Source organism: Eschrichtius robustus, chromosome 19 (genome assembly GCF_028021215.1).
Source record: "Eschrichtius robustus isolate mEscRob2 chromosome 19, mEscRob2.pri, whole genome shotgun sequence".
In the NCBI taxonomy this organism is placed as follows: Eukaryota; Metazoa; Chordata; class Mammalia; order Artiodactyla; family Eschrichtiidae; genus Eschrichtius; species Eschrichtius robustus.
The window spans coordinates 29,869,449-29,927,232 of record NC_090842.1 but is presented as its reverse complement, the minus strand read 5'-3'; the positions used below and the strand labels follow the sequence as shown (position 1 = coordinate 29,927,232).

The 57,784-nt window shown below is 50.2% G+C and overlaps 1 protein-coding gene across 1 annotated transcript; it reads left to right on the top strand.

The window, feature by feature from the left end:
* Positions 1 to 18,045: 18,045 nt before the first annotated feature.
* SLC6A2 (solute carrier family 6 member 2) lies at positions 18,046 to 55,406 on the top strand. The gene is made up of 14 exons (XM_068527821.1): positions 18,046 to 18,334; positions 30,565 to 30,696; positions 31,434 to 31,671; positions 39,836 to 39,974; positions 44,805 to 44,939; positions 46,629 to 46,732; positions 47,978 to 48,102; positions 48,849 to 48,961; positions 50,207 to 50,335; positions 51,294 to 51,393; positions 52,369 to 52,469; positions 52,965 to 53,132; positions 54,675 to 54,746; positions 55,383 to 55,406. The coding sequence occupies exons 1-14, from the start codon at positions 18,061 to 18,063 to the stop codon at positions 55,404 to 55,406; spliced, it is 1,854 nt and encodes a 617-aa protein (XP_068383922.1). The 5' UTR covers positions 18,046 to 18,060.
* Positions 55,407 to 57,784: the final 2,378 nt, after the last annotated feature.

The window sequence follows — 57,784 nt, the reverse complement described above, 5'->3', positions numbered from 1 at the left end:
CTGAAGTTACGCAAATGAAGTACGTCGCTCAAGACCTGGCCTCAGGTGGGCACTGCACACACAATTGAGCTATGATGAAGGTGGCTCAGGAGGGGGTGGGACCTTGTTCCAGGGAGGTGGCATTGCACCAACCTTTGGTGTTCCAGAGGCCAGGACTCATGTGTCTGGACACATGCTACACAAAAGCAGCTGGCTGGCCACCAGCAGAGAAATCTCTTTTAACCGAGAGTGCAGACACTGGACAGCTTGACTAGGGGGCTGGAGGGGGCAGGAGCTTCCCACCCTGGAGGCCGAGGAGAGCAAGAAGTGCTCAGGTATTAGGCAGGAGATGGTAAAGACGGTGGTCTGAGTCCCTGCCACACCACAGATCATTCTCTGATGCCCAGACTAGATCCATCTCCCGCTGATGCCCAAGTGGACACTCGGAGCCGTGGGGAGGGTGCTCTGCTCATCAGGGGAAAGTCAATTCCCTACGGCTTTTACTTATAACTTTGTTTGCAGATAGTGAGCCTTTTCTGTCCGGCTCCTCATCCGCATCCTTTCTGCCTGTGACAATCACATTATTTAATTTAGACGAGTGAAGTTACCTTAGATCAATTATACTTATTTTTCCTGTGTAATTTCCAAAGCTTAATATCTCCATTCAGGCCCAGCCTGGGGGACAGGTTGTCTAGCAGAGTCCTAAACGATTTCAGCCCTTAATTCAATTGTACTTTTACCACAGCCCGGGCAGCGAGCATAATTCTTTTATCCCTAAGATGTCTCATTAGCAATAATCTAATAGCACGTATTAAAATATAGGTCACCGAGGTGGGCTGCCAAGTGGAAGGCTTGTCATAACTTTGAAGGCTGGGCAGCTGTCTTGTTCCCCCCACACGACACACCCCAATCCCAGGCTTAATTCTCAAGCAATCAACTCACAAAAAAACAGTTTACTTTCTGCGGTTCAAGGTTAAGAACTAACCCTGGCTAGAAAATAGTGTTGGTATCTGTTGCCATGGGGTGGGGTGAGGGAGACAGTTCTTGCCAACATGACACAGTAAAAAAGATCTCTGGCCTCTAGCATTTGGAGCTGGGGCCCTCATCGCAGTTGTGTCCCGAACTTGCAAAGTGACCTGAGGGTATGACTCTTACTCTCTCGGGCCTCAGTTTTCACATCTGTAAAGGGGGAAGGCAGTGGAGTTAGAGCCATTGTTCCTCTGGCAGTCCGAGTTCAACTTGTCCTTGTGTGCCCTTGATGTTTTCCTTTAAATCAACTCACTCTTCTAAATTAAATACATTTGTTTTAAAAAGGAAGCTCAAGTATCAATATGAAAAAATCTCAAGAACATTTGCAGAAAGATTCATGCAGAATGATGCCATTTGTATAAACTTTCAACATGCAAAACGAAATACTAGCAAACAGAATCCAACAGCACATTAAAAGGATCATACACCATGATCAAGTGGGGTTTATCCCAGGAATGCAAGGATTCTTCAATATACGCAAATCAATCAATGTGATAAACCACAGTAATAAATTGAAAGAGAAAAACCATATGATCATCTCAATAGATGCAGAAAAAGCTTTTGACAAAATTCAACACCCATTTATGGTAAAAACCCTCCAGAAAGTAGGCATAGAGGGAACTTACCTCAACATAATAAAGGCCATATATGACAAACCCACAGCCAACATCGTTCTCAGTGGTGAAAAACTGAAACCATTTCCTCTAAGATCAGGAACAAGACAAGGTTGTCCACTCTCACCACTATTATTCCACAAAGTTTTGGAAGTTTTAGCCACAGCAATCAGAGAAGAAAAAGAAATAAAAGGAATCCAAATGGGAAAAGAAGAAGTAAAGCTGTCACTGTTTGCAGATGACATGATACTATACATAGAGAATCCTAAAGATGTTACCAGAAAACTACTAGAGCTAATCAATGAATTTGGTAAAGTAGCAGGATACAAAATTAATGCACAGAAATCTCTTGCATTCCTATACACTAATGATGAAAAATCTGAAAGAGAAATTAAGGAAACACTCCCATTTACCATTGCAACAAAAAGAATAAAATACCTAGGAATAAACCTACCTAAGGAGACAAAGACCTGTATGCAGAAAACTATAAGACACTGATGAAAGAAATTAAAGATACAAACAGATGGAGAGATATACCATGTTCTTGGATTGGAAGAATCAACATTGTGAAAATGACTCTACTACCCAAAGCAATCTCCAGATTCAATGCAATCCCTATCAAACTACCAATGGCATTTTTCACAGAACTAGAACAAAAAAATTCACAATTTATATGGAAACACAAAAGACCCCGAATAGCCAAAGCAATCTTGAGAAAGAAAAACGGAGCTGGAGGAATCAGGCTCCCAGACTTCAGACTATACTACAAAGCTACAGTAATCAAGACACTATGGTACTGGCACAAAAACAGAAATATAGATCAATGGAACAGGATAGAAAGTCCAGAGATAAACCCACGCACATATGGTCACCTTTTCTTTGATAAAGGAGGCAAGAATATACAATGGAGAAAAGACAGCCTCTTCAATAAGTGGTGCTGGGAAAACTGGACAGCTCCATGTGAAAGAATGAAATTAGAACACCCCCTAACACCATACACAAAAATAAACTCAAAATGGATTAAGGACCTAAATGTAAGGCCAGACACTATCAAACTCTTAGAGGAAAACATAGGCAGAACACTCTTTGACATAAATCACAGCAAGGTCCTTTTTGACCCACCTCCTAGAGAAATGGAAATAAAAACAAAAATAAACAAATGGGACCTAATGAAACTTAAACGCTTTTGCACAGCAAAGGCAACCATAAACAAGACAAAAAGACAACCCTCAGAATGGGAGAAAGTATTTGCAAATGAAGCAACTGACAAAGGATTAATCTCCAAAACATACAAGCAACTCATGCAGCTCAATATCAAGAAAACAAACAACCCAATCCAAAAATGGGCAGAAGATCTAAATAGACATTTCTCCAAAGAAGATATACAGACTGCCAACAAACACATGAAAGGATGCTCAACATCACTAATTATTAGATAAATGCAAATCAAAACTACAGTGAGGTATCACCTCACACCAGCCAGAATGGCCATCATCAAAATATCTACAAACAATAAATGTTGGAGAGGGTGTGGAGAAAAGGGAACCCTCTTGCACTGTTTGTGGGAATGTAAATTGATACAGCCACTATGGAGAACAGTATGGAGGTTCCTTAAAAGACTAAAAATAGAACTACCATACGACCCAGCAATCCCACTACTGGGCATATACCCTGAGAAAACCTGAATTCAAAAAGAGTCATGTACCACAATGTTCACTGCAGCTCTATTTACAATAGCCAGGACATGGAAGCAACCTAAGTGTCCATCGACAGATGAGTGGATAAAGAAGATGTGGCACATACATACAATGGAATATTGCTCAGCCATAAAAAGCTACAAAGTTATTTGTAGTGAGGTGGATGGACCTAGAGTCTGTCATACAGAGTGAAGTAAGTCAGAAAGAGAAAAACAAATACCGTATGCTAACACATACATATGGAATAAAAAAAAAACAAAAACAAAAACAAAAACAATGGTTCTGAAGAACCTAAGGGCAGGACAGGAATAAAGATGAAGATGTAGAGAATGGACTTGAGGACACGGGGAGGGGGAAGAGTAAGCTGGGACGAAGTGAGAGAGTGGTATGGACATATATATACTACCAAATGTAAAACAGATAGCTAGTGGGAAGCAGCCGCATAGCACAGGGAGATCAGCTTGGTGCTTTGTGACCACCTAGAGGGGTGGGATAGGGAGGGTGAGAGGGAGACGCAAGAGGGAGGAGATATGGGGATATATGTTTATGTATAGCTGATTCACTTTGCTATAAAGCAGAAACTAAAAAAAAAAAAAATGCAAAACGATACTTTCTGTTGTTTAGACAGGCAAAACTAGTCCATGCCATTAGAGGAGAGGAGGGAGGAGATGGTGACGGAGAGGGGGTACAAAGGGGAATTCTGGGGTTCTGGTCATTTTTTTTGAAGTATATTCATTATGTAAAAAGTGTACTCGGGATTATTGCTCTTTTCTGTATTTTTCTGTGTGTGTTAAGCCTCATAGACACACACACGTATATGTAAGATAATTTTAGGAGTATACACATACAATTTTAGTTATATATCCCTATATCTATCTCTATCTTCTTTATCCATCCATCCATCCATCCATCTACCTATCAATCTATCATCCGTCTAGTGAAAGCATAGATACATGCTTGGGAATAATCAATATTATATAAGGATGGCGGCAGGCCAGGGCAGGTGGGAGGGAGATGAATACAATTGGGAAAGAGACTCAGGAACTTCGACCATATTTCTAATGTTTTTATTTCTTAAGTTAGTTAGTTGTTTGTTATAGGAGTGTCTATAATTTTATGTAAGTCTGAGATATGTCATAAGTTTAAAATCATTAAGTAATAAATAATGAAAGAAACTTTGTATAGTATCAGAAATCGAAAACCACTACCACATGCTATAAATAGATGGTAAGCATAAAAATAGTTACGCAATGAGATGAAACGCTGTTATTCAATTGTACTTTGACACTGTTTGGGCTGGAAGGGTCTGATCCTGAGCCCGGCTTCCCTCTGTTGAAATGGGGATCAGTGAAGGAGAGAGAGGTGCTACTTCAATAGTCAGGGTTAAAAGGACATGGTGTTACCAAACGAAATGTTGGAGTTTGGAGCAGAGAAAGGTTTATTGCAGGGCCATGCAAGGAGAACAGGTGGCTCATGCCTGAAAAGACCCCAAACTCCTCGAAGGGTTTCAGCAAAGCGTTTTTAAAGACAAAGTGAGGGAGGGGCGTGGCTTGTTCTTGCAAACTTCTTGGTGTCAGAAGCATCTGTTCTTGTAGCTTTCCATGTAGGTCAGGTCAGGATGTTCCTGTAAACCTCCAAGGAGGCAAATGCTATTCTCTCTGTTCTGCAACTTTTTATCTCTACATGAATGGGAAAGTATTATACCCTTAAAGGTCAGGACCTTGAGAATGGGCTGTGCTGTATATTTCAGGCTATAGGCAACATTCTTAACTGGAAGCAAAAGCAATAGAATACAAAGGTTAAAGCAGAAGAAACAGATCTAATATGGAGTCAGATTTGTTCTTCTCTATTACAGTGGGAAGGGGGTCACACTTTCTTCCTATATGAGGCAAAGCCATTTAAAGCAGGGGCTGCATGGGCCTAAATCATCAACATCTCACGACCCATTGTGCTGCTCTACTTCAGGAAAGGGTAACGAGGTCCCTCTAAGCCCTGGCTGTCCTGCCTTCTAAGTGGTTTGGGGAGTGGAGTAGGTCTTGTTAGGAGTGGGCTGGGAGACAGGGAGACAAAAGAGGAGGGATTATTATTAGTAAAATGATTAGCAATGATTGGCAGAATTGGGAAAGCCTTGAGGAAGAGCCCCCTTCCTCCTGCGACCCCCTGCCCAGGCCTCATGAGTGCCTGGGAAACTGTCAGGCAAACAATCCCCACCATGTGGTTTGTTCTCACGCTGGGGCTCAGCCTGGACGCCTCTGGGAGCCAGGCCCTCGTGCCTGGGAGGGCGGCCTTGTCCACCCCGATACAGCCCTTTAAGCCCCCTCCTGTGCTCCGGGGAGCTGGGGGCTGACTCCCTGCAGCGTGTGTTTATGGGCTTTGATCCTGCTCTTGGGTCACAGAGAATATAACTGCCACCTCCCCTCTCTGACTGCATGTCCCCCCATGAGGACAGGTCTGTCCCTCAGTCTCCTAAGGCCACAAGCCCCTTTACCACCACCTCTCCTCATACTCCCCGGCACACACGCAAGCAGAAATACGCAGTATATTTGCGGGGGTGTCCGAGTGTCTGGACTGACTTCAACTCAACAGCCCCCATCTATCCCTGGGCAGTATGAACTGGCTACCTGGTCTCCTCACAAGGAAAGCAGTGCATTGGAGGGTTAGTGTGTGCCTTTCTGTGTCCCCTGGAATAAGCAGGGATGACCTAATGGTGACCTGTCTTCGACTCTGTCACCCAGAATTCTGCCCGGCCCAGACCCTCCTCCACCAAGACCTCAAAGTCTCCTCAGCCTCCTCATCTCCGCTTCCCCGTCCCTTGTTTCATCCCTTCAGGGTGTGCCCAGACTACCTAGTCTGATAAGTGCTCCACAGAGAGGATGTGGCATGTGGGAAGATCCCTGGACCACATGTCAGGAGTCAGGGTCTGGGCGCTTGTTCTGTGTGACCTTGGGAATTGGGGGTGAGGCACGGAAGCTGTGAGTGGAGGGTTCTTCTTCGAGTTACCTGGGAGGAAGGGAACGGAGCGTGATACAGCACTAAGGAGGGGGGATGCCGTCAGATGGAGAAGACCTGGGTAGGACAGAGGGAAGGGGAGGAGAGAAGAGAAATAGAAGAGAAGCAGCATGGTGTTGGGGCAGGTCCCAGAGCTGGAGGGTGGGGGGACATAAGGGACTGGAGGGGGGAGGAGGTGAGCCTTGGAGAGGGAAGGACTCCAGCTCCGAGGAGAAAGGGCCAGAGAAGACGGTGGCTGCAAACAGACAATGCTGGGGTTCAGAACTGCATCAGCCTCCGCCTCCGGGTTCCCAGAAAAAAAGCGAGAGGAGCCCTGCTGAGAATGGGGAGCTTGAGTGGGGAAGGGGGAAGGTGAGAAGGTGAGGAGGATGAAGAAGGTGGGGACCAAAGAGGGAGACCCTGAGCCACCAGCATAGAACAATGGTTAAGAGCGTGTGCCCTGGAGCCAGCCTAGCTCTAGGTTCAAATCCCACCCTCTGTCCCATCCTACCCATGTGACCCTGGGCAAGGCATTTAACCACTTTCACCATTATTTTTTTTTTTGGAAAATTTTTAAAAACTTTATTGGTTAATACCATTAATTCTTTAATCTGTAAAATGGGGATAATAATAGTGAGTATTATATGAAATAATACTTAGCGTGGTACCTAAAACCAATAAATGCTCAATGAATGGAAAGATTGCCAAATATATAGCAAATGTCTTTTGTGTATTTAGTACGTGCCCAACACGAAGCATTTAGCAGTCATGATGCATTTAAGCCTTACGAGCACCCTATGAGATAAGTACTATGATGAGCGCCATTGTATAGAACACTGAGGCACACATCAGCCCAGGCTGACACAACTAGTAAGCAACAGAGCCAGGATTTGAAGCCCCAAGCAGTTAGTATGAAAGTTGAGTGCCACTCTGTCTGCTTGTCACATAAAGGAGGCCAGTGTGTCAGGGGTATCCCGAGAAACTAGGAGGGGAGGGTGATGGTGTTTACCATAAAGAGGGGCAGAAAATCACTACCCTGAGCCCTGCTCTCTAGTTCCCCTGCCCTTGCCCTAAAACCACTCAGCTTTCATTTTGGGGGTCAAGGGTACAGGCGGAGGAGGAGACAGACTTCGTGAGAGCATGCCTCAGGCTGGTGTTTTCTGTCTGTGGTCCACAGAGCGTGGCTACTGCTTGTGCTGCCATCACTAAGTGGCTTATTAGATTCAGGTTCCTGGGCACGAGGGTGGGGCAGGACCAGCCCAGGCTGGGGGCAGATCCCACAGCCCTTGGCTTCATTGTGCTGAGGCCTCCTGACAATCACCTTGATGAGGTTGCAGTTCCCACCTCCATCCCCTTGCCCATCCCACACACCTGCTCTGGGGGTTTTATGGCTGCTCCTGGTACCTCTACAACTGTCCCTTAGACAATGAGCAAGCAGCTCTTCTCCTTGCATGCCCTAGAGGGCACCCTTTCACCCCTCCCAGGGAGAAGACAACTCGGCCAGGAAGTGGTTGCGAGTTTTTTGCTAAGTGTAGCCAGAGCAAATGGAAGAAGCCCCAGTGCTTGAGAAAGACGGCACTCAGGTGGGGCAAAGCCAGTGTGAATCGCTATAGCTACTCTCAAACTGGGACTCTGCTTATGAAACATATCACTAATACTGGAATTATATTTTTTTTAAACAGGAATTAAACATGCCACAGACAGGCAGATTCCTGGTCCCCACTGCAGATCCACTGAATCTAAATTTCTGGGGCAGGCCCAGGAATCTGCACTTTGAACAATCTGCTAGACTAATGTGAACTGGGAAAGTGGCAAAGAGGCAACAGAACTCTAGGAGGAAGCAGATTACTTTCAAGGACATGACTGTAACTGATGTCACAGAGCGTTGATAAATGAGTCCCTTCCTGTAGTGTTACCAAGTCTTTCCCATTGATTGTTTTATTTAATAGCTCTGTTATCCCCATTTTACAGGTGGGAAACCTGAGGCTCAGAAACCAAAGTCACTCAGCAGGTAAATGGTGAAGCAAATTCTGAACCCACCCAGCTTTTCTTTTTTTTAACTCCAAATCCACACTCATAATTGTTATACCAACCCATATTTGCTACTTCATCCCAGTCTCGGAATTTTTTTTTTTTTTTTTGGCTGCGTTGGGTCTTAGTTGCGGCACGTGGGATCTTTCGTTGCAGCGCGCAAGTTCTCCCCTGTCGTGCGCAGGCTTCTCTCGAGTTGTGGTGCGCGGGTTTCTCCTCTTCTCTAGTTGTGGCGCAGAGGCTCCAAGGCGCGTGGGCTCTGTAGTTGTGGCGTGCGGGTTCCAGAGCGTTTGTGGTATGGCGGGCTCTAGATGAGGCACGCGAGCTCAGTAGTTGCCGTGTGCGGGTTGCCCCACAGTATGTGGGATCTTAGTTCCCTGACCAGGGATGGAACCCGCATCCCCTGCATTGTAAGGCAGATTCTTTACCGCTGGACCACCAGGGAAGTCCCCCAGCCTCAGAATTTGAAGTCAGATAGACCTAACTTAAAATTCTGAAGACGATCCCCGCCTCCCAGAGACATGGAGACATTAAAGTTTTTGAAACAACAGCAAGAAGAAGTAACACATATGCCATACCAGGCACTGTTCTAAGTGCTTTGCATGTATTTATTCATTTAATCTTCTCAACAGTTCTATGAGGTAAGTCCTATTTGGCATCACCATCTTATCCATTTTACAGATGAGGAAACTGAGACCCAGAGAAGTAGGAGAACTTGACCAAGATTTCACAGATAGTAAGTGTGGAGACAAGATTAAAATGCATGCAATATGGCTCCTAAGTTCCTGCTTTTACCCCTTCTGCCTCTCCAGACTGCAGAAAAAGGTTAACTTGTTAAGTTTCCGAGGAATAGATATCAGAGGGCCAGAGAGACAAGCGGGAAGGGGGTGAGAAGGTAGTTGTATGTGTATGTATTATGTATGACTAGTGAAACCACTGGGAAGTGTTTCCTGATGGAAAAGAAAACAGAGCACAGAGACTAGTGGGCAGTCATGTCAGGGATTCTGAGATGGAGTCCATGCAGGAATCTGCAAGTCCCCTAAACCTCTATTTGAAATGCTGTGTGCATTAAAAATGACAAATACACAGAGATAAGGAATACTTATCTTGGATAGGAATATCGAATACTGTAAAAAATGTCAATTCTCCCCAAATTGATCTATAGATTCAATGTAATCACAGTTGAAATTCCAATGGGATTTTTCATGGAACTCAACAAGCTGATTCTGAAATTTGCAGAGAAAAGTTTGCCAAGACACTTCCACAGAAAAAGAGCTGGAGAGTCTTGCCCCATCAGATGGAAAAGCTTATTATATGGCAAAGTCGTTTGTTTGTTTTCCCAGCTTTGTTGGGGTATAATTCACAAATAGTTGTATATATTTAAAGTGCACAACGTGATGATTTGATATACATATACATCGTGATATGGTTACCATAATTAAGTTAATTAACACATCCATCACCTCACATAGTTACCTTTTGTGTGTGTGCGATGAAATATGTAAGATCTACTCTCTGCAAATTTCAAATATATAATAGGGTGTTGTTAGCTATAGTCACCATGCCGTACTTTAGAGCCCTAGAACTTAGTCACCTTATGACTGAAAGTTTGTACCTGGAAAACAATGTTAATTAAGACAATGTGGTATTGCTTGGACACAGAAAACCGACCAATGGGGCAGAATGAAGAGCCCAGAAACAAACGCAACTGCACAAGAAGACTTGGTTGGTGAGTGAGCATTCTCTGCCAATCAGAGCAGAATAGATAGAAGTACTTAATGAATGGGCCACAACAGTTTATCAGTGATTCATATGAAAAATAGTGAAGTGAAATCCCTACCTCACACCCTACACGAAATCAACTCCATGTGGATTAACGATATAAATATGAAGGGAAAAACTATCAAACTTTATAGTTGAGGAAAATATCAGGTAGGGAAGGGTTTCTGAAATCAATACATAATGTATTTTAATGCATTGCTGCATTAAAATACATTAAAATGAATAACCTCTATCAAAATCACCATACAGAGAAAAAAGACTTACACAACCAAGACAAGATGTTTGCAACGTAAGTGACAAAGATTCGGGCCCAGGATATTAACAACTACTGTGAATCAATAAGAAAAAAACAAACCAACACAAAATTGCACAGACAACATGTCATCATGTCACAGAAAAAAAGAAACACAAATGACCCACACGTATGTGAAAAGATGGTCCAGGTCATTGGAAGTCAGAGAAATGCATGTTAAAATCACAGCTTTTTTTTTTGTTTTTTGGCTGAGCCATGCGGCTTGCAGGATCTTCGTTCCCTGACCAGGGATTGAACCTGGGCCACTGCAGTGAAAGTGCCAAGTCTCAACCACTGGTCCACCAGGGAATTCCCAAAATCACATTTTAAAGATTGGTAAAAAATAAAACCAGATAATGCCAAGGGTTGGCGAGGATGTAAAGAAATTGGAAGTGAAGAAATAACAGGGTTAGAGTTTCAGCTGGTACCACTCTAGAAAATAGTCTGACATTATTTGATAAAGCTGAACAAACACATACTCTGCACACCGGCACTTCACTAAGTATAGAGCCTAGAGAAACTTGCACACGGGCATAGGAGCTGTCTGTACAAAAGTTTCTAGGCAGCATTGTTCAAAATATTTAAAAAACTAGAAACAATCCAAATGTCCTTCAATAGCTGAATGAATAAACAAATTGTTATAATTCAGACAATAGAATGAATATACACAACAGTGAAAATGAGTGAACTACAGCTAACTCCATCATCACGGATGAATCTCAAAAATATTGTATTCAAGCCAAAGGAGTCACAGAACAGTATCTGTAGTATGATTCCTTTTGTATAAAGTTCAAAGAAGGACAAAAACTAAACAATATATTGTTAGGAATAGATTCATAGGTGACAATACTGTGAAGAAAAACAAAGAAATTGATGAGTTGCTAAATACAGGAAAGTGGTTACCTTGGAGTGGGGGAGAGTAGTAAGAGGAGGGGCACACAGGGGCTCATAGGGTATTGGAAATGGTCTATTTCTTAATCCAAGAGGGTGGGTTCTTGTATGTTCATATTATTGCTACTTAAACTATAAATTGTTCATATATTTTTATACACTTTTTCTTATGTATGAGAAATGTCATAAAATTTTAAAATGCTGTGTGTGCGTGCATATTTCTGGGAGAGTCCACATTCATCGGATTATCTAAGGAGTGTCTGGTCTTCTAACAGAGTGCACCCGGGCATGAAGGTTTCTGTGGTCCCATCCTGCTCTGATATTCATTCCCATGATGGACAGAGGCCTTGTGTCAGCCTGATTATGGCTCATCCTGGTCAGCTGACCTCAACCCCCCTCTGCCTCGGAGCAGGACATGAACCAGGTGTGAGTCCTCTGTCCCCATAACTCACGTGACCACCTCAGGCCAAAGGAGGTATGTGGTGGCTCATGCAGAAGAGGGAGGTCCTCCTCTCCTCCCAGGAGACTGAGTTCCTTTGCCTCGAACATCTCCTTTCCTTTCTCCTTCTGCAGTTCCACTCCTGACATAACTCCTGTCTGTCTTTCTTCTTCCGACTGTCCCTCCCCATCTTGCTGATGGACTTGGCCCTCACCAGAAAGCCCGAAAGCAGCAGAGCAGGAGTCAGGACCCAGGGTGCTGACTCCCAGCCCTGCGCTTTTTCTGCCACCCCACATGCCAGTGCCTCTGTCCGTCCCTTAGAGGGTCACGAGGCTTGGCCGGGCTTGTGTTGGCAAATCCACAAAAGGATGGTTTACTCATTCATCCATCTCACCCGTGGAAGGGCTTCAGATTCTATTCTGAATGAGATGGGAGCCATTGGAGAGAGGGAGGAATAGCATCTGAACTCGCTTCCAAAAGTTCTTCCTGGTGGCTGTGTAGAGCTTAAACTTCAGGGGGCAAAGGGAGAAGTGAGGGAGGCCATTCAGAGGCTGCCACAGTAATCCAGGTGAGGGATGACATAGCCTGGAACAGGGTGGTGACCTTGGAGGTGTGGAGGTGGGATCTGATTTGGAGCCAACAGAGTTTGCAGTAGGATTGGTTGTGGGAACGTGAGAAAGAGGACTCCAAGGTTTTTGGCCTCTGAGGATCTACAAGGACAAATATGCCATCACCTGGAGTGAGGGAGATGAGGAGAAGCAGGTGTGCATGCAGCTCAGCAAGGGGATATCAAGAATTCTATCTTGGACGTGGGAGTTCCAGGCGCCGTTTATTACCCGTGTGGAGATGTCGGTCTGTATTTAGATCCAGGCAGGGGATGTAAATGGTTGTATCCATCGTCAGTGATGGATAGACGCTCTTTAATGCCAGTGCCCGGATGTGGTCCCAGGTGGGGTAGGAGCTCCGTAGAGAAGAGTCTAAGGACTGAGTCCCATCTGGGTAGGTTGGAAGCCTCAAGGACACCTGGGGGACTTTAGTGGGAGGTGTCCTGAAGGAGACTGATTTCAACTCCTAGGGGTCTTTTACTGAGGACACTTTTTTGCTATTTGTAAATGCAGTTTAACCTATACCAATGACCAACGACCCAGGGCAGGTCAGTGGCAAGGACATCAGTCTAATGCCCCTGATCAAAAGATGAAAAAAAAAAGAAACAGAAAGAAAGAAAGAAAGAAAGAAAGAGAGAGAGAGAGGGAGGGAAGAAGGGAAGGAAGGAACGAAGGAGGAAAGAAGGAAGGGAGGAAATGTACAGGCGAACCTCTCCTCCTCTCTGGCCTTATTTTCCTCATCAGTGCAATGGAGGTGCAGGCTCTGATAGTATCCTCAGGACACTTCCAGGACCGAGCCACTTGGATTCCAAATAACCTCCAGACCAGCCTTCGTGTGTCAGGGTCTTGGTGTCTGCAGGGAGATGGCCAGAGCTGGGCTGACAGCACCAGCCATCACCCTGTGCCCATGGCCTGTGTCACCAAGTGCGGCGGTAAGTGGAAGTGACGCCTCCCCAGGGATCCCGTTAGCGCTGAAAATGCTCCAGCCGCCTGCCCACCCACTTGCCCTCAGGCCACCTGGAGGGGCAGGAGGCAGGGCACAGAGAGAAGCCACATGGCCCCATGGCTCTTGGAACTGAGGGGCAGGGAGTCTGGGCCAGAGATGGAGAGAGATGCCTTCCCCTTCAGCACAGCCGCGGGCTGGTATCCTCACTGCTGTCCTCCAGAAGTCTCTGAAACCACAAAGTGGAACCCTCAGGACTTGCTGGCGGCCCCTCCAGTGATGTGCATGTATGGGGGGGGGGGTGTCTCCTTCCATCTCTGTAGCGAACACTTCCACTGCCTCACCAACACCGCTCGTCACCCACTATTCCTGCCAACGCAGACCTGACCCACCAGCTTCCTACTGCCCGTACCTGGGACTCTGATGGGAGCCTTTTTCTGGCAACAGGAGGTCGCTCAGCCCACACACCAGACAGGCTGGGAATGCTGGGAAGTTAGCACCCTTCCAGGGAAGGCTGAAGGGAGCAGCCTTCATGGATAAATACTCCAGCTTCCTTGCCCGGGGATGGGACAACTCCGAGGCAATGCTGTCTCCCAGAAGTTCCCAGCAGGACTGACCAACAGCTGCCCACAGCCGTAACTGCTTTTTTTTTTTTTTTTTTTTTTTTAAACATATTTATTGGAGTATAATTGCTCTACAATGGTGTGTTAGTTTCTGCTTTATAACAAGGTGAATCAGCCATACACATACATATATCCCCATATCTCCTCCCTCTTGCGTCTCCCTCCCACCCTCCTTATCCCATCCCTCTAGGTGGTCACAAAGCACCGAGCTGATCTCCCTGTGCTATGTGGCTGCTTCCCACGGGCTATCGATTTTACATTTGCTAGTAACTGCTTTTTAACGTCCCCTCTGTTGGGTTCCTTCCCTTTCTTACCTCCCCACTCCTCTATCAGTGCTTCCCGTATCCCCTCCTAAATAAACTTCTTGAATTCAATTCTTTGTTTCAGGTTCTGTTTCTGGAAGAATCCAACAGAAAAAACCCCAGCCAAAGACACCAAACCCAACCAACAATTGAGATCTCTCCTAGTTCTGTTGTGTACACATTTCTGGAGTGCAAGCTATGTAACAGGATACATCAGGTACTGTCCTTGTCCCTAGTAGGGAAGTCACACAGATAAAGTACTAGGCAAAAATACAAAGCAATATAAAGGAGTTTACTCTCTTGTGGGAGGTGGTTATCGGGGAAGGCTTTACAGTGGAGGTGACATCTGAGGTTTTAAAGGATGAATAGGAGTTCTCCAGGTAGACAAGAGGAAGACGGACAGTCTACTTAAAAATCCAGACGTGTAAAAAGGCACAAGGTGTCCAAGGACCCATTAATAGTTGAGTATCTCTCATGTTGCTGGAGAATAAAGCACATTTTTGAGATGGTAAAGGAATTTTAGGAAGAATGAGGAGAGAATTGGAATAGCAGGAGATGTGGTTAAATAGGCAGGCAGAATCTTGCCTGTACAGCTGAAGGTGTTTTGATATTATCTTGGAAAGATCAGAAGATTTTAAGAAATTATCTTTTTTCTGATTGCATAAGTATCAAATGCTCATTGTAGAAAAGTTGTCAGATAAAGAGAAGTATAAAGAAGAAAATAAAATTACCTCAAATCCAGGGTTAATTAAATCACGTTGATGTGTTGTTGTCTCTCAGAGGAGTTTTATGCAGAAGAGTGAGGTGATCAGATGAGTTTTAGAAAAGGCTCTGGCAGCTGGTGAATATCATGTGGCTGGAAAGATACTGGACACGGGGTGACCAGCGAGGAGGCTGCTGCAGTGGAAGGCGATGGGTGGGCACCCTCTGTGGGGATGCTGCAGCAGTGGGAATGGGGCTTCGTAGCAGGTTTAAAGGTGGGATTCTCAGGACCAGTTGGATGGGACATGGGGTAGAAAACAGGAGGGGAACATGACTCTCAGAGAGATTCTGAGTGTCTCCATCCATAAGCTGGTGGAGGAGACACAGGCTGGGAGCCAGGAGACCTGGGTTCTCATTTCAACTCTGTCACTTCCAACCTGTGAGACTTCACAGCCACAGTTTCCTGACCCCCAGAATGGAAAGATGATTCCATTCCTGCTTTCCTCATAGGCTTATCAAAATGGTCCACGGGTCAGAGGAGATGAACGTCCTTGGTGGGCGTGGTTCCAGGCTTTCCTCCTGAAACCTCCTCCTTTCTCTGACCATCGGCCTCCAGAAGGCCAAGGCTGACCCACCACCCCACTATTTTTCCTTTTCTCTTCTCTCTGCATCCTTCACAGAGGACATCTGTCATGCTGCTCGCCCTGATGAAAATGCTCTAAACACCCTCATACACCACCATTAATCCATTCACCTTACATAACTGATGCCCTAGTATGTTCCAGATATTAGGAATATGGTAGTGTATAGGACAGCCAAGGTCCCTGCCCTCATGGAGCTCATAAGCCACCAAGAGGAGACATATAATAGATAAACAAATTTTAAAATTTGGATAGTGATGTAATGAAAGGAATAAAACAGGATGATAGGGTGATGTGATAGAGAGTGGACATACACTTTCAATTTGAGTGGTCAGGAAGGGACCACCAAACTGAGACCTGAACAACTCAGGCAGAGGAAACAGCAAGTGTAAAGGTCCTGAGGTGGGTTTGAGCTTGGAATGTTTAAACAAAAGAAAGGTCGGTGTGCCTGGGCTTATTCAAACTCCTACCTATCCTGCTTAAGTGTTGTCACCTCTGTGAGGCCTTCTTGGATCACCACCCCGCCCCTTACTCGCTAATTCAGCTGCGCCCAATTTCCACACCCTTGTGGTCACAACTAATTCTGACCACGCTGATTTGTGATCAACTCTTTACACACTGGACTGAGAGCTCCTTGAAGCCAGGGACTATCTCCATAGCTCCACCAGCCAGCACGCTTCAGGCATATAGCAGGTGATCAGCATCTACTGATGAATGAATAAATTAACCAATAGGTAAACGAATGAATGAATATCAGGTCCAAATGGCTCACTCCTTTACTTGTTTAAGCGTCACCTTCCCAAATTCCCTGGTCACACTGCAACTGCACCCTCCCCCCACACAGCACTCCCTATCCCCTCATAGTACAGATCACCTTCTGATATACTATATAATAATGTGTTTACTTGTTATGTTTCTTGTTTTCCCCTGACTCCCCCTGACAGATTGTAAACACCATCATGTCAAGGATTTTTTTTTTTTTTTAAAGGGATTTTTGACTGAGTTGTCCACTAATGTATCTCAAGAGCCTAGAACAGTGCCTGGCACATAAAAGGCATATGTAGGAACACGTGAGCAAAGGGGTGCATCAATGGGTGAATAAATGAATGAATAGCGACTCTAAGCCTCATACAACAGGGGTCACAACCTCAAATCCCTTGCTAGCCTGCCCATAACAAACAGATGAAGGAGTAAGTGCCCAGTTGTGACCTTTCAATTCGAGCCAGCTAAACAAAACCCACCCAATGGCCTGCAGGCCCTCAGTGTGCCTTCCTAGGCATTGAACAGAATATTCCCATTTTGTTGGTGGAGAAACTCCGGCCAGGTAGTTTAAGTGGCCTGCGGCGGATGACAGAGCTGGTACTGAACCGTCATTGATCTCCCCAGTCCTTTCCCCGTCCCCTCTCAAACGCGACTCAGATCCTAGTTCTGAGAATCTCGCTCTCTTCCCGTAGTCAGAGGTCAGAGCCTGGTGCCCCCAGGAGCTGAGTCTGGTGTCCCAGTGCGTGCTGGAACGGGAATGGGCGCCCGGGTCCCGTGAGTCGCCGGGAACGGGACTCCCGCCGTCCCCCGAGCCCGCGCCGCGCTCCCGCCCCTGCCCATCCCCGGCCGCGCTGTCAGTCTCCATTAGCGCTAACAGGCTCCAGACAGAGCGGGCCCGGCGCTGGGTTAATGCAATCGGCGCGTTACCTGGGGCGCAGGCTACATTACCAGCCCGGCCCCCACCCGGCACGGTCAGAACCAGCCAGCCTGCGCCCCGCCGGCCGCCCCGAGCTTTCAGCGCTCCTCGGGCCGCGCCCGAGCGCCACGCGGCGGAGCCCAGCCCCAGCCCGCGCCCCACAGCCTGGCGAGGCGAGGCGAGGCGAGGCGAGGCGAGGCGGGTCCGGAGCAGGCAAGGCAGGGCGCACGGCAGCAGGGATCCCGTCGCCGCGGAACACGTGAGTGCGCCCTGCGCGCGGAACCGAGCTAGGTGTGCCGGGGAGGCCCAGGTTGGGATGCGCAGAGCTAGGGTGCCAGCGAGTTTGAAGTGCAGAGGTAATAAGTGTCCGGGGAGACTCCTGGGGCTCTCGGACGTGGCTCAGACCCGAGCCGAGGGTAGGGGGCAGCCAGCTGCACCCGGCCGGGTCACCGCCTTGGGAAACCTCTGCCTGGACGTGTCCAAGCTCCGCCGTTTGGGGACAAGAGAGAGCGGGTGAATGAGGGAAGAGCTGCGGGGTGCCTAGCAGGATCCCTAGGGCGGCAGGGGCGGTCTCCACCTCGAAGTGCCGTCCCTGTCGGGCGCCCCACTACTCTGCTTCCAAATTTTTCCAACAGACGCGCGCCCTTTTCTAGGAACCTTGCGTCCGCGCAGCGCGCGCCGACCACAGTATCCCAACGCTCCCGGGAGGCCTTGGGAGGCGCAGGCAGGGTGGAAGGGCCCAGTGACCGCGTCTTTTCCTTTGATTCCAGCAGAGCCTCGGCGTGGTCCCAGTATCACCGACTCCCCTCTCGCCAGCCGCACCCATGCTTCTGGCGCGGATGAACCCGCAGGTGCAGCCTGAGAACAGCGGGGCGGGCCCGGGGTCGGAGCAGCCCCAGCGGAAGCGCAAAACTGCAGAACTCTTGGTGGTGAAAGAGCGCAACGGCGTCCAGTGCCTCCTGGTGTCCCGCGACGGCGACGAGCAGCCCCGGGAAACCTGGGGCAAGAAAATCGACTTCCTGCTGTCGGTGGTCGGCTTCGCCGTAGACCTGGCCAACGTGTGGCGCTTCCCCTATCTCTGCTACAAGAACGGCGGAGGTGAGCCCCCTGACGGGCTGGGGGTTTGTACTTGGGAGGCTACCTAAAGTCCACAGCGGTGGCTGGGAGAGGAGCTGGGATACACACGGGAGGAGAAGAGGAGGCAGAAGGGCAAGTCTGGGACGCAGGAAGGGACTGGATAGGGCTCACGGAAAAAGGAGTCCCCTGTGGAACAGGGAAATCGAGGCATGACTTTGGACAGTGATAGGCGCATGCGTGGGCTCACGGAAAAAGGAGTCCCCTGTGGAACAGGGAAATCGAGGCATGACTTTGGACAGTGATAGGCGCATGCGTGGAAGGACCAGGTTGGGTGAGGAACTCTGACCTTTTGATGGTCCGCAGGAAGGGAGGTGGAGATCTGGAGAGCTCTTGACTGGGCGCCAAAAGTGCCCACGGTGACCCTAACTCCAGCACTCCAAGTTTGATAAAGGACTTGGGAACCCTGAAGGCACTTGGTAGGCCCTGCTCCCTTGGGGACGGAAACCCTGGAACAGAGACACATAAAGAGAAGCTAGTGGCAGAGAGAACTCCACTCTCAGGTTGGTGGTCCTTTGGCTGGAGGGACCAGAGCACACAGCCTAGGCAGGATTGCATCAGTGGGTACCAAGAACTGGCCTAGTCCTTGAGACAGGAGGCCTGGGTGATTGGGATGAAGCCTCTACCTCCCGGGGTCCTGGCCACGTTGCAGGGTGGAGTGGGAGGAGGGCCTGGAGGAGACCCTAGTCCAGCAACCAGGCTCTCTCCCCCTCCCCCTGCTGGGTGACCAATTACTGTCTGCCCTGGGATGAGAGCCTAGAAATCAACTGTAGCCTACTCAGGGGGCAGAGTCCTGGGGGAAGCAGCCCAGGGGGCAGGATACTGGGGCCTAAAGCCCGAACTCCTTCCTGAGAGCTTTTGCCCAAACCACCCCAGACCTGCCCCCTTTGCTGGAATGAGCTCAGGAGTACCCTGTAGAGAGCCTGGGAAAATGACCCAGAGGAAGAAGTCGGCAAAGGGGGGGGGCCACCAGCAACTGAAACACTTTTCTATCCATTGGGCCATCTGCCTGGCAGGGGCTCTGGCTCAGGACTCCAGGGGGTCAGAGGGAGGTAGGGTGAGGGTTTGGAGTTGGAGGGAAAGCTCATGACCTTGTTCCATAGGGTCTGGGACCCTGCTGAGTGCTTCAGTGTGTACTCTGAACCCTTGCTTTGGGTGAGGAATGGAAAACAGATGATCCAGAGGTGAAACTTTTCCTCATTTGACTGCTGCAGCTTCTCAAGAGTTTCTGGTCAGGTTTAAGCATTCTGGCCCTTTGGACTCAAGGAGGGAGGAAATGCAGATTCTCTGTATTTTTAGCAGACAGGGAGATGAGGAATGAAGGACAGACTAAGAGAACCTAGGACACTCTGTCTAGCATGTCCTCCATGACTGTCCGAGGCTGCGTGTCCCTAGACAGCAGAAGGTTCTATCATTAATCCGCAATATTTATTGGGTTCCTCTTGGCATGAGGTACAGTGCTAGGCTCTGCAGGGGTCACCTAGATGTATTAACCACCACTTCTGCCTGCCAGGAGCTCTAGTCATCTAAGGGCTTCATTGTCATGCGCTACACATCATTTCCATTGTTATAAGTATTTGTTGAAACTAAAAGCACCCCAGACGGCCAGTTGAACACATCAGCTAGATGGATATTCTGGGGCTTTCACTGACACTGTCCGCTCACTTGGCCACCGCCACCAACTGAGAGTGCCTGCTGTATGCCAGGTAGTCTGTACCAGGCGCCCAGGGCACCAAACACAGCACATTTGTCACACGTTCCAATTTTTAGGTGAAGTTGGCCAGAAGCTCCCTCTCCTAGGCTTGCTAGCCCTGCACATCACCCATCCTGAGTTGTTGAGTGATTTGTCTCTTTGTGGGTCTGTCTTCCAAACAGACTGGGGCACATTGAGCGCAGAGACTGTGGCTTTTTCATGCCTGTATTTCTAATGCCCAAGATAAGGGCTGGATCCTGGCAATGTGGTAGAAGGTGCCCGACAAACTTCCGTTGAATGAAAAAAATGAATGAAATGGTTCAAGCCCTCAGAGACCTAATGCCTACCCAGGAACAGCAGAACCCCTGCCTCCACCGGCAGGAACTAACAAAGTGAGGCAGCCTGTGCTGGTGGGAGGCAGGGTCGGCACCTAGAGATCAGAAGCCCTGGCTGTGGAGTCCTGGGTCCCAGCTTCTAGCTGTGTGACATTGGGCAACTCTCCAAGCCTCCGTTTCCTCATCTGTCAAATGGAAACAATGGTGTTCAACTCAGAGGGTTGTTGTGAGGACTCAACGTGATAATGCTGTGGAGGGCCTGGCATGAAGTACGGCCTTAGTAAAGATAGCTGCCGCCTCTTATTCACATCCTTGGGATGATGCGTGAGATGGATGGGAGAGGTGTCGTGCTCTAAAGGCCTGAGTAGAGGCTGCTTAGGAAAGACTCGGAGGAAGTGAGCTGTGTGGTTGGAACTCAGCTCCTTGGGACGGATGGAGCACGGACAAGCCTGGGGAAGGGAGCAGGTCTACTAGTTGTGCAAGAATGCAGGAGGGATCGTCTCTGAGATTAGGAGTGCAGACTGGCTGAAGGGCAAGCCGGGAGAGATAAGGGTGGAGAGGCAAGTTGGGGCCAGGCTATGGAGACCTTGGCTGGCAGGCCAGGGGGTGGGGAAGTTATACGAGTGAATTTCCATTTCTGCCTAGGATGTCTATGTCTGGCACAATGGAGCGGTGCAGCCCCACATCTCAGAGTCTGAGGCAGCTCCTGTTCTAACTTACTCCGCACCCCTCCAGGGGATGCTTGGCTGGCCCCTTCTGGGCTTTGTCTCTGCTGAGACCTCCTGGCTGCTCCTTGTGGATCAATTCTCATCCAGCAAGTATAAAGTCAGCCCTAGAGATGGGCAAGCAGGTTGGCAGGTGGATATCCTGTAATTCTAGAAGCAGCCAAAAGACCCAAGTTCAAATCCCATCTCTGTCACTCTCTCTGAGCTCAAGTTCCCCGCTACAGCTAGAGGTGAGCTTGGATGACCCCCAAGATCCGTCCCTCTCCAGTGCCTGGCTCAGCACTGCACCCAAGCCAGGACTCACGCACCCTGTTATTTAACAGGCTGTGTTCTCTTCTGGTGCCAGTATTAACATGGTAACCTCCAAGTCCAGCTGTTCATGCTGGCCCAGACTGGAGGATGTTTTGAAATGATAAAGGTGCCAATAGTTTAGGCCCCTGGCTATATTTTTTGAATGAATTACTGAGAAAGATCAGCCTGTCCGAACATCTTCCCATAAGCCAGCTGCTGGTTTGCACGGGGGCAAGTGGCTTCCTTCCAGCCGGGAAAGCCACTCTTGGAAATTCCAAGGCTTTGTTCAGAACCTTCTCAAACAGGGAGGCGGTGCCAGTGGGGCTCTTTCCAAGGTCCTCCGCTCCTGTGGTCTTGGGCCAGGCCTGTGTTGGTCCCCAGGGAGGAGTGGACAGATCCGTCGAGTCCCCGTGTCTGTCTCCTTGCCATGGAAGAGGCCACTCTGAATTATCCTGTGTAAATGACAGCTTCTGTTTGAGATGTGTCCGGCTGACAGCTCTGAGCCGTCAGAGATGTCCTTTAGGTTCAGACAGACCTGAGTTTGAATCTGAGCCTGACATTTCCCAGAAGTGTGGCCTCAGACAAGTCACTCGTCCTCTTTGGACCTCAGTTTCCTTGTGCAGAAAAGGAAGGTGACTGCCTCTTCCCACAGGGTGATATGACATTTGATATAAGCAAAGTACTTACAACAGTGTCTGACACGTAGTAGGGGCTCAATAAATGAAATTGTTGCTGTTACTTTTATTGTTCAATGATTTTTAACTGCTAGACCCAAGCTAGATACAGGAGTAGGGCAGGGTCCTGATTTTGGAGCAGATTTGATTCTAAGAGGAAGTTAGAAGGGATATAAGGCTGGAAAGTAGTCACACTTGGGCCTGGGATTTCTAACAGCCTAACCTTATCCCACTGTTTTTTCCCTACCTGGAAAATGGGGATTGACATTCCTATATGGGGGTCCCATGAGATACGTAGTTCTGGGTCCCAGGTGGGGTTCCCTTCCTTCCTCAAGTGAGCTCAAGGTCTCAGGTACCCACAGACCTTTGGGAATCCTCTTGGCCAAAATATCTGGGGTTCTTGAGGTCAAGTGAGAGGCGGTGACGGGTACAAAAAGCAGGAGTTTGCAAACTCATCGCCCTGACGTTGGGCCTGGCTGCAGGGGGCCATCTACACCCTGAGCTTGCCAAGCCTGACGCCGATTGTTCAGCTCGGATGTGCATGAGCCAGCCAGCTGGTATGGCCCTTCGGCTAACAGGTTTGCAGGAATGAGGCATTCATCAGGGGCTGGAGCTGAGACCATGATCTGGCATTACCAGCATGATTTGGCCCATTGCTCTGAGCTGACCAAAAAGATCTAGAGGGACTGTTTTCAACAAGGTGGGATTTCATAGGGATAAATGTCACATCCTGCCCTGTGGTCCCAAACCCAACTGCCTAAGTAAGGATTAGGCCACAGCACAAGTGGAGAAAGGCCCCGGGGCTTTCATTAGCTGCATCCTCTGTGTGAGTCACTGCCGGGATCCATTTATTTAACCAAAAAAACCCACTTACTAAATGCCCGTCATATGCCAGGAATATAGAGATGAGCAAAAGGCAATCCCTGCCTTTAGGGAGCTCATAGTCTATTACAGATACTCTACGAGTTAATGTCATTTTCAATTCTGTTATTGGAGGTACTATATCCCAAATCAGGGAGGTGAGGTTCCACTCTGTTCTTTGTGAGTTATATTTCCTTCTCTAATATAGTTCTGACCATTCCAAACACCCTGTAACTTGTTCCTCTTAAAGAGACCAGGATGGAAGAGATGGGAGACCAGAATCTTCGAGGAGCTTCATTAGTAAGAATCAAGCCAGATCCTGCAAAGTTGACAGCTGAGGGAGAATTGTCACAGGAGGAGGGGTAGCCTCAACTCCAGTTTCCCTGAATTTCACCCCCACTGACCTCCTTAGAGGAGCGGGGTTTAATCTACCAGAGGAGCAAGCGTGTTTCCTCATTGGAACTGTCCTGCTCTCAGAGCTAGGGTCCAGAGATCAGCTGGAAGAACCCAAAGTGAAGATGAGGGAGCAACCCCTTGTGGGACCAGAAAAGCCGGTCCTCATCACTTGGTAGATCATTCTGTAGAATCCCCTCTTGGAATAGCAGGGGCTTATGTAGAGGCGTGTATAGGTGCTGCTGGCTAGTCTCAGTAGCGTGCAGGGGATGGAGTGAAGAGGTGCAAGACTCCACTTGGGCTGAGGTCCCGGGAACTCTGAGGCCAGTGGGCAGAGCCCCACAGTGGTCGCTGAGGGTCCTAAGGAGAAGGTCGGTCTTGGGGCAGAGAAGACACAAGTTGACACCACATGGCTCAGCTACCCTACCCACGGCAGAGAGTCTGTGTTGACAAACTTGAATGACCTGGGCGTGATTTGTTATAGGAACAGGCATGGTTCCTTACAGAAATGGCCACTGGCAAAGACTCAGAGGGGGACCCTACGCCTGGCACCCAAAGGGCACAAAGGATTGCTTTGCAAAAGTCTGATTTGTTTTGTTCTGGAGGACAGAATGAAGGCAGTAGGTGGAGGCTGCAGGGAGAGGGATTTAGGGGAAGGGAGGAAGCAGAGCTGGCCAGACGGAGAGGTTGGGCTGCCAGGATCAGCAACGCCTCAGCTGACCATGGTGTCCTCTGAAGCTGGGATGGCCCTTCAGACTGGTCCTGAGTTGGGGTGAGGGGGCCAGGACTGTATGCCCCAGGGTCCATCGGTCATTGGATGCCAGCTGCCCTGGGAAGGGAATGTGGCCTTGGGCGAGGCAGCTGGCTTCAGCCGAGGCAATTCCCAAAGGGCTGCAGCTGAGGGCTGAGCAGTCCCAGCTGCGGAGGAACAGGTCCTTCATTCTTGAAGGAGAATCTGGGCAGTACCGCCGGAGCCCTTTTTGCTCATGGGGCTGGCTGTGGCCTGAGGGAATCCTTGGATCTACTCCTCGTGGTCAGCAATCTTGTTTGGACACGAGGAGGAGTAGCCAGCCTCACTTGGGATGGGGGCATGAGTTGCCCAAGCAACTTGCCTCAAAATCCTTCTGTGCTGGGAGCCTCTGTGCTGTGCTCTGCAGAGGACCCGGCCACCTTCAACCTCACGGGCGATCCCTTGCTTGTGGTTTCCAGTCTACAAAGGCGCATCCCAGCTGCTCTTACATGTGATGGCAGGACATGCTTCCCATTTACAGAGCACCTCAGTGCCAGGGACTTCACCTCCGTTCTCTCTAACGATCACAGCAAACCAGTGATGCAGGTATTATCCCCCCTTACAAAGGGGGAACCAAAGCTCAGAGAAGTCACATTGGCTCAAGGTCACAAAGCCATAAATAGCATGGTTGGGGGCCAGGATTACCTCAGATCGAGGCAAGGGGGTAAGAGGAAAACTCCATTTTTGTACACATTCTACAGTCTTTTAACACCAAATCTGTAGGGTTTTTCCTAACACCAGCCCATCCTCCAACTTTGGGGTGGGTGTCCTACCGTTCAATTCTGACACTACCTGGAGTTAGTGCAGACCCCACAGGTTAGGGCTTAGTCTCACAAGAATTCTTTCACTTCACATGCCAGTCACAAGGGTCAAGATGTCACCTGTGCTTCTGACCAACTGGCTATAATCAGGGGTTCCCATGACCCCCTCTGCAGGTTTGATAATTTGCTATAACAGCTCACAGAACTCAGAGAAACATTTGCCAGTTTGTTATAAAGGATATTATAAAGGGTACAGGTAAACAGCCAGGTGAAGAAGTACACAGAGGGTGAGGTATGGAAGGGTCCTGAGTGCAGGAGCGTCTGAGCCCGTGGAGATGGGGTGCGCCACCCTCCTAGTACGTGCATGTGCTCACCAGTGCGTCAGTCCGGAAGCTTTCCAAACCCCCTACGTTCGGGATATTTTGTGAAGGCTCCTCACAAAGGCATGATCAATATTAACTCAATCTCCAGCCCCTCTTCCTTCCCTGAAGGGTGGGCGTGGGGCTGAAAGTCCTAAGCCTCTAATCATGGCTTGATCTTTCTGGGGACCAGCCCCCATCCAGAAGCCCACCAAGAGTGGCTTCATTAGAACGAAAGACACTCCTATCACCCAGAAAATCCCCAGGGATTTAGGAGCTCTGCGTAAGATGCTCCTGTCACCCCCATCACTCAGGAAGCTGCAGGGGTTTTAGGAGTTCTGTGTCAGGAGTCCAGAGCAGAGACAGGGGGTCTGCCCTGGACCCTGTGCTTTGGAGAGCAGAGAGGGCCCTGTGCCCTGCTCTGCCCTCCTCTCCGCCTCACCCAGGCCAGGGCTGAGAGGGCCTGCCCACCCAGAGCACTGATTCTAACCCCCATCAAACTCCAGGTACCTGGACTCCGGAATTCCCTGCCCAAACACTCCAACATCCACCCACCCCAGTCTACAAGGTCCTCTTACCTGGACCCTGCTTCCCCAGCCTGGGCTGTGTTACAGGCCTGCACAGCCCCAGGCCCAAGGGGAAGCCAGAGGCCCCCTGTCTGCAGAGGCTGTGGACAGAGCTTAGACGTGTGGGCACAAGAGTCCACACGTACGTGCAAAAGGCCTCACACACTGCTGGTTGGAGCTGAGGTGGGGATGAAGCAGGGTGCGGCCTCCCCCCAGGCCTCCACACTCCAGCACAAAGCTCCAAGAACTGGGGATTCCAGATTTGAACTTTATAATAGAACCATGCTGAGTTGTCAAGGTAGGATGATAGAGCAGGTTTGGTTCAACAGCTGTGGCCTGAGTTGTCACCTTTAAATATGTAGATATCGCAGGGTAAGTCTCCACGGGTGCTCTTGTCCCCATTTCTGCAAGTCGGGTGGGCCTGCTGCATGCAGCCCTGTCTCTACTGAAATCTCACCTTCTTTTGCACCCTGATGTCTATGCCCTCGGGGTACTTGGGGAGTGGGGACAAATCTGGCTCCCGTAGGCATTGACCAAGGTTTTCTTGGAATTCCGGTGAAAGCCAGGGGCAATGAGAACCCATAGCTGAGCTGCAGGCACCAGGCGAACAGTTCTGTGGGTTTTCACTTCTTAATGTATCAGGATGTGGCCAGTTTGAGGAATCCTACCCTCCACCAACTGGGAAGCTGGTCCAGTGAGGTCTCAAGGGACCCTCCTGTCCCTCCTGCAGCCCCTCCCTGATCACAGTCTCTCCACCCCCCCACCAGGCCTGGCCCGCACCTCCTCTTGCTGAGCCACCTCCCACAGGCATCCCGTCCCCTCCCCTGGGGTCCTCCTCACCCACCAGGGGTCTGCTCCAGCACTTCCCACTCTGAACTGAGTGACCGCTGGCTTCCCTTTTCTGAGGACTTGGCATTTGCACAGAGGAGTCCAGAACCCCTCTCTGACCAGTAGGGTTCCTCTCTAATGCTGGGGCATCAGGCAGTGTGTGCCAGACAGATGCTTTTCTCACTGAATTCATCCGAAGGCCACGGGTCGGAGTCCCTTTCGCAGTTGACACTCTTTTCTTCCTGTGTTCGTGTGAGTGTGTTGACGTGCAGAATCCGTGTGTACCTTTGCATGAAGATGTACAGGTGTGCATCTGTGTACGTGTGTGGATGTTGGCGACTCCTAGGAGCTGAGACCCTCAGGAGGTCTGACCCTGTCAGCCCAGCCAGAGCATTCCAGAGCCAGGATTCTGGGCCTGAAGCTCCTTAGGTTCTCAGCTCTCTGGCCCTGCATGAGGCTGGATAAAGCTGACACTGCCACGCATGGAGATGAGGCAGGGCCGTGGGAATGTGGCAGTTATGAGCCTTGCAGAGCAGTACCTTCTAGGAAGTTTGCAACCAGCCTCGGTGTCCCAGGAGCTGCTGCAGGGCTGTTTCTAGGAGAAGCATCCTTAGCTGACCTCAGGCACCCCCGAAACCTCTTTCTGACTCTTCAGCTCTGTCCTGGCTTCCTCCAGATCTTTCTGCAAGGGGGCTTGGGCCATCTCCCTGGTCGATGTCCTCTTTTAGAATAAGACACTGGCCACTGGGCAGCTTTCTGGTTTTCATTCGTACTCAGCCATTCCATCATTCTTGAACGTTCCCCGTCTGTTACCACCTGAAGCTTTGGCTGGCCCGCATCAAAAGCACTTGGAAGAGTCTTGGGCTTGTGCAGACCCATCATCTTTCCTCCTCTCCTTCCACTGGAACTCCCAGCCAGCACAAGAGGAGATGAATCTCAAACTGGGCAATTTACCTACCTGTTGGCAGTGCCACCCAGAGGGTTAGAGTTGAGAAAACTGGCCAATGTGAGATCCCTGGTGAATTGGCTGGCGTTGCTCTTTCCTCTGGTTGTAGAAAAGAACATCTGGTTGACAGCGGCAAACCACGGTGCCAGGATCTGAGCCATGACTCCTGGCTTTTTCCTTCCCTGTTGTCCCTTGGGCCACTGACTTCAGTCTTCAGGCCCGTTAAATACTCTAATACGTCTATTTCCCTTACTCTCTGGCTCCAGGCCCCCAAGGGCAGTGACAGGCGGCCACAAGGCAGAGTGGGGCTCCGACAGATCCAGATGTGGAGCCAAGCAAGCATACTTACCAGTTTGGACAAGCATCTTGACCTTTCTAAGCCTCAGTTTCCTCATCTTTTACATGGGATTGGTGGTAATTCTCAGGGATGGTTTTAAAGGAATAATTATGCAAAAACTTAGTGTGTGGCTTGGCATATAACGGAGGCTTAATAAATGGTACTTGTTACTTTCACCAGCTCCACCGTCACCACCACCACCCCGACCTCCATCAGCAACACCAGCATTGCTATCAGCAGCGTGAACAGACGTGGGTTCCAGTGCCAGACTAGCCCTCTCTGTGTGGGGAAAGAGAAGGGTGGAGATTGAGAGTAGAAATGAGGAGGGGAAGAGAGAGGTTGGCATGTGGCCGTTTCAAAGAAGTCCAGCCTGGAGCAGGGGCTGGAGGCTTGGACCAGCCCATGACCAGCAGACCAGCTGGCTCAGCTGGCCCCAGAGTCCCAGTTTCAGATCACCCTCCACCAAGCCTCTATGCAGACTCATGTCCTCCATCGAGGCTGGGATATTCTGGAAACAGCAGAATATTTGGGGAATGGCTCTGGAGCTCTGGAGCCAGGCAGACCTGGGCCCAAATCCCAGATCTATCACTGACCAGTTGGGTGAACTTAGACAAGTCACTTAATTTCTCTAAGCCTCAGTTTCCTCCTCTGAAAAATGGGTATAGCAGTTGCCACCTGAGATGGTTTCTGGGTAGGCTAAATGGGATCACAGATGTCCAGTGCCCAGTGCCCTGCTTGATGCATAGGAGGTACTCATGTTCCAGTGGTTTCTTCCCTACTGCCCACTCTGCTGGTCCGTCTCCTGCTTCAGAAGGACTGGGTCTCAGAGCACTGTGGCCAAAACTTCATGCTTTGTCCCTAAGAGCCCTGGGCTTCCTGAGGAGAAACCCTGGGAGGAAAGTGGAGACTGACAGTCTGAGTAGCTGGGGGAGTTTGACTCTGGGTGCATGCGACTTTGCCACAATTCTCTGCTAGCCTGGAGCCCCAGTTTCCACATCTAAAATGGCGGTAGTAATACTTTTAGGGTTGTTGTGAAGATGGAATGAGACATCGCATGGAACACAGTGCCTGGAACACAGCAGGGAATATTATATTCCTAATATTATCATCGTTACGTATTTCCCGGTTTCTGCACTTTCCTAGTGTGGGCGGGTCAGAGAGTGTTTGGTTTCCAAGATTACGACATCTCAGCCAAAGGCCAATGGCGAGAGGAGTGGGGATCTGGCCTGGCCACCTCCGGTTGCACCAGGCCAAGGAGCAGCCTAGGCTGACGTGGCAAGTACCCCCTGTGAGTCACCTCACGGCGTCAGAGCCCGTTAAGCTCACCCCAGGCTACCAGGCATACCGAGAACTGTCTCTGGAACTCAGACGTGTCTAATTCTACCAGGAATTTTCCCAGGGATTTGCTGCTGCCCATTGCCAAGGGCTCCCTGTAGCTTCGGCAGTGTTCTGGGTGGGCATCTCCCCTGGTCAGAGACTTGAGCCTCTGGCCTCTTTGCTCCAGTGTTTGTTTACCTTCAGCCAGCAGTAACAGAGTGAGCTTGATGGGTTGGAAGACATGAATGCGAATCCTGCTTCTGTCACTTAGCAACAGTGCAAACAAGACCAATTCGACTCCCTTCTCTGCCTTCAGTTTCCCCTGGGGGGAGATAATGACCCTCTCTGATTATTTCTGTGAGCTGATGTGAGACTAAGGACAATCCAGTGAGGTCATGTTTGGGAAAACCCGAGGTGACCTTAAACTGATACAGACATGAGCAAAATGAAAACTCAGTCATATGTAACTTTGGGCACTGTCTCTCCCTCTCTGGCCTCAATTGCCTTCCCTATAAAAGGAAGGGTTTGGGGTGATTGGCATTCCCCAGAGTTGTGATTCATGAAAGGAAGGGTTCTATGTTGAAATTAATTTGGTAAAGACTGCACCTGATCTCCCTCATAGCCCGTCACAGCTTGCGCTTGTGTATCAAAGGCTAGGAGAATCCTGCAAGAAACAAGCCTATTTAGCTTTTTTTTTTTAATTATTTTTTTAAATTGACTTTTGGCTGCTTTGGTTCTTTTGTTGCTGTGCACGGCTTTCTCTAGTTGCGGCGAGCGGGGTCTACTGTTCATTGCGGTGCGCGGGCTTCTCATTGCGGTGGCTTCTCTTGTGGAGCACGGGCTCTAGGTGCACGGGCTTCAGTAGTTGTGGCACGCGGGCTCAGTAGTTGTGGCTCGCAGGCTCTAGAGCACAGGCTCAGTAGCTGTGGCGCACGGGCTTAGTTGCTCTGCGGCACGTGGGATCTTCCCAGAACAGGGCTCGAACGAACCCATGTCCCCTGCATTGGCAGGCAGATTCTTAACCACTGCGCCACCAGGGAAGCCCAAGCCTATTTAGCTTTGATGAACACAGATTTTACTAATTTGAGCACAGAACCTCATGATTATGATTATGACTATTGCTATAACTATTATTATGTTATGGTTATTTGTATTAATTGCTCTGATTTACCTACCACAAGACATCCCTTGAGAAGTGGCCGGGTGACATGAATGAGGACCCTCACAGCTCTGGCTGACATGGGTCCACACACGCTGAGGGGCAGGCCCCAGGCTGGCAGGGATCGAGGGGCTCACGCTCTGCTTCCGTGTCTTCCAGGTGCCTTCCTGATCCCGTACACCCTGTTCCTCGTCATCGCTGGCATGCCCCTGTTCTACATGGAGCTGGCTCTGGGCCAGTACAACCGGGAGGGGGCAGCCACTGTGTGGAAGATCTGCCCGTTTTTCAAAGGTAAAGAAGGAATCTGGGGGAGTCAAAGGTTGTTCTACAAGACTTCTGTTTGCCCCTGGAGAATCTGCTCCAAAGGTGGGATCTGCGGTAGACCAACTCTCTCGAGAATTACAGTTATTGGCAAGGTCAAGCGCGTCCGCCATTCAAAGTAACATGGAACGCATTGGGGGCGTCAGGAACAGCTTTAGCCTAGAAAGTCTGGAAATCTGGGCTCCAGTCCAGGCTGTACAGCTGAGTGACCAGAGGGAGTCTGTTTTCCTGAATGGGAAAAACTCATAGAAGTGTCAGAAGTACCCAGCACGCATACCACTACTCTCCCCTCTTGCTCCCATGGCAGACATGATAAGTGGATCACGTGCCTTTCCACCGTGGGCAAGGGGCTTCATTCCGCTGGGAGAGAATGTTATCATGCCTCAGTGTTATCCTGCCCAAGGGGTGGGGGGAGCTGGGATACTTATGCTCCAACACCTGACCCGGCTGCTCCCTGGGGCATTAAAGGTCCTGGCCCTTTTGCCTTGCCTGATGAGTGGATAGAAGGGGCTCCAGGGGCAAGAGAGAGCCCTCAGGCAAAGGAATGGGGGGGGGGGGTGGGGCCCTAGGGGATTTAGGGCTCTGACAATCTGCTACAGAAAAAAAGAGAGGTGTGGGGGGTCGGGTAGTGCAATGGTTGGAGCCAGCTCCCCAGGAGAGGTGGTTCTGGGGAAGCCCCTGCCTGACCACCTCTGCCCCCCACCCAGGAGTTGGCTACGCTGTGATCCTCATTGCACTCTACGTTGGCTTCTACTACAATGTCATCATTGCCTGGTCACTCTACTACCTCTTCTCCTCCTTCACCCTTCACCTGCCCTGGACTGACTGCGGCCATGCCTGGAACAGCCCCAACTGCACCGATCCCAAGCTCCTCAACAGCTCCGTGCTGGGCAACCATACCACGTACTCCAAGTACAAGTTCACGCCGGCAGCAGAGTTTTATGAGTAAGTCATCAACCCCTTGTCCTGTTCACACGGGCGCATCGAGACCTGTGCTGGGCAGGACCTGAGCCAAACGCTAAGGAAAACCACAGGAGGGGAGGGGGCCACACCAGTCACTGTAATGTTTACTCAGCAGCCACCACAGGCCTGATCCTGGCTAGGAGCCAAGGATACAGCCGTGGACAAAGCTTGAGGAGCTTGTGTTCTGGCACGGAATGGGGGTGGGGAGACAACACGCTAGCAAAAAGGTAAGGAAGCAAGAACACTGTACGGCGTGAACATGCCCTTCAGGAAATCAAACACATTTTAGGGAGTATAAGTGCTCTTAAGGAACTAAAACCAGTGCTACACAGTGATTGTGTAGGGAAAAGGAACTTTAGTGCAGGTGGTCAGGGAGGGCTTCTAGGAGGAGGTGTCGTAAGAATTGATGAAGTCAGCCAGGGGAACACCTAAGGGCTCAGCTGGTAGATGATGGAGCTGCAGCTTGAACCCAAGTCGATCTTATCCTGAAGCTGTCACCTGGTCCCCCCTGTGCTGCTGTCTCTCTGGGGCTTCCATGGGTGAAAGTAGCCAGAGTTTGTGAGTGAAATTTAGGAAGCGGGAGGCAGGCCAGCTGTGTACAGCTCAGAGAAATTATATGGACTATGTGCATGAGAGGCACTGACTGGTGGTAGAAGACAGAACGTCTTTTAAAAAAAGAAACATTTTATGTTGAAATCATTTTAGAGGTAGAAAAAAGTTGCAAATGTAGTACACAGAGCCCCTGTAGACCCTTCACCCAGTTTCCCCTAATGTTGACACCTTATACAACCATAGTGCAATGATTGAAATCAGAAAACTAACATGGATTAACTAACCTGCTAAAGACTATTTTTGAATTTGTCAGTTTTCCCACTAATGTCGTATCCTGGTCCAGGGTCCAGCCTAGAGTCCCATGTGGCATTTAATTGTCACATCTCCTTAGTCTCCTCCAATCTGTGAGAGTTCCTTAGTCTTTCCTTGAGTGTCATGCCCTTGATGCTTTTGAAGAGCACTGGTCAGTTTTTCTATAAAATAGCCCTCAGTGTGGGTTGGTCATTGTTTTCTCCTGATTAGACTGAGTTTGACATTTTTGGCAAGAATAACTTGGAAATGACATTGTGTCCTTCTCGGCGCATATCATATCAGGGGGTACAGGATGCCAGTCTCTTATTACTAGGCATGTTGACCTTGATCACTCGGCTAAAGTGCCATCTACCAGCTTCCTCCTGTGCAGAGGTAGCATTATTCTCTGTAATTAGTAAGTGTCTTCTGGGAAGTTACTTTGAGGTTATGCAAATATCTCATTTGTCATCAGACTTTTGCCCACAGTTCTTACCATCCTTCAGTGAGTCTTGCAAACGAGGATTATTATTTATAGTGTTGGTCTAAAGTGATTTCTAGTCCCATCATTCTCTCTAGATTAATTGAAAAGTCCCTTTTCCCCTATTTATTCATTCGTTCGTTTACTCATTTATTCATTTCTATCAGTATGGGCTCATTGGTGTTTATTTAATTCTGTGGTTTTAACCCATAGCCATCATTATTTATTTTGTTGCTCCCTAGAATTCTCTCAACCTCTACTCCATCCTTTTAAGTCCTTGAGGTTGGTAATCGTCAACTTGTTTGCAGTCACCTAATTTCAGATGTTTGCATGGTGGTCTCTTCAGAATGTAGCATCTATCGTCTTTATGCTTCAGGCGGGGGTGAGTCCCATTTTAGCAACTCCTACACAAGTGTTAGCAGCTAAGCAGAAAGTCCCTGGTACAAGCTGTGGGGCAGGACAAGTAAATCCCACTCAAACCTCACTCTCAAGGTACACATGGTCCAGAGTAGTGGTTGGAAAACTTTCCAGTAAAAAATTAGATAGGAAATATTTTGGGCCTTGTGGGCCACATAGGTCTCTTGCATATTCTTTATTTGATTTTACCCTTTAAAAAGATAGAAACCATCCTTAGCTCACAGGCCATAACTCAATGGGCCACAGCTGGATTGGGGGGCAGGGCGGTGGGGCATGGCTTGCTGACTGCTGGTCTGGAGCAGTGCTGCTCAGGAGAACTCCCCGTGATAGAAATGTCCTATGTCTGCACAGCCCACTGCAGTAGCTACGTGCCACACGGGGTTAGTGAGCAGCTGAAATGTGGCTAGCGTGACTAAGTTGAATTTTTAACTTCATTAATTTTCATTCGTTTATGTGTAAAAAGCTCGTGGTTACCGTATTGGGCAGTGCAGGTCTAGAGGATGGAAAACAACAAATTCACCAACACCAAAACCTTAGGGCCACTCTTCTTTGGTCCTATGTATTCCCTAAGCCAAGGACCTTGGAACGAGTCCTGATTATCCAGAGAGTGGGGTTCCTGAGGACCATTTCCACTCCTGCCATCTCGGTGCAGCATGACCAAGGAGTCTTGGTGTGGTTAAAGGTGGCCTCTGGAAAGTCTGCTGCCTCCTGGGGCTCAGAGGAGTCAGGGTTCTCAGGACCCAGGAACTACCCTCAATGAGCCATGGCGGAGAATTTGCTAAGGGTCCTGGACCTGTGTGTCCACCTGCCCCCATCTGTGTTTTCTGCAGACTTCCAGCAGGCATGTGCACAATTATGTAGATTTGGGAATTTTGTGGGGAGAGGGTCCACAGTTGTCATGGAATTCGAAATCCTTCTACAGCCCCGGACGGATCTGAAGGACTGCTGTTACTTAAAGCAAGCATCTCAGTAACACCACCATCCCTGTCTTCCTCCTCATCGCAGCAACAGCTAATCACTTACCGTGTGCCTCAAGCTTTCTGCTAACTTCTCTGTATGTGTTATTTCAGTGTAAGCCTCACACCGACCTGATGAGGTTTCCGTAACTCTTACCTTCATTGCATACATGACGCGGCCTCATTTCGCGGATGAATAAATCACTGGCCCGTGGCCACATGGCTAGTCCCGTGCAGAGCCAAGATTTGGACCCAGACGGTCTGCAGCTACGGGACCCCAAGAGTGAGCGCCCCCTTACACTCTGCCCCCAGGAGCCTCACTCTCCTCACCCTGGCCCCTCCCTTGCCAGGCAGTGAAACTCCAGAGCCTGCAGGCTTAACTTCTGTGTTATATTGGATTCTAGCCATTATAAACGGCTATGATTATTCCAAAATACCGTCCTAGTCACAACTAACATCTATCCAGCTTAGATTCTATCCCAGCCATGCATTTGGAAGTGACATTTGAAGTGGGTTTGAACCAGGAAGTCTGGCTCCAAAGTCCAGGCTCTTAGCCCAGCAATTCTAAACACTGGCTGCTCGTTGGAACCACTTGGAGAGCTTTAAAACACACTGATGCCTGGATCCCACACCCAGAGATTCACTTCGTTGGTCTGGGTGCAGCCGGTGGGGCGTGGAGATTTTTCTTAACGGCTCCTCCAGTGATTCTCATATCCAGCCAAGGTTGAAAGCCCCTGTCTTAGCCACTGCACTCTCCCATCTCAAACAGAATAAGATTCTCAGTGGGCTCAGGCTAACATGCCTGCAGTATCATGTCATGGAAAATCTAGGGCCTCCTTTATTCTTCTCCTTAGGGGGGTGTGGCCTCGGACATTCCCAGAACCGTTAGGGACCTTGCAGGCGGAGGTTTTAGGCCTTCCTAGTTTATAAGTGTGGTTTGGACTAGGAGACGGTAAAGGATAGTGGAGCTCAGGGTGCTGCTGATACGTGTAATTGGTTCCGTGCTTCCTCCTTTATCGTCTCATGATAAAGGAAGAAAACAGGATCTTTCTTTTTGCTCTTGGCAGCCCTCGTCCTTATAAATTAAAATGGGAAATGGTAGCCTTGTCTCTAGTCTAGTTATTATTTGATTCCTTCTCTGACGTCTTCATAGCCAGCAGATCTGCCCCAGCCGGAGGGAGAAAGTGAGTTGGGTTTTGAAACCCAGGTTGCTTTAATTACAGCCTGAAACTTCCTCCCGGCTTGTCTGTGAGCAGAATGAGGTGGAAGGAGATGACATTCTCTTACGTGGGGCCGCAGGGGCTTGGGGGGTGTAGTGGGGAGCAGAACCCAGGGTTTATTTCTACAGCTTCCTGCTCTGCAGAGCTCCTGCCCCCTCCCCTCCTCCCCCTTCCTTCCCCTCCTCCATCCTTTGAAGTACATCCCCACCCCAAGCTTCACACCTGCCGTGAGCCAGGCACCAGGCATCTTCTCATATCCAAGTCCCATTTAGTCCTCGCAGTTCATGGAGGGGGGAATTACTCCTATTTTACAGATAAGAATGTAGTGGTACAGGTTTTAGGGAAGTGGCAGAGCTGGGATCCGAACCCGAGCCGTCTGAGTTAAGGCCCTCGCCCCATCCACAGGCCTCTCCCCTGTCTTCTCTTCCATCCCGTCAGAGTCTCCAGTGGGGTGTATTCGGGACAGGAGTGCAGGAGTCCCTGTGGGGAGATCGGAGCCCTTCTCATGCATCTCTTTCTCACCTTGAAGCTGCTTTTGTGTGCTTCTCAGTATCTAAGTCATGAGCTGCCTCTGGATTTGTTTTTAATGGCCCTTATATCTAAATGCTTCTGCTTTAAAAGTTACCCCCTCTCAGTCTGGGGACCCAGCAGGTAGGACTCCCAGGGCCAACCCTGAGGAGATTACTTGGTTTTCTTGCTTTCCTCAGAGCCTGCTGGCCGATTCTCTTGCCATCTTGTACTTATTTAAGCCGATAGATTGAACATATCATTCAAGGGACTAAAACTTCGATACTCCCCAGACTCCAGGCCTGAAGCCAAATAGCCCAAGGCTGAAGGAAACCCCGAGGCTCTGTAACTTAATCTGTAAAAGGGCACCCTTGGTGAACACGCTCAGGGAATAGAAAACTTCTACCCCCTGCCTGTTCCTGGTGGGGAAGAGAACTCTCCCTCCACCCCAACACTAACCCTTTGCACTTAAATGTAAAGTGAGATCTGAGCCCGTTTGGCCTGTAGACTTCGGAAAGTCTGGACCGTGTACTCCACGATGATTCATTTTCATTAAACTGCTGGAAAACTACAACAAACCCAAGTTACTTGTACTAACCCCCAAGGCTTGGGCCTGTTACGGGGGAAGAGGCTGGATTCACTTTTCTTGGAAATCAGCTCTGGAGTCTGGCTTTTTCACTGATGAAATATCTAGACAACCACTGCCAGGCTGAAAGTGGACCTCACACACATGTGGGTCACCTGGGCCGGTTAGGAGGCGTTTCGGCCATCTGATTGGATTCTAGAGTCATTTTAGCACGTTTGAGGGCAAGCACAGTTGGTTCAGTGCCTTTTTTTTTTTTCATGATTTTAACAGTCAAATTGGCCAAATGGTTATTGATACCATTCAATACTTGGCCCGTATGGAAAGAAATGGGAAGAAGCAGGATTAAGAGTCAGATGGGCTCAGTACCTGATTCTGGTTCTCCATCTTTTTAGATATGCCCGGCCTCTCTTCTCTTCCAATCTCTTCCCTTCCCTTCGCTTCCCTCCCCTCCCCTCTCCCCTCCCCAACCCCATGCTTCTCCTCCTCTTCCCCCTCCCCCTCCTCCCCTGCCCCCTCCTCCCCTCCCTTCTCCTCTCTCTCCCCCTACTCTTCCCCCTCCTTCTCCTTCTTCTTCCTCTCTGTCTCCCTCCCTCTCCCACTCTCTCCCTCCCTCTCCCACTCCCTCTCTCACCTTCCTTCTCAGCATAGGAGAGGGACCTCAGCCAGGGCCTCATTTTTGAGCTGAGACTAGCAGGGACAGAAGTTCACCAGGTAGACACATTGGGCCAGGAAGTGTGTTCTAGGCATAAAGGAACAGACAGTTCCAAGGCCCAGAGTGACAAGAGCTTCATGTAATTCGGGAATGACAAGTGGCTGGTGGTCGCCAGGAGCCAAAGGCATGGTGTGGCAAGGCATGGGGTGCACTTGGTACAGGACGATTGAGAAAGGCCTCCGATTCTGAAAGGCTTATGTTTTTATCCTCTCTACCAGGATTCCACAACGCTGATGCTTTTGACATTTGGGGCTGGATAATTCTGTGTTGCGGTGGGAAGGCTGTCCTGTGCATTTTGGACGTTTAGGCCCATCCTGGGCTTCTGCCCACTAGACACCAGTAACACCCCTCTGCCCTCCAGCTGTGACAACCAAAAATGTCTTCAGCTGTTGCCAAGTGTCCAGGGAAGGCAGGGGCAAAATTGCCCCCAGTGAGAACCACTGTTTTAGGTGATAAGGAGCCTCTGAGGATTCGGGGGCGGAAGAGTGACAAAGTTAGAACACAACTTCAGATGAATCGGATGGTTCTACGGCAGCACAGACTGTGGATTTAAGGAGGCCGAGTGGAGGCAGAGAGACTGGGATGGCGGGAGGATGAGGAAGTTTTTACAGTAGTCCTGGTGGAACAGAATATGGGTCCAGCCTGGCATCGGGCCATGAGGACGGGGTTGTTGGTTGCAGATCAAGAGATAGGACTAGGAGGGGCCAGACACAGAGACTGATTGCTCAGGGAAGCTGATGCAGGGTGAGTAGTTTAAAGCCATAGCATCCTGCCTGGGGGCAGTGGGGATGAAGGCCGTTCTGGAGATGGGGACACGGGTCTTTGTGGGCCTTGATCAGCCACACAGCTCTGCTCATTCATTCCTGTGCGCTCACTGCAGACTCCTCTGTTTGCCTGTCACCACCCACCTCCCTCTCCCCATCTCGCCCCTACCACACCTGGGCACCCCTTCTCAACTCACCGGCTCTCCCACAGGCCCACAGAGAAGGCACCAGCCACCCCCTCCGTGGAGCCCGCCACACTGACTCCCTTGGCTGAGTTTTCTGGGCACTCCTTAGCTTCTTTGCCAATGCCCGCTGCTCCTTGAAGGCTGGGACTCAATCAGAATGATAGTTACAATGACCACTGGCGCTGAGCATTTCCTGGGTTCTAGGCACTGTCTCACATTCTGCAATGTAAGCCTCGTGAGAGCCATTTTACTGAAGAGGAAAAAGGCTCAGGATGGGGAATGTTTGCACCAGCTATTGTCACCCAGGAGCTCCAGGTGGCTGGAGCCATCACCTACTTGTCCACAGCCTTGTCACCTGCCCCCAGCAGTCCTCTTTCAGTTTTGACTTCTTTCTCACGAAATTAGGTGTGGGAGATTCATCCATGCAGAGCTAGTTGCTATATAATATTCCAATTTATGAATATATCATAATTTATGTAGTCTACTGTTTTTGTTTTGTTTTGTTTAATATTTATTTATTTATTGGCTGCATTGGGTCTTAGTTGCAGCACGCGGGATCTTTTGTTGCAGTGTGCAGTCTTCTCTCTAGTTGAGGCGCACGGGCTTAGTTGCCCCAAGGCATGTGGGATCTCAGTTCCCCGACCAGAGATCGAACCAGCATCCCCTGCACTGCAAGGCGGATTCTTAGCCACTGGACCACCAGGGAAGTCCCTGTAGTCTACTGTTTATAGATATTTATTTTGCAATTTGGGGTTGTTATGAATAATGCTGCTATCAACATTCTAGACCATGTCTTTTGGTGAACATATGTACATGTTTCTATTGGGCAAATACCCAGGAGTGGAATTGCTAAAGCAGAGGATACACATACCTTTAGTTGGGGTAGATATTCCCAAATAGGAGAAAAGTTTACTCTTATCTCAGTCTCTAGACCAGGTATTCTAAACCTCAGCAACATGGGAATTTTGGAGGCTGTCCTGTGCCTTATAGGATGTTTAGGTTGTCCTGTGCATCATAGGATGTCCCACTTCTCTGTCCTCTAGATGTCTCCTACCCAAGTCGTGACAATCAAAGACATCTCCAGCCATTGCCAAATGTTCCATTGTCCACTGCTTTAGACCATGAGTGCTATGAGGGCAGAGACCTTTCCTCTGTTTATTTACCACCATCTCCCCAGGACCTGGCTTGCAGGTGGCACTCAAGAGATATTTGTTATGTTGAAAGCTTCTGTTACGGTTAAAAAAGCAGCCTTGGGTGGGGATGTCTCCCCAGATGAGTTGCTGGCCCAGGGCAGGGAGGTGCTGGACACAGGCCATGACTGTGCAGGGCAGGTCCAAGTGATGCAGGGCTGTAGCCGGGGCAGCCCAGGGCCTGTCTCCATCAACGTGCACTTTCGAGGACTGGCCTGTGGTCGAGGCCTTGGTCATCCTCCCTGACGACACCATCTTCCCCGGTCCGCTCCCCTCTCCTCCCCGCAGGCGTGGCGTCCTGCACCTTCATGAGAGTAGTGGGATTCATGACATCGGCCTGCCCCAGTGGCAGCTCTTGCTCTGTCTGATCGTCGTCGTCATCGTCCTGTTTTTTAGCCTCTGGAAAGGAGTGAAGACATCAGGAAAGGTAATATCTTTGTTTCTCTTTCAGTTGGGAGGTTGGCCTCAAAAAAGATGTTTTTTTCTACCTATAAACAGGTAGTTGGTGAAAAGAAAAGGTGGTGCTAGAAGTACAAAACCTGGGTTTGCACCCCAGCTCTGCCACTGGCTTGCTGGAGACTTTAGATGAATCCCCTCCCTTCCCTAAGCCCAGGACTCCCCAGCAGTAGGATGAGGGAGTGCAAGAGGATCAGGGTTCTTCACACTTTCCCACCAAAGCCTCCCTAATAGCAGAGACCAGGGAATGGGACACCCCAAGGGTCTCTGGAAAAAGCCCAGAGCAACCTGTTGACATGTGTTTGATAAATCTTAAATTCTGGACTAAAACTGCATGCAAATATTGCAGCCTTCTCTAGCATATAACCATTTCCTTCACTATAAAATTGACTGTTCCCACCTCTGAATTTTTGAGTAGTTGAGAACGCTCCAGAAGACATCTAGATGAATCCTGGGGCATCCTCTGACACAGTGCGGAGTGCTCGCAAGGGTCTACGTTTCCTGGAGAGAGGAGCACAGGGTTCGATGACCTAGGAGAGCCTGCCAGAGTTGGCATTCTGACTTAGGTGACACTGCCCCCCGTAGTCAGCACCTCAGGGTGGAGTATACTCAGGTCATGGGCCACATTGATTCTGAGCCTGAGGAATATCATGAGAACAACAGCTCCATTTGGGCCCTATGGGTCCATGTGGAGCTTGGCTGTATTAAAGAGGCTGTAGCTGGGAAATATTCTGTCCAGTGTTTTGGTTAGCTATCGCTGTGTAACAAAATACCTCAAGATGTAGAGACGTAAAATAACAACCACTTTATTCCCTCTCGTGATTCTGTGGGTTGACTGGGCTCAGCAAGGTGGTTCTTCTGCTCCATGTGATATTGCCTGAGCTACATGTCTGGGGGCTTGACTGGGCTGGAACCTCCAAGATGGCTAACACTCATGGATGGCAGTTGGTACTGGCTGGGAGCTTAACTGGAGCTGTCAACCAGAGCACCTTGGGTGGTTTCCATACAGCCTCGCGCTGTAGCTTGGGTATCTCACAGCATGATGGCTGAGTTCCAAGAGCATGTTCCAAGGAGACAAGCCCCAATGTACAAGTAGCTCTTGCAGTCTCTGTTTACATCATGCTTGCTATTGTCCCAATGAACAAGATAAGTCTTGTGGTAAAGCCCAGAGTCAGTGTGGAACACACAGTGTGTATGTTCATTGGGGGTTACAAGGCAACAATAATCAGGTAGGCATGAATTTATGAGAAGCTTCATTAGGCAACTGATTTTGAATTTTTTTAAATTTATTTTATTTACTTATTTTTGGCTGCGTTGGGTCTTCATTGCTGTGCATGGACTTTCTCTAGTTGCGGCAAGCGGGGGCTACTCTTCCTTGTGGTGCACGGGCTTCTCATTGCAGTGGCTTCTCTTGTTGCAGAGCACGGGCTCTAGGCGCACGGGCTTCAGTAGTTGTGGCACGCGGGCTCAGTAGTTATGGCTCGTGGGCTCTAGAGCGCAGGCTCAGTAGTTGTGGTGCACGGGCTTAGTAGCTCCGCGGCATGTGGGATCTTCCTTGACCAGGGATCAAACCTGTGTCCCCTGCATTGGCAGGCAGATTCTTAACCATGGTGCCACCAGGGAAGCCCTAGGCAACTGATTTTGAAAAGTGGGGTGCATCAGGGTTCTCTCTGGTTCTCCTAAAGTCTTGGTTATGCCATAGATAGCAAAGATAGTGACAGGGGACCAGCAACCAACAGGAATGAAATTTGACAAGAGCCTGAAGTGGAACTTCCTATCAGCATATTGGAGACATGGTATCTGCCCCAAGGAAGAACCCAAATGAAATGCAGACCAGGGCTTGGAGGAATTCTAAGATAGAGCAAAACCAGGCTAGGACCACAACCATCCCAACACCTGACACATAGTAGGTCTTCAGTAAATATTTATTGACGGACTAGTGAGGAAAGAAGGGAAGATAGGAAGAAGGGTAGGTGGGTAAATAAGTTTGGGGAACTTCATTAAGTGTTCTTTTGAATTCAACTCATTAAACATTTACGGATACCTACTATGTGCCAGACTTGATGCTAGTACTAGTGATGCAAGAAGAAATAAGACAGATTCAATTGATTGTAGTATTATGTGTGTTATAGCCAGGTAGATGTAGGTCAATGTTATTAGTTTCTTGCATCTCCGTTCAGAGACATATGTGTGTCCCCCTTTCAATAAACACTAATGGTCACAAACTATACACACTATTATAGATCTTGCTTTTTAAAAAAGTTAACTTTACCTTGAAGACAGTTTTACATCAGGTAGGTTGCACTTTAATTGAGATACAAACTGTGGGTTTTTCAACTGTCATTAAATCAATTTAGTGGGTCACCACAATTTTTCAAAATGAAATCGTCTAGATAATAACAGCATGCATTGCACATACTAAAGTTAGAGCTGTCTTGTGGAATTTTTGTGTTTCAGTTATAGCAACCCATATGTCTCTATAAATAAGGTTTTTCTTACCATGAGTGCCCATGGTCCAAAAAGCATAAGATGTTACATTAGTGGAAGAAGGAACTCTTCAGACTGAGAGGGTCTGCAAAGACCGTGGAGAAGGTGGCATTGGGCTAGGTCAGGTAGAGATGGGGCAGAGGGAAAGGGTTTTCCGTGGAAGGAGCTGCAAGCAAAACTACAGAAGCCCCAGGCCAGCCTTGTCCAGCCTCTCTGCGCCTCTCCTGGGTATCAGGAGCAGGGCTTTCCTGGCCTCTGCAGGCAGCAGAGCTGCAGAAGGTGTATGAGCTTTAACTACTGCTGCCGGCCTGGGTGAGGGGCCACCACAGGCTTCTAATATTACACCCCAAGATTAAGTTTCTTGTAGCCATCGCCAAAGGGGTACAGCCTGCCCCACCTTGTTTAGCACTTGGCTGGAGCAGGCCTGAGTTGTCTATGGGGAGACTGATGCTAAAGAGAAAAGGAGTGGAGCCTCGCATGCTCCGTTTCTTTGTGCAAAGTCACCTTTGGAGGAGGAGGACTCGCGCCCTCCCCTGAGGAGTGTAATGACGAGTGGGGCGGGAGTGTTGCCCTAGGAAGCCCCCTGCAGATGGAAACTTGTCGTCTGAAGTCCCTGCCCACGTTTTGCCTCCAGAGCAGGCGAGGACCCCTGCAGTCCATGGGGAGGGGCTTTCTAGAATAAGGAACTTCATGCAGGGCATTGCTGTGTCCTGTCTTTAATTGTTTTTATACCCTGGCTCATGAGAAAACCAAGAGCATTGCTTATTTCTTCCCAGACTACGTCTGGAACAGGACACGGATCTTTTCTTAGCAGGCTGCCAAAGCCACAGAGCCGGTCTGAAATGAATTGCAAGTGTTCACACTTCCCGTCTTGGCCGGTGAAGGCTCTGTTCTTGGGAAGATGGCTCCACAGCTGGCAGCTGGGATACTGGGGGGCGAGGTACAGTCTGAATCAGGGAAAGGGGTTACCGCAGACCACACACTCTGTGACCCTGGCCCACCGACCACCGCAGGGTAGAGGGCGGAGGTCAGTCAGCCCCCAGGGCGTCGGGCAAGTGTGCACACACTGCCGCTTGCCGCCCTGGAGTCCTGTCTGCCCACCCGCCGCTCACAGGTGTTGGCTGAACCAGCACTTAGCAGCTACAAGCCTGTACCGAACGCCTAAATGTTGATCTGGAAGGTTCTCCAAAGCCACCTACTCCAGCCTGCTTGTACAGATGGGGAGCCTGAGGCCAAGAGAGGGAGAGGGTTTCACAGCCGTCTTGGCAGAGCCGGGACTTGAACCTGGGTCTCAGATATGCAGTAGCGTGAGTGATTAAGCACATGGCTTTGTGGTCAGACCACTGGGTTGGAGCCCAGGCACCATCGTTCCCTAATGGGTGACCTCGGGATGAATGATGCCCCCTAAGCTACAGTGTCCTCACCTGCAAGATGAGGGCAGTTCCTGATCCTGCCCGCCTCCAGGGCAGTCGGGAGGATGCGGTGAGAGGTCCTCACTGCTGGGCTAGCAGATGGAGATTGCTCAATAAGTGATCCTCATCTGTCTTTGTCCCCTGCCTCCACCTGAGGGAGCTTTCAAAGCATGGAGTGCAAGCCCCATCCCAGACCAATTAAATCAGAAACTCCAAAAATGGAGTCTGAACTTGGACATTTTTGTCTATAACTTCCCGCAGACTAGTCTAATGTATAGTCAGGGGTGAGAAGGAACAGCGAGGAAGCCTACTCAACCTTCTCCTCTCCCCAGTTCTCTTCTCTGTTTCTTCATCGTGGGCAGGCTGGGCTGGTGTCTCTTTTCAGTCTGGGGACAGTTTCTTCCCTTATGGGTTTCTGGACGAGGCAGTTTGCCTTTGCCCTAAATCCATCCGCAAATAAAGAGCAGCCAGGGATTCTGCTTTCGGCCCACATCCCTCCCTGGGCGGTGAGCTTAGGAGGATACACTTGCATGAAGGTAAACGAGCGGGGGAGAGAAGGGAGGAAGGAGGGCGTAAAGGTGAGGGTGCTAGTTCCACCTGGGGCAAGTCAGCGCAGGAAGCTTGTAGAGCAGGAGGCGCTGGGCACCAGGAGAGTCTGCGTCCTCGCTGCCCTTGGCTTCCTTGGCAGCGGTGCCCCCAGGGTGCCGACTTTCTCATTGGGTGCAGCCTTGGTCTGTCCGCTCTGTCCTGGAGTGCCCCAGGCCTGGCCTGGAGGTGGAGCTTTTAGCCCGTGCACTGTGTGAAGGAAGGTGTGGGGCGGGTGTGACTGGCTGCCCCCCGCCGGCCCCCCCACCCCGCTGGCAGCAGAGTCAGGCTCTCACTTCGAGCTTGTCCACCGCCAGGTGGTGTGGATCACGGCCACGCTGCCTTACCTCGTGTTGTTTGTGCTCCTGGTCCACGGCATCACGCTGCCCGGCGCTTCCAATGGCATCAACGCCTACCTGCACATCGACTTCTACCGTCTGAAAGAGGCCACGGTCAGTGCCCAGTGACCACCCACCCTTGGGCCCGGGTCGGGGAGGGTTCTCGGTGCAGGCAGTGGAAGAAACTCTGGTCCCAGCTCTGCGTAGCCTGGGATGGATTCTTCCCACGCTGGGCTGCAGCTTCTCCACCTGACCAAGGCCAATTTGATTTGCACCTGACAGTCTCTGTGAGCCTGTCCGGCTCTGATGGCTTGGGATCTGTGGTTCTGTTGAGTGGCCTTTGCAGACCCCTCCTTTCAAGGAAAGCAGTACCCTGTCCTGGGTCCTTACCTCCGCCCTGTGCCGTGGCCCCAGCCTCACCCCAGCCCCCCTAGCCCTATTTCTACTCTGGTCTCCAACCCTGGCCTCTGGTACCATCTGTGATGTTGGCATAAGGAGCAGTGTCAGCCGCAGGGAGACCAGACCCTGCTGACTCTCCCCTCGCAGCCCCTCGAGCTCACTGTCCTGCCCAGAGGTAGAGATTACAATGAAGGCGGGGTGAATGTGGAGTGGAGTCCAAAGTAGCGCGGTGAGGCTGGGAGCAGGGACAATCCTAGAGGTTCCTAGTGCCTTGAGCATCTTCAAATCACAGCTGAGGTGATTTCCAGCCTCCTCCCTCGCGTCTGCCTCAGTGACCACACCTCAGTATTTCCCCTCATAATCCCCAAAGACTTCCCCACACTCTACTTGAACCCATAATCATCCTGGCAGGCAAGATCAACATAGGATTAGGACGGACGCCTCCCAGTACACACCTCCCATTGTCCCAGCACAACTCAGTGTTATAGCCCAGTGACCAAGAGAAAAACCTACTTCCTTAATAACTGTCAGAAAAATAACAGAGCGTAAGACATGAAACAGCCTTGTAAATTGTGAAGCAAGTCAGAGTTCTATCTGTTCTGCATTGTTTAAATATCCTAAGTCTTTCTGGACAGTAGAAACTCAGCCTGAGTGCCGTCTCAGGGAGCAGATCTACCTTCCTCCGTCAGATTGCTTCTCTCATTACACCCTTTGCTTACAAAGCAGGGGAAGTCTAGAATAGCACGCGTGGGGAGATGACAGAAGTCTCACAAATCCGAATTGTGGCTTATTCCTGGTGAGCTAGGTAAAATTATCCCCAGTGTACAGATGAGGAAACTGAGATATAGACAGTGAAATTCACCAGGGCAAGACCATGAGGCTGAGAGGTTGGAGAGGAGCTCAGATCTCCGGGCTTCCAGCCATGCAGTCTCATCATCCAAAAGATGAAGGAAGTAGACCCCATTGGCCACCAAGGAGTCACCACTGTCTATGGGTTGGTAGAAGCTACTAGGAATCATTACCCCTTTCTGAAGATGTTGTCTCCATAACCCCTGAGATAGTCATAACCCTTTGCCCTTGCCCTATCCACATTCTAGCCTAGAACATTTTGTTTATTAACTTTCTTTGAAAATCAGGATGTCAAATTGAGCCAGTGAGTTCCTCTGGGGTGAGCTCACTCATGACCACCCAAGGCTGGGAGATGCTAGAGAGACCCCAGCCTCTCTGCACAGTGATTTTGTACAGGCCGCGGGAGAGCAGGAGTTGCGTGGCTCCCCATCTCTAGTTCAGACCTCATTTCCTCAGGTCTTAGGGCGTCCCTGGGGCTTCCCATCCCTTCTGGAGCAGTGAGGTAGTCCAGTTCTGTGGAAACAGAGGGTGATGGCCTCTATCTACCCATTTCAGGTATGGATTGATGCTGCAACTCAGATATTTTTTTCCTTGGGCGCTGGATTTGGTGTCTTGATTGCATTTGCTAGTTACAACAAATTTGACAACAACTGCTATAGGTAAGATCCTTCCTGGGGCTCTGGAAAGCTCTAAATCCTGGGAATCAACCCTTGCAGGGATGGGAGAGAGGGCCCTGGTCTGGGACAAGTCAAATTTTCTTCTTGGGTTTCTTTCCCTGTGAAATGAAGTGCAGTAGACCATCCTGGACGTTCTGTGAACTCCGACATGGCCTGTGGGGGTCCTGATGAACATATGTCAGTTCAGGACACCTCCCAAATAGATGCAGGGTGAGGAGCTGGGAAAGTTGAGGCCACTAACACTGGGATATCATGAGGGTGGGTAGCTGGGACAGAGGGGAACTGTGTGGCTTTCAGAGCAGCCAGCACTGCCTGTCTGTCCATCTGATGCCCGGGCAGACAAGGTTGGAATATCCAGGCTGGTTGCTTGAGGGGTGAGGGCCTGGCAGGGTCAGAGCTTAAGACCACACAGCAGAATGAGAAGTCTGCTCAGTGCCGTAGAGTCAGAAGACCGTGCTCTAGATCATCTGGTCCTGTAAGCATTTAGTGCTGCCTCCCACAGCCCCAGTGCTGTGAGGGCTTCAGACATGGGCACAGATGGAGCTGCTTCCATCCCTCTCTATCAAAGGCTTAAGACAGAATCATAACCTCCCTGGTACAAGACAGAGTAGGACGAATACAGACCAGTGGGACAGGCTTTAGGGAGGCTAAGGAAATGGGGTGATCAGCCATCTGATGGGGGATCAGCAAGAGCATAGAGGTGCGTTTGAGGTGAGCCTTGGAAGATAGTTAGGGTGGGGATAGGCAGACACGGAGTGAGCAGACAACTTACAGCATGAGCAAAGCCAGGGGACGTGGTACGTTTGTGAACCAGCAAGTTGACTGGTTTGCTCAGAGAGTACATGTTGGGGAGTCATGGGAAATAAGCCTGGAAAGAAGGTTGGGTCCTCTCAGCAAAGCTCTTGAATGCCTGGGTGAAAAGTTGAGAGGCACTGGGGAGCCACAGAAAGTTGGTTGAGGAAGGAGGCTGTTGACTCGATTTCCCAATAAGAGTTTGATATCAGGCTCTGGTATCAAAGTGTTTCATCCAGAAGCTGCTGACCTATTTTCTGCACCTACAGGTTCTGACCCTGTGGTGGGGGGGTGCTGGGGGTCCATGTGGCAGCAGGGACGCTGAAGAGGGGGTTGGCATTTGAAGCCGTGGATTCCATAGATGGTCCAGCAGTCCATAAGAGGGGTTGGGGAGAGTCAGACCACTTGAACTAACAGTGCTTTCTTTTCCCTCAGGGACGCCCTGCTCACCAGCACCATCAACTGTGTCACCAGCTTCATCTCTGGGTTCGCCATCTTCTCCATCCTTGGTTACATGGCCCACGAACACAAGGTCAACATTGAGGATGTTGCCACTGAAGGTGGGTGGGCAGACTGGCCCACTGAGGAGGAGGGGGCTGAAAAACTCACCCCTTTCTTAGCAGTTCTCCTGTGGCTGCGGGACTGAGAGGACTGGACACGGAGCTTTCCCAGCTGCCCACTTTCTTTGAGGCCATCAGTAGGAAGTCCAGGCAGAATCATCTTCTGAGTCAGGCCAGACCAGATAGATTTTGGAGCACTGACTCTGTACCAGCCCCTGTGCTAAGCACTTGACATATCTTTGTTTAGTTCTTGCAGTGTCACTAGGCAAGTGTTAATAGACCCACTTTAAAGATCAGAAAGCTGAGACTCAGGCGACTGAAGTTGTTCAACCAGCTCGTGTCCTTCCCCGCTGCTTCTCATATTCTTATGGCCACAAACAGGCCGAGACTTGGGGAGGGGCTGCCTCTGATGGACTCTGAAAATCACAAAGTTCTGAGAGTAAGAGGATCCCTCATGGGGTGCAGGAGGTGGGGTTTGAGGCCCATTGCCTGTAGCGGTCCAGGAGAGGCACTGCCCTCTGGCTTGGCTGTTTGAGGTCAACCTCCTTGGTGCATAGGTGAACTCAGGCTGGAGCTGGCTTCATCAGTCATCTTTAGACCTTGGTTTGCTCCATCTACACATGACTGCCCAAATATCATGGGGCGGGGCTGGGCTGGGGCTTGTTGGGCCTCAAAATGCTCTCCTATCATCTGCAGCTCAGGCCAACAGTCCCAGCTATTAATGAGGTCCTTGACGTTCCTTACAGGAGCTGGCCTGGTCTTCATCCTGTACCCAGAAGCCATTTCCACCCTATCAGGATCCACGTTCTGGGCTGTCGTGTTCTTCGTCATGCTCCTGGCTCTGGGAATTGACAGCTCAGTGAGTGACCTTGCTGGGGATACCATCCCCCCACAGACACCACTAGACCTGACCCTCCCTCCCCTAAATACACTCACACTACTCAGTCTAAACTTCTCCACCATTCAAGCCCCTGATCAGTAGTTGTTTGCAGAAGACCTTATTTAAATGCAAACAAGGAAATCAGTACTCACTCAGAAAGGCAAGATTTAGGCCAAAGCCAAGAACCAAAGAGAAACCTACTTGGCATCATGGAACTCTACATTAGAAGGGACCTCGGATAAGCCAGCCCAATACTCTCCTTTTACAGATGGGAAACTGAATTCAGAGAGGGCATGGCTAGAACTCTTGTTCTCTAACCAACCACTCTTCCCACGGTATTTCATCAGCATCCACTCAGGCTGAGTGAGTGGACAGGAGTCAGGTCCCTGTTGATAAGGGGGAGACAGGAGTTAACTCTTCACCCTCTCCCACATGGTTTCTGAGTTCTGAGGTTGGTTGAGAACGGGGCAGAAGTGGGGTGAGAGGATGGGGAGAAGGGAGGACCTGCTGATTTCTCTAGAGAAGCAAGGCAGCCTCCAGGGCTCATGAGTCCAGGGCTGCGGGAGGTCCAAGGGAGCCGGGAGGCCTGAGACTGGGGTTCAGAGAGTCCCTCACTCCTGTGTTGACTGAAAAAAAAAAAGCACAACCTGGGACTTCCCTGGTGGTCCAGTGGTTAAGACTCTGAGCTTCCACTGCAGGGGGCACGGGTTCACTCCCTGGTTGGGGAGCTAATAATCCCGCATGCGCGTGGTGCAGCCAAAAAATGCACAACCTGAAAGTTGAGAATTATGTTTCAGTTGGCAGACTTTCTGGGGACTTCAAGCCTGGGAGGCAGCCTCTCAGATCGCTCTGAGGGACTGCTCTGAAGAGGTCAGGGGGGAGCCAGGATCTGTAGGAGTTTTTGCAGCAAAAACCAGGTGGTCAGAGCATCAAAAGATGACTGTTAATTAAACAAAACCAGACATCTCAGGTTAATGAATTTAGCGCTTTTCTGTATATGGGAAGATGCAAGAGTCTGGGCTCATTGAAATCATTCCTTTGATATGCACCTGAGCTATCTAGGGCCAGTATCCTTTCTTTCCCATCCTGAGTCCCCTCAGGTGCACCTTTGCGGGGGCAGCGGTAGTGGCTGATGGCTTGATGGCTGCAGCATCCTTTGTTTGCTGATATGTTGGACAACATTTTTCATTCACCCCTGTGTCCCACCTGCCTGGTTCCCTTCAGATGGGAGGCATGGAGGCGGTCATCACGGGCCTGGCCGACGACTTCCAGGTCCTGAAACGACACCGGAAACTCTTCACATTTGGTGTCTCCTTTGGAACCTTCCTTCTGGCCCTGTTTTGCATAACCAAGGTGAGGGGGGCTGGGCTCTGGGTCACCTGGGGCTTCTGAGGCTGCATTTCAATCCAGCCAGATATTCCCAGACTTGAAGCTGAGGGGTAGGGCTAGGGTGAGCTCAGGGGAACCATGGCAGTGCCTGGTATCCTGGACTCCGTGGCCCAGTCCCCTAGGGTTACACCCCGTTGTTATCTGTCCCTTCTGAGCCTGAGGATATCCAGACAAATCTTTCAACTGCTTGTTGGTTTGGGGGTGGCAGCAAAAGTCCATTTTAAACTGCCAGCTGAAAAAAGTGCACAACCTGAAAGCTGAGAATTATGTTTTATTCGGTGGACAAAACTGAGGACTTAAGCCTGGGACACAGCATCTCAGATTGCTCTGAGGGACTGCTCCAGAGAGGTAAGGGAGGAGCCAGGATACGTGAGTTTTTGCAGCAAAGATCAGGTAGTTGTTACATCAAAAGATTACTGTTGACCAAAGAAAACCAGACATCTCAAGTTAAGGAATTTCGTGCTTTTCCGTGTATGGGAAGATGCAAGAGTTTGGGCTCACTGAAATCATGCCTTTGATATGGACCTCAGCTATCTAGGGCCAGTATCCGAGCTTTTTGCTGACTGCTAGATGGCGGGCATCCTGTTTCTATCCTGAATTCCCTCAGAGCTCACCTTCAGAGCGGCGGCTATAATGTGATGGCTGCAACATCTTTTGTTTACTGATACGGCAGGCAACATTTTTTTTTTCATTGATAAAATCCATCTTGCTTTTTACTGGCTGAAGTCCCCACCCTCAGACCCAGTGAATACGTAGAATACATAGCAGCAACACAGTAGCACCAGAAATCCCATTATCTCTGTTGGGGGTGGGTGTGAGTTCTGAGTGAGCGGGACAGGGGACAGCTAAATTTTGATGGATGTAACAGTTGATAGCCATTTCTATCCATCATGGCCTCAGGCTTTCTCTGTCCATGCCCCAGGGTGGAATATACGTGCTGACCCTGCTGGACACGTTTGCGGCGGGGACCTCCATTCTGTTTGCTGTGCTCATGGAGGCCATAGGCGTCTCCTGGTTTTATGGTACGTGCTGGGTCCTGAGCGTGTGGCAAAGCCTCGGGCCCCGTGTGCTTCTGGAGCCTTTTCACCTGGAGGTGCAAAGGGGCTTTCCATTTCCAGGGCAGTCGCTGGCTGATCCCAGAGGTGAATGAGTTGCTTACTGGGCGCAGCTCTCCCAGCCCTCAGCTCACCTTTGCATGAGCTCCCTTTAAAAGGAGGACACAAAGGCCCCAAAGGCATCAGTGTCAGCTGTTAGAGAGGAACTCAGAGGAAGCCGCTGCTCCTCAAGCCATGTAATTCATTCTAGAGTAGGGTTGCCAGGTTTAGCAAATCTGGGATAAAACACATCCAGTTAAACTTGAATTTCAGATAATGAATCATTTTTTTTAGTATATGTCCCAAATATGGCATGAAATTACCTAAACCAGAATGACTTCTGTTGTCTCTCCGAAATTCAGATGTAACTGAGTGTCCTCTGTCTTCTCTGGCAACCTTACTCCAGAGCTGAATGGGGAGAACGTGGTAGAAGGTGAAATGTGTCGTCATTGTTCATTTCTTCCCCATGTGTCACTCGCTCTTTTCTACTCACTGGAAAGAGTCTGGTCTCTTCTCCCAGATTAAAGTCGGGGAAAGCTCTATATACACAGCCATCATTGTTTTAAGAGAGAGGGAGCGGGAGGAAAGAGCTGGGCTTTGGAGTCAGGCCACCCTGGCTGTGTAACCAGGGCCAAGTCCCCTCCCCTCCCCGAGCCCTGGTTTTCCCTCTGAAAAAGGAATTGGGGTGGCACCTACAAGGGGGTGCTACCCCTGAGTGTGTTCTCTCCCCTGTTCTGAACCGGCCAAGTGCCTGTCCCCAGGTCTCCTAAGTGCCAGGGTATCCCCGTCTTAGGAGATACTGTTCTGCTCTCCACCTGGGGACAGACCCTCTTGGGAAGGCAGCAGGGGTGGCCCCAGGCTCTGCAGGGGCCGCTGTGATGGGCCTGCCCTGTGTGTGCGCAGGTGTGGACAGGTTCAGCAACGACATCCAGCAGATGATGGGGTTCAAGCCGGGCCTGTACTGGAGACTCTGCTGGAAGTTTGTCAGCCCTGCGTTCCTCCTGGTGTGTAGTGTGGGGTTAGGCATCCTCGGGGGAGGGGTGCTGTGTGTCTGGGGTGAGGGTGGGGGTGGGGATCTTTGCTTCTGAGGGGAGGAGGTTGGGATGCAGGGCCCTGGTCACGCAGACAGATGCTCAGGATGCTCTGCCCTGTTGATTCCCAGGAGGCTGCACATGAGCGGGGTCGCCAGCCTGGGGCCAGGTCTGGGCCGGGGGCTGTCTGTGCCACCACTCAGTTCCAAGGTCACCTTTCTAGTCTTCTCCTCTTTGTATCGCTCCTGTTTCTTTGTCTCCTTTTTGTTATCCTTCCTTACTTGGATTCTTCCTCCTTTCTCTCTCCATCTCCCCCCTTCCTCATCCTCTCCATTCCTGCGTCCGTCTCACACGCTGGTCCTCACTTCCCTCTGGTCCCTCTCTGCGCCCCTCCCTCTCTCCCACCTCCTTCCCTCTCTCTCCCCTCTCCTTGTCTCTCTCCCTCTTCCTTCTGTCCCTTCCCCCCAGTTTGTGGTGGTCGTGAGCATCATCAACTTCAAGCCGCTCACCTACGATGACTACATCTTCCCACTCTGGGCCAACTGGGTCGGGTGGGGCATCGCGGGCTCCTCCATGGTCCTGGTGCCCGCCTACGTCGTCTACAAGTTCCTCAGCACGCGGGGCTCCCTTCGCGAGGTGAGCTCTGGGCCGAGCCTGGGGGAGGGTGGGGGACAGCACGGGAGGGGGCATCCCGAGTCGTTCCCGCTGGGGTGAAAGAGGGAGACAGAAGGACACGGAATCTAGAGTCACACGGACCTGCCACGTTGGCCACGTTATTTACCCCCAAGCCTCAGGTTCCACATTTGTGACCTGGGGTAATCATACAGACCTTGAGAGGTGAAAGGAAGTGCTTGGCACAGCGCCTGGCACACGGTAGATGGTCACCACGCGGCACCTGCTCTCGTGTTGAACGTCATATGCACTGTGTGCTCCCACTCTGTTCCTACCGTTGTTTATGTGAGGAGCTCAGCCCTCCATTCCCCTAAGGAGCAGTTAATCTGCATTAACTGTGCCCACTCCTGTGTCCCACCTCCTAAGGTTTGTCATGTCCCCAGATGTCCCCCACTCTCCCCATCCAAACTCACCGTGACCTTGTATCTTGGCTTCCACCTGCTTCTGTTGTGAACCTGATACCTGAGCAGCCTAAACCAGAGATTTCCAAAATACATTTTCTTCTTTGACCTGTGTACGTTGCAGATACATATACGCATGATCTGCCTTTTAACTAAAATTATGTCTTTCCTGTACTTTGGTTGTTAAATGCCCTTTCTTTTATAAATAATGGTGATAGTCTTTTCCTCATGTCCTTACTTATAAAGATCTCATCCCTTCATTCCTTTATCCACTTCCTTCACAGATATTTACTGAGTATCTGTACGGGGCAGGCAGTATCCTCAGCCCTAGACACGCTCCCCGGAGCTCATGTTCTCATGAGGGGACAGAAAGACACAGGAGGACGTAAAGGAGTGAGCTGTACAGGAACTTAGGGCAGAGGGTCCCAGGCAGGGCTGTGTCCACCCCCTCCCCCTTGTGACGTGTTTCCTGTCCGTGAAATCCCGAAGTCCAGGAGCCTCTGGGTCACTGGGAGGACCCGTGTTCCGTGAGCTCATCCCGGACGTGGAACCAGGACCTGCTTTGAGCTTTTTATTCTCCACACTTTGGGATCCCCCTCTAGTGATCAGGCATTGATTCCAGACACATTCCCTGGGTCCACCCTGTGTCTACAGCCCAAGGAGGCGGCCCCAATCCCCAGGCAGGGCTGAGGTCCCATCACTGAGTTCTCATTGTGCTCTGAACTTGACCTCTGCAGCACTGACTCCGATCGTGGTTGTAAAATTGCCGGTGTGTGTTTCTGTTCATTGTCAGCCCCTTCCATGAGCTGTAAGCTCCCCCAAAGCAGAATGTGTGGGTGGCCTTCAGCTCTGGATCCCCAGGGCCTAGGCCAGTGTGTGACTACAGTCATTGACTCAATAAACATTCACTGGATGAATGTCTCAAAGTGAACCAAGCAGCTCCACAAACCAGGGTGGGGAGTGTCTTGTACGAACCTCTCCTGCTGTCCATGTGAGACTTCAGGGCCAAATAGCAGGTGGCCCTGATGTGTGGTGTCCTCTGGGCTGCTGGAAGGGTGTCCCTGGGCCAAGCTGAGGCCTCCTCCCCTTCTCCGTCCTTTCACAGAGACTGGCCTATGGCATCACCCCAGAGAACGAGCATCACCTGGTGGCCCAGAGGGATGTCAGGCAGTTCCAAGTAGGTGCAGCTTGGACCATTTTGATGGGGGCCACGGGGCGGGGGCCCTACTGCTCCCTGCTGTGCCATCGGAGGCAAGACCACACACCACACTCCAGAAAACCCAGAGCAGCTGCGGGCTATAGCCCCTGGGGGTGTGATGTTACGAACGGAGGAGAGGGGCCTGTCTTCTGCCTTCTACCAGCTTTCACCTGCCCCTCCACTCCTTGGTCCTGAGATACCAAACGCCCAGACTCTCCTAAACTCGGTTCTCCCTCTTTGAGTTGTGACCACGGAGTATCCCCAAATTAGGCTGAGGATTTCTTATCTTGAAGGAAGCGCTGTAGGTACATCAGTAACGTGTTGACCTGAGTCCTACCCTTTTCCCCTGTAAAATATGGGGGTGGGGGAGCCAGGAGGGTCCCGGTGAGCCCCCCCTGCTTCAGACATACTGTGTGACTTTGTGAAGGTTCCTTTGCCCTTTCTGGGTGCCAGTGACAATTAGGGGATTGGCCTGCGTGTTCTCCGGGTCTTTGAAGGAAGCAGCTGTGTTTTCTGCCCCTCCATGTGTCTTACTGCCCTTCTCAGCTGGCCCTTGTCCCTCGGTCCCTGCCCGCCCTGGCCCTTGCCTAACAGCCTTGCTGTCTTCCTCTGCAGTTGGAACACTGGCTGGCCATCTGAATCTGACCCCGAGGAGGAACCCTGCTGCACCAACGTTCAGGTCAAAGGCTTCCTACCACCCCAGACACTGTCTGGGGATTCCTCTCCGACCCCCCTCTTCCTCTTTTCCAAGTTACAACTGATTTAGTGACCTGGTTTTCGTTCACCTTCTGTTCACCTGGCCTGAGGGCTGTGAGCTTGGATTGGTAAGCCTTGTGGGAGAAGAGGAGAGGAGGGAACAGGAAAAAATGACTTCTGTTGAACCTCTTTAGTTTTGAGGAAGTCTCACCCAGTGTGGGAGCCGGCCCGAGCTGACGTCCACGGGCTCGGGCAGAACTCCCCACCTCGTTTGCTGGTACTTTGGGCCGCAGAAGAAATCCTCAGTCCACCAAATGAGACAGAGGATGTTGCTTTTTGGTCAGACACCGTAAAACCAAAACACAAATAAAAAGCCCAGCTGAGTTTGGGAGGTACAGAGATCTTGCCTCTCTCGTCTGCCCCGGTCAGTGCTCTGTTGTTTGGACCTGGGTTGGGGAGCTTGGGGATATTTGTCACTGTTATGAAGTCCGTGGATAGAAGCTCTGGGGGATCGTGAGCAGAAATCTTCATAGATTAGTTTTCACTCTGGTTGACCTGGGTTTGATTTGTGTGTGTTCTGGAATATTCTTCTGGTTTCTGGCGCTCAGAGGGTCCAGAGCTATGGGTGTCGCAGTGAGTGGCTTCTGCAGAGGAAGCAGACAAGTCTGTAGAGACAACATGCGGGTCTCGCTCTGTCAGATGCACGGAGCTCAGGAACCTACCTGTGGCTCCTGAGACCTTCCTGGGCGACTCAGGACAGGAACCCAGCAAGGCCAGCTGCGTGTCTCCGCTACGGGATCCTCTGCTGTCCTCACAGGGCCAGGTGGGTGTCCAAGGGCACAGCCGACAGGCTGTCTGTTTCTGTATTGTTCACAGACACCTGCAAAGCCTGTCCCTGGGAATCCCACCCAGCCCGGACCAGGAGTCTTGAGTGATGGGGAGTGGGCGCTGAAAACTCCCTTTGTCTCTCTTCATGTGCCATACTTTGCACCGTGGAGGGCAGCATGGAACCAAGCATATAGCACCCTGGTCACTCAGGTTGAGGGGAGAATAGTCTCAATTGACGGAGCAGGTTGGCGGCTGTAGAGAATTTCAGGTTGATTTCTGATACAAACTTATAAGTGGTGCCCTCTGGTGGTGCTGGTGGCTAGTCTCAGCTCATTCAGAGAAGCTATTTCTAGTTTGGTAAGTCGGTGGCATCCATTTGGAATTTCTGTTTATGGTCTGAGTTTCTTACGCTCTCATTGGCAATCTAGAGTTGTGGGTTATCGTCCTGACTGTGGGAGCCCCTGTTGCAGTATCTTGGGCAAAAAAAAAGGCCACATCATTTCCACTGGGAGTAGAGGGTGACACACATCCAAAAGGTGCTTTGGGGAAAGTGGGGTGTCACTGACCCTAATCTATTGATCATGCAGTCTGTGGAAGATGGGCCGGCTGGGGGCAGGGAGGTGGTTTTCTCCCAGGGACAGGGTCCTTATGTCATTCTTTAAAGAAAAGTAGGACAATCAGGAGACTTTGGATCTTTCCATATAAAAAGTTCAGTTCAAAATCTGAGACAGCCCAAGTGGCAGGTGTCTTGGACCCTGAAAAAGATGGGGCCTGGGAGCATCCAACAGAGTGGAACAAACAGGTAGGGGTCTGGGGATGAGAGCAGGGTGACCCGTCACTGATGGAATTTGGCCTCACAAGTGACTGAATCCGCCCGTGAAGGATAATTCCTCCCTAGGTGTGACATTTTTTTTGTTTGTTTGTTTGTTTGTTTTTAACAAAGCACTTTCATCCACGTTCACTCCCATCCGCCCAGCAAGTACTGCAGGGCTGGCTTCTGTGTCCCCATTCTCCAGGTGAGAAAACCAAGGTCCAGCATTTCAGTCATTCTTGCTCAAGGTTCCCCAGCTACTAAGGGATCCAGTTGGACCCTCAAGTCAGAGCCCCTGACTCTCAGCTGAGAGCACTTTGAAATTCCCAGCACAATATGGTTCACCCCATCCAGGGCTGTCATTAAACATAAACAAAAATCCATCCAGTCAAGTGACCAAGGCATATTTCTTAGCAAAAGAACAATGTGTTGGAAGAAGGGGGGTGGGGGGATGTCATTTATTCTCCTCTAGCTGGTTGCTAGAGAGGAAATGATTTAGCTGCTCTCCTTTGATGAAAATAGTCACTCTAGGGAACAGCGGGTTGTGAAAAGCTGAGTCTACTTGGCAGAAATGAGTCAGAAAAGCCTGTGTATCAGGGGCACCCTTCAGAGAGAGCCTGACGTTTGCGCTTTGCCAACTGCACGTGGCCCTTCTGCCTCCAGACATTTGTCCGAAGGCGAA

Excerpts from the sequence above, each read along its gene's own strand:
- SLC6A2 (XM_068527821.1), top strand. The coding sequence starts at position 18,061 with ATGCTTCTGGCGCGGATGAACCCGCAGGTGCAGCCTGAGAACAGCGGG. Across the intron at positions 39,975-44,804 it reads GAGTGAAGACATCAGGAAAG|GTGGTGTGGATCACGGCCAC; the intron begins GTAATATCTTTG and ends GTCCACCGCCAG. Across the intron at positions 44,940-46,628 it reads ACCGTCTGAAAGAGGCCACG|GTATGGATTGATGCTGCAAC; the intron begins GTCAGTGCCCAG and ends TACCCATTTCAG.